Below are 72,089 nucleotides of genomic sequence, written 5' to 3' on the forward strand. Positions count from 1 at the left end.
GAGAATGGTTTACCAAATTATAGCACTTAAAGAAAACATTTTTCATGCTATGACCCCTTAAAATGAGCTGAAGTTGTTAACAACACATAATTTTTTATATATATTTACGGTACGAAATTAACAAAATATCTTCATGGAACATGATCTTTATTTAATATCATAATGATTTTTGGCATAAAAAATACCCGTGCGAGTTATGACTGGTTTTGTCACAGGGTCACTATTCATTCTTTAAGATTAGCAGATGCTTTTATCCAAACTGATTGTGCAATTTCAAGTTATACATTATATCAGTATGTGTCTTCCATGGGAATCAAACCCACAGCTGTTGCACTGCTACAAATATTTCTAAATCATTTTGGGAAAAAATTACTGGTTTAAGTCCAGTTGTTGGACTTTGAACATTTTATTTTACGAATAGGAAACTACACGGAGGGCAATTCCCGCACACTATCTGCTTGCTGAAAATGTTTTTAATAATATTTGCGTTGCAACGTTTCGATCTTGCGATCTTCCTCAGGCAACTCCCAGTTCGTGGGATCGAGGCGTTGCAACACAACTATTGTTGGGGGCATTTTCGGCAAGCAGATGGTGTGCGGGAATTGCCTTTTGTGTATGTTATGAGACTTTTTGTCTTCTTATCCTACGCACCTATCTACTTCAGGTGTGCGACGCTAATTTGTTTACGAATAGGAAACTAAAAATTTTTTTGACACGTAGTACGCTTTCATGTCATTACTTGTGACTTTTCTGTAACTCTGTAAATAATCAAAATACTGTCTGGTTCAGAAGTTTCACCTCCAGAGAGGTTTTGTAACAGAGACGTTTAAAACTTAAACCTTTTTTAAAACAGGCGAAAGGAACTTTCAGCTGCTGCTATCTTGTAAAAATATATTCATATTTATATATAATCTACCCATGAATGACCAGCTTCAGTTTTAATTCAATCTGGCCAGCCTCAAACTGCATCATGGGCTTAACCAAAGGTCTGACTTTGGGGCATAAACTTACATGTAGTAGTATTAGGTAATGCTAATAGCCACAAATGACATGCTTCACCTTTTAAAAAGTGTTTGGGACTTTCCAAAGCCATGATCTCATTTTTTTGCAGTTCCGTCCTCTGTGGTTTGCGTAAATAGCACTATTTTTGCCCTTTTAAGGAAGGTACCGATGTAAAGTAAATGCAGGAAGGTAAAAAAGTTTTCACTGGGGCGGTACAATTTCAAAAAGTACACTTTTGTACCTAAAAGGTGAATATCGGTACCTTCGGTGTACATACTGGTTCCTAAAAACTACGTATGGAAATGGTAGGAACTTTCAAACGTTTTGTAACTTTTTGTGAGCGTGTAAAAGGGTCCATTAAAATGTTTCAGAAAAATGGTGGAGTGCCCCATGTGTGTTATTTTGATATGATAATTCATTACTTTAAATATAATTTTGAATAAAAGTGGTTTTAAGTGTTTGTAAGCTGTCCTTTGTTTTGTCAATGTACGTGTAAACAAAAAAATTGTAAATGCACCACAGCTCTTATGTTGAAATGAAAATACACAAGACAGAAGCAAACTGAGACAATACTTCAGGGTGAAAATTTGACATCCCTGCCGACATCACCGCCACCGTTCATGTAATCAACCAGTCTGGTGATCCTATAGGCTTACCCTATGGCTGATGTAACATATCAAACAAATTACACATTTTGCCACTGTCCTCATCTGGGAGGAAGTTTACACAGATTAAAAAAAAAAAATTGTGACTAAGAATTCTTTACCAGCAGGAATACAATTTTTTCTCACTATGGAAGTCAATGCATACCGTCAACTGTGTGCTTACATCATTTATAACATTTGGTTCAGCAGAATAAAGAAACTCCTACAGGTTTGGAAAACATGAGGGTGAGTACATGATGACACGATTATGATTTTTAAAACGCTCAGCTAGTCAAAGAAACTTTTCACTTAGCCGTCCAATCACAGTAAAGGAGGGGCGGGACAGATACAACAATCAAATACAACAATCAAACAGGTCATTGTACAAAAGAACAGAAATATCATAGCAACCAAAGCCCTTAGCAAGTGCCCACAGTTGGCATCCACCTGGCATTTTCAGCCATGTTTAAACGCATTGGTGTATATGCCCCCTAAGTGTACATCCTGTAAGTTTTAGATCTCAAGACCAAAATGTTGGAATAGGACCGTCAGAGTAACAAAAAAAAAAAAAAAAACTAACGTAAAACATTTTTAGGATACAATTAAAGTAAAGGCTTGAAGAGACAAACAGAGAATGAAAAGATGCGGGGACACGTTCAAGCTCAACCTGGTGCACAATGTTTTGCTGTGGTTTCCTGAAAGAGTGTGCAACAGGTGTAAGATACGTTTTCTCTTGTGGTGGTTTTATCAAACATGCCAGGCCAATCAGCAGCAACATGAGGTATTAAAGAGACAACTCACACAATGGGGCCAAGTAAAGTTGTGTACACATATGAACTTTTATTATAGACAAGGGCAGTGACTGTAACATTGAGCGTATTTTACAGTATTAAACACAAATTCTTTAAAAACAGCACAAAGAATGACCTTCTCCGCTGCCATAGTTGCAACTCTTGCATCATCAGTTTCTGTTGATACAGGAAAAAAATAAAGATTGCAATTAAAAGTTCATTGAAAGTAAAAAAAGTAAAAAAAAGTTTCAATGAAAGTAAGTAAGGCTCTAAAGTCAAAGAGCTGTGGAACAACCTGAGGGTGACAAAATGATGACAACATTTATGGGTAAACTATTCAAGTCGGACATTTTAGTCTACATCTGAATGAAATGTGTGACCCTGGACCAGAAAACTATAAGGGTCATAAGGGTCAATGTTTTGAAATTGGGATTTATACATCATCCGAAAGCTAAATAAATGAGATATCGATAAATATATGGTTTGTTAGGACAGAACAATATTTGTCCGAAGCACAACTATTTGAAAATATGAAATCTGAGGGTGAAAATTTTTTAAATATTGCATATTCCTAATAAAAAGGTTTGTTTTAGTGCTCTCTACTGGATTAGTGCTGTTATGGCCTTGTGGACTGAATAGGGATACATAAAAAACTATATTGAATGAGAAATCCCCAAAGAGTGGGGAGCACCAAGTTTCTGGCCAATTTTGTAAGCGATTTTGTGGCATCCATTCACAAAAATAAATTTTTATTACATTTACAGTACAAAATATCTTAAGGGAATATGATATTTACATTATACCCCTATGATTTTTGGCATAAAAGAAAAAAAAAACAATTTTGACCCATGCAATATATATTTTTGCATTTTCTACAAATATACCCATGCAACTTATTACTGGTTCAGTGGTCGGGTGATTCTCACGAAACCATTGAAACACCACGGCACTAATGATTTTAGCTTTAAAATGTGTAATATAGTAACATTAAAAAGCATCAGAATTAACACAATACGGTGTTCTACCTTGCACAATGTGTGATTTCAACATAAGAATTTATAATTGTACATTTTATCTCATTTTCTGCTGAAATTCTCATTACCGCAATGTGTCCGGCTGTGTTTGAACATGCGTTATGTTGTAATTTAATCAAATTAACACAAAAATATTAAGAAAAAAAATAAATGGATGTTTTGCTAGACTACTTTAGATGACAGAAAACATATTTACTGAATATTCATGTATAATAATAATGAAGAAAAATTAGGAAAATAATGTGTCCATGCCTGATGTTCTCATCCTCCGCAACACTTTTTGAGAACAGTTTAAGCACACATACAGAATTTTAATAAAGTTTGATTTTGAGTGACCAAGCACATGGACCAGTTACTTCAAGATGGCTACCAGGTAAGATCATTTTTTTACAGTTAATTTGAAATATTGTCTTGTCAGAATGCTTACACGACATTTTGATTATCATTACCGCAACAGATGCTTATTAAATGTTAATTTAATTAATAGAAGCATAATACTTTGATTTTAAATGCATGTGCAGAATCTCCAAATTATGTTCTTTCAGGTTTGTCATGTCATTGTGTTGATGTTTTCTGACTGTTGCGGTAATGAGATTTTTTAGGACGAATTTTTTAAATTATGTTACAAAAAGTGTTAAATGATAAGTAAAAGTTTTTAAATTAATGTTCCCATTTACTCCAGACTTTGTTTTTCAATGTCTGGTGGGAAAAAAAGTACATTTAAGCAATTTTTACATTTTCATGCTTGACATGTTTAAAACCAAGTTTTCGTGAGAATCACCCATTCACATATAGTAACTAGGGCTGTCAAAATATTAATTGCGATTAATGCATAAAAATAATGTTTGTGTTTGCATAATATATTTGTGGGTATATTTATTATATAAATACACACATACATGTATACATTTATGAAAATTTTTATTTATGTAGTACACACACATAAATGTTTCTTAAATATATTTTGTATGCGATTATTCTTTTGACAACCCTAGTCATGGCTGTCGCAATCATGAAATTTGGCTGACAGTTAATTGTCTTATAAATTGTGACAATTAATTGCCTTTTTTGTTTGTTCATGAAATAATTTTTATACATTGTTGTGATTATTTAAATTGAATCTTTTGCATGGTTTACCTGGCAGTAAATATGAACACACATAATACATTGAAAAGTAATTATTTAATGAATATATCTTTCAAAAACTGAAAAAAAACCTCCTAAATTTGGAATTCCTGTTTTGGAAACGCATGTTTTACCTGGCAATTAATACTACTCATTAAAGTTTTGCAGCATTTCTTGAAATGCTGTTTTAAATTTTGCAATGTGTCGCGTTACACTGTCAGTCAAGGAGCGTCATTAGATACTGTCACGTTTATACAGGCGCTGCAGCTCCCCCTTGTGTTTTTTAGAGAGATGTTCAATCATTGCAGTGATCTGAAATCATCGCGCTGAAACGATTATTTAATCATTGTGACAGCCCTACTAGTAACAGATGCTAAAGTCACATAACCAACCAAGTACTACACTGATCTGGTTTTACGGACTCTCGTCTTTGGTTGCATTTTACAGTTAAAACAGAGTCTCCAATTGGGACAGTTTGGCAAATCCCCTTTAAAGATACTCTTATGGGCCTTTCTGAAATGAGCATCTAAACATTAATTTAGAATATCAATTGCATGCAAACCTTACCTAAGATTAAACGGATATTTAATTCACTTTGGTAAAAAACGTACAATTTGAACTTGATTGAATTAAATGTTGAGTGTTTCTGTTCATTCCTCCTCATCATAGAGGACTTCATCAATGAGAACATCACGGTCGTCCACTGGAACCTGAGGACAAAGCTGCTCCTTGAAAGCCAAGGCAATGGTGTACGGCTTTTCATGCTGCTGCTTCCTGCAGCGCTCCAGATACGAGTCATAAAAACCCTTTCCTCGTCCAAGCCTGTTTCCGCTCTTGTCAAACCCTAGCCCAGGCATGAGTATAAGATCAAGTCCTCCTGTAACCAAATTAACCAAACTTAAATAAAACCTTGCAGAATGTAATGATGAGTACATGAACACTTCAAGATGATGCCGCCTTCGTTTGTCTTGACAGCCAGCTAGGCTCTTTAAAAGCTAAATTTAGCACCCCCCTGCGCTATGTCTGGTTTTAGATACACATCAAATTTTTACATCCCATATTGGCTTTCTCACGGCGAATTGTCAATATCAGTGCATTAATGTGGGTACAAATTGACATGTGCCTACGATTTATTATGGACATATAAACATACAGTATAAGCAACTATCTAAACATCCTAAAACAATATGTATAACAAACTTAAAGACAAACAACCCAATTACATATTGATATGAATAGTGGCAAAAAACTATTCATTATTTAAAGGGATAGTTTACCAAAGTTGTTCAAACTTGTATAATTATCTTTGTTCTGCTAAACAAAAAGAAAGATATTTTGAGCTATGTTTGTAACCAAACCGTTTGAGCACCATTGCCTTCCATAGTATTTTTAATCAAACTATGTAAGTCAATGGTGCTTACTCCGATGTTTAGCAGAATTGAGGCATTTATATACAGGTTTGAAACAACATAAGGGTGAGTAAATGATGACAGATTTTTCAGTTTTGGGTGAACTATCCCATTAATTCTTGACTCTTTTCTTGTCAGAAAAGACATTAAAATTTTTTACAGACGCTAGGACACATTTCTCAATACTTAGGGGTCACTTTTGCAAAACTCTTCACACAGTTCTCCTAACCAACTTTCAGCTTGGCAAAGCAGTTCATTACACATTCAAAATGCACTACAACTACCAAAACACTTTATTCAGGTCTCAAATCAACTCATTCTTCCAGAACACTTTGTCACCTACAAAACAATGACCTAAAAACACTAACAACATGTAGCATTATACAATGTTTTCTTGTGTAAAACAAGAACACATCTCTGTTTATAATTCACTGCAATATATGTTACTGGAATGAATCAGACATGATGCAGAATTCTTCAATATTTTATGTTGTTTATTTATTTTTTCTTTTTTGCATTGCGTAATTCCAAAATACCATAATTTGTATATACACCATCCACTGATACAGACAGATAAAAAAGTAATGCTAATCTACTCGGCTGTGGACAGCTGTGGCTGGTCTAATAGTTTTTAAAGTATTTTATTGTAAGATTTAAAATATATTTAATTAAAATATTACTGTAGAAATTTAGCAAATTGCTGTCTTGTTGAGTTTTGTATTATGTTATTGTTTTGAACATAAGTTTAACAGTTTTGAAAACAGTATGTAAGCACGTGCAAATTGGCCTGTACGTACAAAAAGTTTTGGCAGTTGTTGTGTCTGAGTGAGAAAAGAATTCATGAAATTTAAGAGATGTACTCATTGAATGCATTTTATGCCAGCAACGATAATTGATCTTCAGTTTAGCCCACATAGACTTCTGTTGTGCTCACTGTGTGAAGAGTTTTGCAAAAGTGACCTAAGTATTGAGAAATGTGTCCTAGCATCTGTAAAAAAACTGTAATAATTGGGCAGGAACGGTAATATAACACATACATTTTTTTTAAAGATGAGATGAGAATCAATGCGGAGAGCATAAATTGTTCAATAAATCAAATAGGAGGCTACATATTCAACTGTGGGATGATTTCGCCATCTAGTGGTCATAAAGAAAAAAATTCAACATTTTCTGTGCACATCATTTCAGCTTAAAGTGCATCTTTACACTTTATTATAAGCAATTACCTGACAGCTCTATGAGTATATTACTTAAAAAACAAATGTAAGAAAACATAAGTCAAGCCAATACAGAGTTGAAGACGGTTTTAAAATCGAATAAAACTGCTGCATCCTTGTTTTCCATAAACTGTACAAACACCTGCAATACACGTTTTAGTTATACAGTGTTTATTATTAATTATCTTGTGTTGTCTATACATAATATTTATTATATTTATTAAATATAATATTTATTTTGCTTTCCTAACTATTTATGATTTTAAGGTCAGAACAGACCAACATTTTGGTTGTGAGCCTTTGGTTAAGAACCAGTAGTCTAATCTCTGTTCTGTGTGTTACCTCGGTAGAAATATACAGCACAACCCTTTGAAAAGAGCACAAGCTGTTGAACCCATTACACAATCTAGCTGTCCAGTGTTTCTCTAACTCACCTGTAGCCAAGGCCTCTTCTCTGCATTCCTCATCACCCGGCTGCCGGATGTTCCAGGACGTGAGGGCCAGGTTGTTTATGTCCTTCATGTCATTTAAACGTAGCATGTCCATATGATTGCTGTTGCTGAAGTATCTGGGGATGAAGCACACTTTTCCTCTATTGAAGATATCTTGAAGGACGTCCTCTGTGCGGACCTCATCGTGCATGCTCAGAAAGACAGCGACGCGCTGGCTGGAGAGGTATTTCGGATGTTTGAATAACTAGAAAAGAGTTAAACTTTTAATCCGTTAATAACAATACCATAGATTTAAATTCTTCAAAACATTTTTCATGAATGTTTGACATAAATATTTGCATATAGAGGCCTGGACATCACCTGACCCATTTTGTTTACACCACCATACGGGCAGGCAAGGACAGCCGGGAGCGAATATGAAATGAATGGCACCAGCAGGAGTTTTATGGCAAGAGAGTTAACTGCGCAATTTAATATTTTTAAAAAGATATAGATATGTACATCCAAAACTTAATAGATGAAGCATAACAGATCCCTATAATGCCTTTTAACGTGTATCAGCCTAGTTATTTTAGGACCTCTCATATCACAAATGATTGAGTATCTTTTTTTGAAATGTTGTACAGATATTTATTCAAATAAAAAACAAAGAAGTATTGCAAAATGCATGAATGTCACTTAAGGAGAGTGACATTATATATCCACTAAAACTGGATGGTTAAATATTAGTTAGTTAAAATATTATGCAGACTATTTTTTGAGCAAAACTTGCAAAAGTAGATGCTGTTAACAGTGCATATAGATAATTGAAGTTTTGTCAGCCAAAACAAATATGGTAACACTTTACAATAAGGTTTATTGGTTACCATTACTGAATGTATTAACTAACATGAACAAACCATGAGCAATACATTTGTTACAGTATTTATTCATCTTTGTTAATGTTAGTTAATAGAAATAAAGCTTTTAATTGTTTGTTCATGTTAGTTCACAGTGCGTTAACTACAAGATTATTGTATTAGTAATTGTTGAAATTAGCATAAACAAAGATTAATAAATTATGTATAAGTGCAGTTCATTATTAGTTTATGTTAACTAATGAACCTTATTGTAAGTGTAACCCAATATTTTCTCGAGACGGTTACCTTCATATGAGTTGCGGGTTGACACTGACATGCCAAAATTAAAAATATGTAAAAAAATTTAATGCATTTTTTCCCAAAAATATTTTGACTAAAAACTATTGTTTTTTTTTATTTTTAATACTAACATACTGTTTATGTAGATTTTGTGGAATTATTGCAAATTCTTTTGATATCGTTTTCATGTAATTTCTTTTAAGCTAGAATGAGAGACAACTCTTATCGAAGACATGCATTTACACTATAATTAATAAAATGTACGTTAGCATGTACCAATATGCACTGAAACAAGTATTAAAATATTTTATTATACTAATTACTTTAAAAATATGAATATATATTAAAATACGCTAAATATTCTTTGGGAAAGATGTCTAAAATGCAATTGCTTCTTAATATATCTACAATTTTCAATGCATTGGGGCTGTGCAAAGACCCAGTTACATGACAGCTGGCCCAAATGCCCAGGCCACTGAAAGGTCGCGTCATAGCTGTCATGCAAACCAGATTTACCTTTAGTGAGACAACTCGAGACTGTCGAAGTTTCTCTTGATCACTCATTGCACCCACTCGCTTCTTGATTTCTTTCCTCAAAGCTTGTTTTGCTGCACGCAGAGCTGCCATACTAAATCTGGGCTGCTAAATCCACCCAAAGTGGTAAAATACACATTAAACGGGTTAACGACTAATAAGCATTGCAATAGCTCAGTTAATCATCTACTCCCTGGACTTTCCACAGTAGCAACAACATCAGTGGAGTGGACCGTGCACGTGTGTTTAATCGATGATTACCGGATCGATTGGCTGCCCTGAGTGGGCGGGGCCATAGTGCAGACTCCCCTTTCAGGAAAAATAAACATTAAATTATTGATAAGCGGTTTTAATCTATTTGCATTTTGGTGCTCAGCTAAACTATACATTTCACATAAAAGCTTTCCGAAATAATTGGACAGTCGAGACATTGATGCCCTAGTTAAAGTAAAAAGTAAAAAAAATCGCGTGTTACCGGTTTCTAAGTTCACAGAATTAGCCTTTGACTTTTGACCTAGGTTGAGAACATTTTATTGCAGGATCAGGATGAAGACTGCCAAATTATTTTTTTGTCAGGAGAATAAAGCAGAAAGTACAGTGAGTATTTAATAATAGTACAAAATTAATTGGTCTTATAAAAATAATACATTGGCAGATTAACATCTTAACAAAATCATATAAACTGCTTGATTTAATGTACAATAACATTTCAACAAATGTACAGTTATTATAGGTTTATAGTATGCTTCTCCAAAAATTGCTTGAAAATCACTTCACTGAAAATTACATCAGTATTTTACTAGCTCATTGGTAGATTTATGATAATTGACAATAAACAATAAAATAATAATTCCCTATAGATTTAAATTAATAGACTTAATAAAATCCACAAATGCATTTTAGGTAACACATTCACAAAAGTCGGTAACACTTTACAATAGCCTATTATAATTATTAACACGATGCATTAGCTAACAATGAACAATATAGTTTTTTTTGCATTTATTAATCATTTTAATGTTACACATTTGTTACAACTTTTGATTGTAAAAACCTTTGAGTAAATGCTGAAATAAACATGAATTAAGATTTATAAAGGCTGTAGAAATATTGTTCGTTGTTAGTTCATCTTATCTAATGCATTATTATTATTATTATTATTATATTTTTGGTCGTTTTGTTAACTAATGTTAACAATGTACAAACAATATAACATTGTAAAGTGTCACCTAAAGTCTTTACTAAGTATTTTTTTGAAAATAAATTAAAAAGTTACTTTTATTTAATATTTGAAGCCTCTTTAAATGCATATACATTACATGCAGATACGTCAACGGCTGACAACGAGTCGTGTGTGACGTCATACGCGAGGTTAAGTGGGGGTTGGAGTGTCAAAAGTAACAAACAGGGCTGTTTCTGGTTGGGGGAAGGGAAATTAGCCAAACCTAAACACACTTGGCAAACAATTTAACAGTGCGAGCAAAAAAGGAGTAAAACTACGTGAGATACGTGTGGTGTAAGCGTCCAGCAATCCGGAGGTGAGTTTATATTCTGCTTTGAATCAATGACTCGTTTGCGACGTTTTCGCGTGTTTGGCTTGCCTTGCCAAGTTGTCAGGGGCACAACTTGTCGTTGTTATGTGTCTGCATAGTCTGGCAAAACCTACTTAACAATTGTTTAGTCTAACAAAGTTAAATAACGAGAGTGATAAGATCGGGTGGTTGGTATACGTCGAGGACAGCTGGGAAAGATTGCTGGTGCGATAACCGCTACATTAGCCATTCTAACTTTTACTATCGTTTTAGTTCACAAGACGTGCATACTTACAAGAGTTTGGTTTAATGGACACCAACTCGTAGTTATTGAAACTCCGGCTATAAGATACAATGCAACTGTAGCGATCAAAGTGTTCATATAATTGATAAACTGTTAATTTGATCGGTTTTAATAACCCGAATAAAAAAATGATCAACTTTGCATGTATTAAATGTTGTCCTGATTCACATATCCTACATTCAAGTTATTTAAACTATGAAACAATATAATATTGTGTATCTTTTAAATCGTAATGTTTGCCGGGGCGTGGTTTAGAATACGTGACCAATAGCGTGTAAATGGGCGTGTTCTAAATGCGTCACTCAATGTATTTTACGATGTCTTGCTTTCATTTAAACAGCAAGCGACGTTGCGTTGAAGATTAACATTTAAAACCATAAAGCATTGCCCAGGTAAGGAGTCCATACTATTCTGTGTTCAGACGAGATATTGCGATAAAATCGACCGCTAGCTGGTGATGGTGTTCATTGTTGATATGATTAGTTAACAAAGGATACAGTGTAAATTGTGCAAGTTACTATGGAACAAACGGTTCCCCCATCACAATTGATCAAAACTGCAACAAGTCAAAGTTGTAGATTATCTGTAAAATAAAACATAAGTTAATATTTAACGTTGACATAATGAGGACTGATGTACGATTACATGTTCCCTTTACTTATACTAAATTTTGCTGTGGACCCCACAAATAGCCACATGACTCTGAAGTTTTCATAGAGTACTGAGGTAGTTGTCTTAAAAAATGCATTCAGATCAGATCTGCTTGTTTATTAAAAGTAATAAACTGTTATTATCTTTTACAACTGTTAATGCATAATATAAAACTTATTAAGGTTAAAAATGGCATCTTCAGTGATGTCAAAATATTGTCTGTTAAGTTAATATTTGGCCAATAACTCTCCTTATTAACATGCATTGGTTTCAAAAACTACTAACTGCCTTTTTAGTGGATAAGCAGAAAATGTGAACCGTACCTTAAGTAACTTATATGGTAAAACTTTTTTATTTTATTTTGTTAACATCCCTTTATAAAAAGTCCAGCACGGCCACCTTCAACATATATTTTGATCTGTTTCTACACTACATATGCCGGTGTCCCCACCAGGATTTTAAAGCTTTGTCCAAAAACACTTGATTTGACTTGACAGCTACAAAATTACAAAAGCTTCATGGTTATCGGCCAGTGTCTTACAATTAACTTGAAACACTACAAGACGTTAAACATGATGTGCAAAAATAAAAATGTAGGCCTGGACTTGAGTTTATTCACCTGGAATCAGTTGGATTTGACAGCTAGTGTTGCATACCAGAAAAAAGCCATGTGCTTGGTGCTATCATCCAAAAGGAAAGTTTTAGAGATGGAACATATTTCGTAACATATACTTTATTTACAGTGTTAAATGTCTGAGCTGTTGTTTTATGGGAAACTACATTAGTTATCAAACATTATTAATGTTATCCATTTTAATGTAATTTCATATGTACTCCAGAATGTTATTATTTAGTATTTTCATGCAGGGATTTTTGCGTTATCGTTTGATTTTTTTTTTGGTTCATTCACATTGCCAATGATTTTCTGGAATCTGTGTGTGCATTCACACACGTACTGTAAGGAGGATCCTGTAAAGACACGTGATGTATTTAAAGTCCTGCACTTGAAACGTTTTTTTCAAAACTTCTGAAGTTTGCCCAAAGAGCTGAACTACAACTTCTGGTTGAGATGACAAGCGTATTCTTACCGTGGCACAGCCCTTACGGTATTTTTACTGCCTTCTGTTCACACAGAATGCTTTCTGTGAATGTTACGGCAATGTTACTAGGTCGTCTTTATGAGAACAATCCCAAAACATTTACGGGATGATTTTGAAAATTTTTCAATTTCCTTAAGATTCTGGTTCTTGTCCTTGTCTTTTGGTATCTACATTTATAAGTCCCTAAATATTGCACTGCCAGTGAAATTGGGCCATCAGCATGGCTCTAAGTGCAAATTGTGGTGGTCAAAAACCAAATGTGGTCATTTTGCATACAACTGATACGTTTTGCTTTTCAAGAAGAAAGTCTATAGATCTAATTTTGTTTAAACTTGACATGTTTCTTTTTCCTTGAATCTAATCTATCACACTGAACATTACAAGTATTAACATGAACTGTTCAATAATACACTGCAATAAATACACTAAAATTGTTCAAATAAGGCACAACTTGATCTCAACAATTTTTAATAAGAAGTCATAAGTATATTCATACAGTATTTGTAAGGGTTTTGTGTAAATTTGGATGAAGGTAGTTTATAGATTAGAGCTTGAGCACTAATGATATGAGGACTACGTTGGCACTTAATTTGTCATTATCTCCAAAATAAATCCCTTTTGTGGGCATTACAAAACTGAAAGTTTGCACACATGTCAGAGGTGTTGAACATTTATCTAAATTGAGTTTCAGAAGGACTTGGTTCGCAAAATGGTTTGATAACACACCACCTATAAAATTTGCGAAACTTTACACGTACATGAAATTCAGTAGGCTCATATAACATTTCAGTACTACCTTACAACCATAGTCTAAATCTGCACTGTAAAATCCAATTAGTTAAAATTGCTTACAAAAAAATAAGCAAACTGGTTGTCTTAAACAAGGTCAAATGAATTACAGAATAATTTCTATGGTTTATTAGTAGAACTTTAACGGAGTGAAGTAATCTGACTGTGGTTAAGTCACTCAACAATCTGATCTGGTTTATCAAAAGCTTTAGTTAAAAGCACATATGCCATTACTTACAAATAATTTACTTAACAAAAGTTAAGGGTCAAGATCCCTACTAAAGAAAACACTAATCACCATAATGACGACTTCACACAAACCTATTATAGCTTGTGGGCTGCGTAAAATTGAGGCATTGTTACATTTTTGGGATGGTGCGGGTCAGGCTATGGCGTAGGGTATGAGTCTATGCATAGGCTAAGCCAAACACTACACGCAGAAGTATAAATTGGTCTTGAGGGTTATAGTATATATTTTGTGTATTAAATTTGTTTGTATGCCTTGTATTTGAATCGCACATGTCAGCATAGGGACATTAAAATGCTTTATCTTCAGTTTCTTGAAATTACCCTTTTATTTGTCATATGGATGCATACTTTCTGACCGTGTTTGCCTTTGTTTTCAATGCTGACGACTTTGGAATCGTTCACACGTGACCTGTGTTATTTTCTTGTGTAAAGAAGGCTATCTTAGAGCAATATATTAAAGCTACTTGTAACACCTCTAAACATATCTTTTCCTACTACAGTCTGCTTCTGTACTACTTATTATTCATTCCTTGAGCAGAGTGAGGACACTTCCTTGTAGTAGAGGAAGACCCTTACGACAGGTGCACAGAGACAGTTAGAGCATGACAGAGGAAGATAAGATAAGTGTCTTATTCACTCCTTGACACAACAAGTAAACATCTGTGCAAAGATTGAGATGTGTACACACTATCATGAACTCAAACTGAAGACCTTTTTTAGACATTTACATGTAATGCCCCCTCACGTTCTAGCTTATGATGGCTGCGTTTTTGTTGTAGCCAGAACCACTGGAACCACAAGAAATTTCACGTTTTAATCATAATCGATGTTTTTTGTCTTCACAACAGGGATATGGCTCAGGAGACCAACCAGACCCAAGTGCCTTTACTCTGTGCCAATGGTTGTGGGTTCTATGGGAACCCCCGGAAAAACGGCATGTGCTCAGTGTGCTACAAAGACTCCTTACAGCGACAAAACAACAGCGGAAGATCCAGCGACCCAGGTGAGAGACACACAATGCACCTGTTCACAACAGTCCTGCCTTATTAGCATTTTTTTATGAAGGGAGGTAAGGTAAAAATGCGCTGGTATATGAATAGTTTAAAGGAATACTCCATCCAAATATCGGGGTTACCACATGATTTGATCGCCCTCAAGCAATCCGAGATGCATATGTCCATCATCTTGTGCATATTTGGAGTTATTTTAAAGAGCCAGTAAGATGCCAATTTTAAGCATCCTGTCACCATTTATAAGTCCCGGACAATGGGTTTAAATCCAGGCAATGTCGAAAAACACTGTAATTTTCTATAATATATAAATGGAAAATTACCCAATTTCTCAGAGATCCAAGCAATAAAAACAACGATAGACATTAACATTTTACACTCATTTAAGCATTTATGTAGCTATAATCATACTTACAGGACAGGTTGTGGTTAAGAGACTCATGTTGTTCCAAATAAAGTGGGTACTGAACCATCTCTCATTGCCAAACGTCTAGTAAATCGCTCCGTTAAAAAATAATTTTAACCACTGATTCTTCACAGCCAAACATCTAGTAAATTCCTCCTTGAAAAAGTAATTTTAACCACAGATTCTTCATATATCTTCATCCTTTGGTAGTGAAAACAACACTATTGAAAAAACTCCAAATGTGTTCGTCTGAAAGATGATGGACATACAGTATGTATCTCGGATGTGTTGAGGGTGAGTAAATTATGGGGTAATTTTGATATTTGGCTGGAGTATCACTACAATAATGGTCATAAGCCAAACATACAGCTGACTATTATCAATGCAGATAATGGTCAAATATCCTGACTGAAATAGTCAAATTATTTGCCTTATTAGATAAATCTGTCAAGTTTTTTTTTTTTGACCCTGAAATATAATTGGTCCGAAACCTCCCAATCTATGTTTTATACCACAAAATATGATTTGATTTGCTGTATTTTTGAAGTTAAAATGCTTTCTCTTGTCCCAGTTTAATATGCAGAGACAACTAGAAGTAGGCTAACGGTAAGTTGAATTCCCTGAAAAGTATAAAAACTGTTTAAAGGCATTAGACTGTTTAAGAGTCCCAACCATCCTGATTCAGCAGTAGCCTGGTTTCCAAAACATAATAAATGTCGATAAAAAGAACTATAGCGAAATAATGGCTTTCCATCAACAGATGCTTTGCGGCTAAAACGATTTGTTTTTTCTCTCAAAATAAGTCTTTCTAAAAAACATGCTGAAGGATGTTGGTAGGCTTTCGTATATCGCAATCACCGCCATTATTTGTAATTGAAGGAGACCCATACGTGTAATCCAAGCATTACCCGCAAGGAACGTCCCTTATACTTGGGAGCGGTCACGTATGAGGTGTTTCTGGGAGGTTATAGTAGGTATTTCTTAAAAAAATATTGTTTGATGTCAGGTGATTTGTAAATGCAAAAAAAAATGTTACTATCAATAAATATATATAAAACTAATAAAAATATATTTATATTTATGTTTGCCTGAGAGAAACACTTTTCCTCATGCAAGTGTAAAAACTTTTTTGCAATATGTGGGAGTTTTCATGAAATGTATGTATTTTCATTGGGCGAATTTTAATTTGCACAATTTGAAGGGTATAGAAACGCAACTACTGTCTTAACCAATGAGGTAAATTTTGGGATGGCCTTTTTGTTAGTATAACCAGTGGCTGACCTGGGAGAGTTCGTTTGGTTGTGCTACTTGCACAGAAATTACAACCTTTGGCCTTGACTTTCATTCAGGAAAGGTACTTTCTTTCTTGTGAAGCAACTTAAATGAAACATTTGTTGCATTGGTCAGCTTTAAAAACTATGAAGACTTCAAAATGGAAGTGTTGACACTTTTTGTGTCCTGTTTTTTCATTCCTGCAGTGTCATCCAGCATAAGCAGTAGGCCTATAGGAGATTCTATGTCTGTCCAGTTGACGTCACAACATGAGCGGAACAGGTAGGTATTTTTCTATACCACACCTACCTTAGTTAAGGTAGATGCCATACATTACTTGGCACAAATTTTTAAGGCTGTGACGGATGGAGTTGTGTCTCTTTTCGAAGGCTGCATTTCGAGGTCTGCCAATATATTTTATTGAGGTTGTCTCATTAATGTTTATTCCTTGAAATGTAGGTTTATCAATGCCATCAAAAGTATTATTTTGTTTTTGTTTTTTTGTTGATCACGAAGGACAAGATGAGGAAAAATAGGATTTGTTTACAATGGAGTGGTGCGCTGTGATTTTTGAGCAGATTTATTGCATTTTGCCAAAAAGGAGGAGTGGTGTTTATTGCATTTTGGGAAAAAGGGAGAAAAGATGACAGAATAACATGGCGGATATTAGATTTAGCGTAAAAATAAGAAGTTACTTTTAAATACTGACCTGATACAATACTGATTTTGGCAGTACCTCATTTAAAAAAAATTGTGGTTATCACGTTTTGGAACTCAAAACTGAAAATTATAACACGTTTTACATTCTTTCTGAGAAAAAAAACAATATTCTCTTTGTCTCGCCAGTCTCTCTGCTATCAGCATTGATGTAAAACTCTTGACTATGCAAACTTTCTGAAATATTAAAATGATTCATTGCAAACTATTGCGTTATGTGTATTACAATATGCACATTTGCGATATCCTGCCCATTTTCGGTATATCTTCAGGCCCTATTATTTAGTGATCAACACTAAATTGTTGTGTTTGACGTCACGAGAACCAATCTAGATATGTTTACATTCATAGTATGCACCTTGACTAGACATTCTGGAACCATTGATTGGCTTACTGACATGGAGGGCTGTGCCACCATTTTTTTTATACTGGCTAGTGGGAGTGGATGTCTTACCTGCCACAGCTGAGATCTAGCAAGATTTGGTGGGTGTTCATGTCAAGCCCTGATAATGGGATGTTGTTAGTTAAAATCTAAAAAAATATGGCTAAAAGGACACGTTAACTTATCAATTTTAAAATCTCTGATTCATCACTGTATTTGGTGCCCAAACATACTGCCAAACAGACAGAAATTGTAATGTTCAACCATAATTGTAAACCCAATTAGTTTTTCGATAAATTTTTTCCATATATGTCTGTTTTTATATATAATTATATTTTTATTTCTCTGCAAACGAATCCTTAAGATGTGGATCAGCCACGTCCTCTATTTTTGATGTAGTTTGCAGAATGCAGATTTTACTATGCAAGTATTACTTGTTTCCTAAATAACATAAAGATCTTCTGTCAGCATCCTCTCCAAGCAGAGTTTCTCAACGCCCGCGGCAGCTACACATACAGACGGGGCTACAACAGTTCCTCAAGTGGCTTTAAAAACACAAGAAGTACAACAGGGTAGGTTTTCTTTATACATTGACCCGTTCATTATGTCATCCACTTCTCCAAACCCTGATACTTAACTCCACCACAGCATTGAGCAGATCCATGACACGAGACAAAAGCTCTGCCAAACTCCATTGAAACAGCCAGACAGCAGCTTTCTCTTTAACTAGCCGAGCTTCAGTTCAGTTCCAAATTCGTGTTATTGTTTGCTTTGATACCAGGCCAGAAAGTGCTCAAAGTTCACTTGTTACGTTTAATAAAAGCCCTGTTTTTCCATTTTCCAGGGCGAAATAGTTTGCATTGTAAGATGTTGTTTTGATGTTTTTTACAAAAGCTGTTGTTTGTTAGTAAAGGTTTTTGAGAAGTATTTCATAATGGTCAAATAAGTCATCATACTGTAAAAAGTTAAGTTGGATTAACTTCAATTGGTAATGCTTAAAACATTAAGAAAAGAACTATTGACCTAGGAACAACAAATACAATGAAATTCAATGTGTACCATCAACTGTGTGCTTTCCATCATTTATCAAAATATGTTCTTTTGTGTTTATCAAAAAAAAGAAATTCATACAGGTTTACAACAACATGAGGATGAGAAAATGATGACACAATTTTAATTTTTTAAACTATCCCTTTAATTACCAATAGACATTTTGTGTTTTTCAGTATCACCACAGTTGGTAGCGTTGCATTTGCAGAGTGTTCGGTCATGGGTTTGATCCCAGAAATACATTTTTTCTATAAAATGTACATATGCACACAAAATGAAACAACAAATAAGGATGCAGTTTAGTTTTATCAGTGATATCCTAAAGACACTTGTGTTGTGGTTGTTCTAACACATTCGACCACATAAGCATCCACACAAGAAAAGCAATCCGGTCGAATGCATTTTCGACTACCTCTGGATGTGGTCGAAAGTGGACGAGCTCAAAACATTTTACACACTGTGTACACCTATATTTAGCATCATCCACTTGTGATCTGATCGACCTAAGCGCATCTTAATTGCAGGTGTAAATGGGGCCAATATGACTTTCTGTAAAGCCCATTTGAAACTTTGAAATGAAAAACGCTATACAAAGGAACATGTATCAACTCATGAGTATATGCATTCTCTTGACAATTACTATGTTTTCTGGATGCATAGATGGGGTGTCGAGCACCAAATTAGCAAGAAACATTCAGGAAGCCACCACAGACAAGCTGGTTACAGCAGGTAGCTCAGTGGAGGACAGCACGTTGAGAAGAAAGAGGAAGTTGGATGAAACTTATCAGCCAGTAGAAAGGGAGTCTGGTGAGTACTGGAATCAGAAAAGCACATCTTTGCTTAGGTCGAAGCACAATTTTAAAGTTATGAAAAAAAATGTACATTTTCGGCTGATCTTGGAAACCTTGCAGATTTATAATGGCTGAAGAAAAGTTTCAGGTGTGAACTAACGGCTGCATAACGATTAATCGCAATTAATCATTTGCGAAATTAAAGTTTATACAGTGAAGAAAATAAGTATTTGAACACCCTGCTATTTTGCAAGTTCTCCCACTTAGAAATCATGGAGGGGTCTGAAATTGTCGTCGTAGGTTTCCTGTAGTTTTTCACCAGGTTTGCACACACCGCAGGAGGGATTTTGGCCCACTCCTCCACACAGATCTTCTCTAGAGCAGTCAGGTTTCTGGCCTGTCGCTGAGAAACACGGAGTTTGAGCACCCTCCAAAGATTCGCTATTGGGTTTAGGTCTGGAAACTGGCTAGGCCACCACACCAGAACCTTGATATGCTTCTTACAGAGCCACTCCTTGGTTAGTTGTGTGCTTCGGGTTATTGTCATGTTGAAAGACCCAGCCTCGACCCATTTTCAATGCTCTAACTGAGGGAAGAAGATTGTTCCCCAACATCTCGCAATACATGGCCCCGGTCATCCTCTCCTTAATACAGGGCAGTCGCCCTGTCCCATGTGCAGAAAAACATCCCAAAGCATGATGCTACCACCCCCAAACACGTTTAGTGGAATTATGACCAAAAAGTTATATTTTAGTCTCATCTGACCACAGGACTTTCTCCCATGACTCCTCTGGATCATCCAAATGGTCATTGGCAAACTTAAGACGGGCCTGGACATGTGCTGGTTTAAGCAGGGGAACCTTCCATGCCATGCATGATTTCAAACCATGACATCTTAGTGTATTACCAACAGTAAACTTGGAAACAATGGTCCCAGCTCTTTTCAGGTCATTGACCAGCGCCTCTCGTGTAGTTCTGGGCTGATTTCTCACTTTTCTTGGGATCATTGAGACCCCGCGAGGTGAGATCATGCATGGAGTCCCAATCCGAGGGAGATTGACAGTCATGTTTAGCTTCTTCGATTTTCTAATGATTGCTCCAACAGTGGCCCTTTTTTGACCAAGCTGCTTGTCAACTCCCCGTAGCCCTTTCCAGCCTTGTGGAGGTGTACAATTTTGTCTCTAGTGTCTTTGGACAGCTCTTTGGTCTTGGCCATGTTAGTTGTTGGATTCTTACTGATTGTATGTGGTGGACAGGTGTCTTTATGCAGCTAACAACCTCAAACAGGTGCATCTAATTTAGGATACTAAATGGAGTGGCGGTGGACATTTTAAAAGCAGACTAACAGGTCTTTGAGGGTCAGAATTCTAGCTAATAGACAGGTGTTGACATACTTATTTGCAGCTGTATCATACAAATAAATAGTTAAGATTTTCATTTTTGATTATGTCTCTCACAGTGGAAATGCACCTACGATGACAATTTCAGACCCCTCCATGATTTCTAAGTGGGAGAACTTGCACAATAGCAGGGTGTTCAAATACTTATTTCCCTCACTGTATATACATGTGTAAATATTTCTTAAATTTGTACAAGCATGTGTGTGTGTGTGTGTGTGTGTGTGTGTGTCATTCTGCAAACGATTACTTGCGATTATCTAGTGTAAACCACAAACTTTTGAGATTTAGAATTCAATTAAAATAGTTAGCAGACTTTTTAAATGTTTAACACCTGTATTATTTCAGCAGCCTCAGCAGCAGACGTCTCAGAGCAGACCTCAGATGTACCAGAACAGTCCAAACCCAAGAAAAACCGCTGCTATACCTGTCGCAAGAAATTGGGGCTCACTGGTATGAATAAATGTATTAGTGATATAATGAATGCCATGGAGCAGAACCTATGTGGACATTAGACTTTAAATTGTGTGTTTGATTATTCCTTTAATACACTACAAAAATGTTGTTCATCAAAATATTTTGAATATCTCAAACAAATTTTTTTCCGACAGGATTTGGTTGTCGATGCGGACACTTATTTTGCAGCGTTCACCGATACACCGACATTCACAGCTGTAGCTTTGACTATAAAGCTGATGCTGCTGAGAAAATAAGGAAAGAAAACCCTCTGGTCGTCGGGGTGAAAATCCAAAAAATTTAAGCTGCTTCCCCAACACCTTCAGAGTTGTGCATGCCACAATTAAACGCATCTACATATTTTTTCCCTGTGTCCTTTACCTCTTAAATTTCTTTAATTACAAATACTTTGGTTAATAAATCACTAAATATTTATATAATTACAGTAATAATTTAATTTACTTTATGTTCTGAGACAATTTGTGTGGATGTGCATTTCTGGTGTCTGAACAAAGCTTGCATGTTAAAACCATTGCCAGAATTTGTCTTTTGTTGTTATTTTAGTTTCTTCAAATAAGGATCATAACAATTTACATAATGTTATAAAAGAAAACAGGAGGTTTTCAACAATTTCTGTATTTGCCCTTTCAAGTACACGTGATTACAACTATTCAAGTGGTTGTGTGTGTGCGTGGATATGCACCATCGCTGGATTAACACGTTTTGCACTTCATTATGGACTGTGTTTACTTTTTCATTTGGGTACAGTTACTAGTTTGAGTGAAAGTTGTGTGTGACAGAAATGAGAGTGCTTTATTTATGTTTGTGCATGCACTATGTTCATGTTCAATAAAGTTTTACACATCACAAATGTAACCTTGTTAAGTTGTGATCAAGTTTTTGCCGATAATTTAATTCAAGCTAAACTAGTAGTATGCTGAAATTATCTTAGCTAGATGAGAAAATATGTTTCTGACACCAAGTATAGGCTACTAACTAAGCAGATGTAACATTTGTCAAGTAATTAAATGGTAGGTAGTTAATGGCGGCCATCATGACGTCATAATAATTAAACTTGAACGTGTAGAGTCAAGTTTATAAACTTCAGTCTTGTTTGAATGTAAAAGTGAAACCAAAAGCATCATAGTTTGAATGCTAAATAAAAGTACCGTTAAATAAAATGTAAAGCTTGATTTTGAGTGTGAAATATAAGTGACTCTTTATAAGTGCTCTAATAAATAATTATTAACATTTTCAGTTGTTTCACTTAACGATATATTAGCATTTGTCGACTTAAAGGATCTGCGCAAATCGATCAGTGTATGACATTAAAGTATCGCGGGAGTAAAGAGAACAATCTGTCCCTTGGAAGCGCTCTCGCGATATCGTGATTTCATACGTTTATAGGTCTGTATCTCGAAGTCGAACATCTCTTGGACCGTTTCTCGGTCCGAGGGCTGCAGGCTCCTGGGGTCGCATATGCAGGCTGCATACGTCATCAAGCATGATATATTTAAGTTAACTAAGCATTATATTCGCAAATCATACGCATATAGCAACAATTTACAATTAACTTAGAATAACAGTAAACACTATAATTGTTAATATTCTGAATAAGACAGTCTTGATGACGTGTGCATCCTGGAGGTGCGACCTCCGGAGCATGGAGCCTTCGGATTGAGAAACGGCCTTTATGCTGAGTCACGTTGAATAGGATACACGTTATTTATGAAGTACACTTGGAGTAGGGAGGATGGAAGAGGACGCTTCTGATTGGCTCGTCGCATTGACACGTGAGGCGGCGGCATCTTTCATATGGCTGCAGTCAACATCTGGAAGGGTTTACTCGCGCTCTTACTCAGTCTGAAGAGTTTACCCGAGTATAACTGCAATTTTACCATGTCTTTCATAAAAGTTGACGAGAACTCGCACTTTTCTTATCATAACCTGCCTTACGGAGTTTTTTCCACATCCGATAATGTAAGTATAATGTACGGTTTATTATATAAAGTGTTTTTGTTTAGCCATGTTATTTAAATCTTGTTTCAATGTAATGTATAAGTTTATAAAACGACGAAGGTTTTAGGCTAGACATTACGACATATATCAAATGCTGAGTATGAAATAATTTGACCAAGCTGAGTTTTTAAATCTAAATAAAAAGTTTTATGATGTGCATTACTTTGAATAAAAAAATGCATAACTGTAACTGATTTTCTTCTGAAATTCTAACAACAGCCCAGGCACAGAATCGGCGTTGCGATTGGAGACCAAATTCTGGACCTCAGTGTCATAAAGCATCTTTTCAATGGACCAGCTCTTGAGACCCACCAAGATGTTTTTGAACAGGTGAGCTTTCTAAATCTAATTTGTTAATGTCATTGCTCTGTCCATGTTATAATAAATATAAACATGCTTTTTATCAAAAGCCAACGCTTAATGCTTTCATGGCTCTGGGTTATGACGCTTGGAGAGAAGCGAGAAAGTATCTTCAGATGCTTCTAGCTGCAAATGAGTCCACACTGCGTGATGACGTCAGTTTAAGGAGCAGGTAAGCATGCATAACATACTATTTTACTAGATAATGATCAGATATGTTTCCAGGTGAAAGCAGATTTCCTCAGTGTAGTCCTTATCTATTCATCCCATCAATTCTTTTATTTTAAGAAGTTACGTCTCTTATGTCTCTTAAAGTAATTTTGGCTTCTTGTGTCTGCTTTGTGATCTTCAGGGCATTTGTTCATCAAAGTTCAGCTGTGATGCATCTCCCAGCTGAGATTGGTGAGTGTTGCAGATAACACATACACTGCAAAAAAAATATTTTAAAGAAAAAAATTCTTAGTATTGTTGTCCTGCTTTCATTAAAAATATCTATAAATTCTTTAATTCAGATGCTTTTTCTTGGTGAGCAAAACAACCCAAGAAAATAAGTTTAGTTTTTAGACCAAAATATCAAATTTAAGTGATTTTGTGCAAAAAAATCTGCCAATGGGATAAGCAAAATTTTCTTGAATTTTTCTTGAATTTAGTGTTTAAGAAAAATGTTCAAGATTTTTTTGCTTACCCCATTGGCAGATTTTTTTGCTTGTTTTATGCACAAAATCACTTATATTTGATATTTTTGCTCTTAAAACTAGACTTATTTTCTTGGGTCGTTTTGCTCATCAAGAAAATACATCAAGATGCTTTTTCTCGATGGGCAAAACGACCCAAGAAAATAAGTCTAGTTTTTAGACCAAAAATATCAAATTTAAGTGATCTTGTGCATAAAACAAGCAAAAAAATCTGCCAATGGTGATACAAATATACCCATACGTCTTATGGTCCAGGGTCACATGTTAATTTTATGTTGACTTTAAAATGGTAAATATACTCTATATTATTTGACTCTATAAAATCTCTAATAAATAGATAGTGCTTAGGAAGTTAGTTTATTTTGTAAGTGGTAGTGAAAGTTTTTTATAAAGTCTATTTATGTGCTATATTGACCACTAGAGTGCACTATTTACTAACTGTAGTTGTCAATGTTTACTTTGTATTTTTAGAAATCACCTGAAATGAAACAAGGTATTCAAGGCGTTTTGAATATGGGTTGGTTCTAAACCCCAAAAATCCTAGAAAGTATATTTCTGCAAACTATAGTGTGTGCTGCTTATTTTTGTTTTTGTAAACGTTATGCTTTCAAGGAAATTTAAAAAAAGAGCTACTTGCATTTTTTGCAACAAAAAATGTTTATTGTCAAAGTGTAAGCATTTAAGTTATTTATTTTATATTCATATGCTTTAATACAACACACTTAAAGGGGAAAAAAGGAAATCCTATGTTTCTTTGAAGATGAAGATATTTTGATAAATGAAGGTAAGCACACAGTTGACAGTACCCATTGACATTCAAATTGATTTTCCTACTACTGAACACAAAAAAAAGATATTTAGATAAATACTGACTTTCAGAATAGAGAAACTCATACAGACTCAGAACAATGTGATAGTAAAGTAATGATGAAAGGATTTTTGGATGAGCTATCCTTATAAATCTTAACCTAAAAACTGCTGCAAAAAGTAAAATGTAAAAGAAATTAATTTCTAAGTAGAGATGAATTGTAGAAAAGTTTTAGTTCAATGTAGCATAATGCATTTTTGTATTAAAGACCCATCTTGGGTGATTTAATTTTGTGGCAGAAAAGGCATCACTTCTCCAAAAAAAGTCATTAAAAGACTGAGGATGCATATAAGATTATTTCCAAGTCACCGTTTATCATTTGAAGTACAGTTAAATCGATCATTAGAAATTGATTTCAGCTGGATTTAAAGGTGCCAAAGAATGAATTAAAATAATAAATTGTTCTTTGATATATATTAAACAAAGGTATATTAAGTGCAACATTTTACATTTACAACCCTAGAATTTGTCCTTTGAATAAAATTGTCTATTTTTGTCCTATTTGGAAGGGTTATGAATAAGAATGTTGAGCTCTGCTCTGATTGGCTCTGCTCTGAGGCTCATGCCATAGCTCGTATTAGTAAACATGTTGGAGCATACGTCTCAAATGTTACATCACAGTCGGTGTTATGTGTTATGTATCCTTTGTATGCACAAGGTTTACATAAAAATGAGGAAACAATGCGTTTGAGGCTCACGAAATGTCACCTTTAAGCGGACAAGTTGAAAATGTTCACCTCCATTTTCCATCATCTATTTTCCTGCTCTCACTCCGATCGGGGACTACACAGACTTTTATTCATCAAGAGATCATGCCACCAACGTTGGAATAATGTTCCGTGGAAAAGAGAATGCCTTGATGCCCAACTGGTATGTGACAGGTTATGAATTTTCCTCACCCCATGAATCCTAACATTTAAATAAAGTGTGCTTCCGTGAAATATGCTGACTGACCAACTCCTGTTCACTTTATATTTCATGTATATTTTGAGCTGCCAACCATATAGGTTATAGTTTAAAAGAGCCAGCAAAGTTCCTGCAAGGTTTTCCCATAAAAACGCTCTTTGTTCATTTTGCAATGTACGCCTGTCACGTTAAATAATGCACCTGTATTTTCCAATTCGCTGTGCGAAACGTCTTCTAGCAATAACTCTCACCTTCAAAACAGAACTGTATTTCTGCCCTCGTTTTTTACTTACAAGGCTCAGAGAAAGAGTTATTCGCTCGGAGACAGAACAAGGACTTTTTGAAAAGTTTTAGTTTTAGTGGACATCCTGCACCGCTTAAATTCCTCTCCAAATTTATGTCACATCTCCAGAAAAGAATGAGAATAAGTCTGGAGAAAAATCTATGTTAAAGTTGATTTTTCATGTTAAAACCACCTTATGCATACGCAGTGACATAACATGTGATTATTTTTGCAAGTTTAGAAATTATACTCTTGACCTTGAATAGTTTATCTAAAAATAAAATTATCTCATAATTTACTCACCTGCATACCTTCCCATATTTATATAAATATCCCCGAGTTCCTTTCTTTAGGTGAACACAAACAAATAATTGTATATTAAATCACAGCCATGACATCTTATATGGGGGTCAACATGGTGAAGCTCCAAAATGTGTGGTAAGTTTGAATTTCATTGGTTTTGGTGTCTCTCGTAAATAAATGTGCACATGACGACCAGTGACAAGACATCTGAAGAGGGGTGAGATAATTATTATAGAGTAAATTATCAGATTTGTATAAAGTATTCTTTAAGTCTTTCCCTAAAGTTGCACAAGTCTTTCCCAGCCAGCGGCCATTTTAATTGCATTTTGTATTTTTAAAAAGAGATCAGATTCAGAGCGATGATCAAATTGTTTTAATGGAGTAAATGCTTTAGTGTTTTATAAGTTGGGTAAGTGTGCCACCTAGTGAATAATAGCGAAAATAAGGATTGCCGTAAAAACTCGTAATTGGCAGGGAAGCGTTTTCTCTTAATTGACGAAATAACTTATCAATGGTGGGGAAAGAGTTAAAAGGAATAGTTCACTCAAAAATGTAAATTCTGTCATAATTTACTCATACTCAAGTTATTTTTAGTCTGTAAAAATTTATTTTATCTGCTGAACACAAATGAAGATATTTTTTTAAAATGTTAATAACCGAACAGATCTGCGGCAACATTCACTTCCATAGTATTATTTTTCCTAATATAAAAGTCAATGGTGCCCCAGATCTGCTTGGTAAAATATCTATCTAAGAAACAAAAGTTACATTTAGCCTTCTTACTGTAGGTTAAGGCTTCCGGTGGGGTATCATGGGAGAGCTTCCTCTGTGGTTGTGTCTGGAACACCAATCAGAAGACCTCAAGGACAAATGAGACCAGACCCAGGTAAACATTCAGACACTTATTACACATGGGTGTAGGACTGTCACAATGATTAAATAATTGTCTCATCGTGATTGTTTGACCTCATCGCAATGATTTCAGATCACCGCAATGATTGCACATCTCTCTAAAAGCACAAGGGGGAGCTGCAGCGCCTGTATAAAGAGACAGTATCAGATTACTTTTAAATATGTGTTATGTGTATTAATATTTACTGCCAGGTTAACCTTGCAAATGGTTTAATTTAAATAATCACAACAATGTGTGAAAATTATTTATAAACAGTGTTGGGGGTAACGCATTACAAGTAACTTGAGTTACGTAATAATATTACTTTTCTGAAGTAACGAGTAAAGTAACGCATTACTTTTTAAATGTACACATTAATATTTGAGTTACTTTTTCAAAAAAGTAACTCAAGTTACTTTTTTAGTTTAATTAATTTGATTAAAAAATATGTACTGAATTAAACTAAACGTATGCACTCTCTGTGCCTGTGTGGAAATAGTTTGAGTCAGAAACTGAGATGGCAGGCCAGAGCTTAACATTTTTGTGATGAAATATGCAATTTCTGAATGCAGAACTTTTCAGTCATAAAAACACCTGCAAGGCCTGAAAGAGATCAAGCTTTAGCCAAGAAAAAGTAACTAAAAGTAACGTAAGCATTACTTTCCATGAAAAGTAACTAAGTAGTGCAATTAGTTACTTTTTTTGGGAGTAACTTAATATTGTAATGCATTACTTTTAAAAGTAACTTTCCCCAACACTGTTTATAAACAAACAAAAAAATTATGTAAATTAAATGTCAAAGCAATAAAACAGCTAATTAATCATCACAAATTATTAGACAATTAACCATCAGCCAAATTTCAATATTGTGACAGCCCTACATGGGTGATTAATATATGGGGATTATTATTTATTAGATTTTATTGTAAGTTGAGAAGCAAACACAAGAAGTTACAAGAAATCATTAACTTAAACATTTATTTAAAAAATAACACAAATGATTGTTTTTGAATTTAAATACTCAAATACAAACCACCCAACAAAATGACTTTCATAACTAGTGCAAGTTTTAAAAAGCTTTATATGACATTAATGATTGTTAAATTTTAGTGCACAAACCACAAAATCAAAAGGTTCTCTGATATCTACATAGAAGGTATGTGGCTTTTTTAAAGGTCCTGTTTTTCCTGATCCCATTTTTTAAACTTTAGTTAGTGTGTAATGTTGCTGTAGCATATAGCATAAGCAACATAAATAATACCTGCAAAATGATAAAGCTCAAAATTCACTGCGAGGCGAAATATTTGCTTTAACAGAATTCCCCTTCAAAGCCTACAGTGAACGGCCGGTTTGGACTACAGCCCTTTACTTTCTGGTTGAGTGATGTCAATATTAAGAGTTTTTGACTAAGCTTCGCCCACATAAATACGTCAGTCGCCAGCTAAGCTCTTAACGGCTCTGGCTAAGCTAAGCTGCTGTCCAATCACAACCCACTTAAACAAACTACACAATCAGAATTCATTACGTTTTAGAGATATAAAGAAGTAAATTGTGTGAAAAATAATGTGTTTTTTACACACAAAACATGAAAACATATTATATTGTGCACTGTAAACAAAATCTTAGCTTCAAAAACAAAGGGACATGTAAGTGTAAACATTATCTAGAAATGTTTTACATGTCCTTTAACAACCCTATAAGACCAGGGGTCTCATTTATAAAACTGTGCGTAGGATCCTTACTAAAAGTCTACGTACGCACAAAAACTAAAAATATAAAAAAAAAAAAACAATAACAAAGTAATGTTCCCTTTATTAATCACAGATCACCTGCAAGTGTGCGTACATGAATCATCTTTAGATCCTTCAAGCTCATTCTCCCATTAAGTTTTTTTATAGATCACAACCTTTGCGTAGAAACTGGCGTACGCACGTTTCCAGCACAGTTTTTTGCATACGCACGCTTTATAAATGAGACCCCTGGTCCATTAACAACCCTTAGAATTAAATGGTCTATTATTACCTTATTTGAAATTTTTCTGATGTCTGGACTCTATCATTAGGGGTTTATGAAAATATAAACAAATTCTTCAATATATTGGCAATAAATGCATTCTTTGAGAAATTATTTTTCAAGTTTTGACTTCAAATGTCACATCTATAATGCTGGTTATCGCCATGTAATATATAATATGATGTGCTGTCATTTTATTCTGTTTCTCAAGTTTTTTTCTATGGGCTCACTTGCTTTGTCTGATGCTATGTTGATTTAAAACATATAGTCAGTATATAAGTAAAATAAAAAAATATGCAAATTCAGGGTCCGGTAAATTCTTCTATGATATCCTTTAAAATCTTTGTCAGTATTTTTATTTGTTTAATCGGTCTCTCCTTCAGCTCAGCCGCCTGTTTTTGGGGCAAGCAAACAGTTGGACATAGAACTGGAGATGGTGAGTTTGGGTTTAATTTAAATAATTTTATTTTATTTAGTTTAAAAGCCAAGCATCTGTTGGTCAACATTAAAGGTTACCTGTTCAGTCTCGTGCAGAGGTAGTATAACAAAGTTTTTTTTTAATCAAGACACGGCCTCAGGAGAAAGCTCTTTGATAATTGTATTTCAGAATGAAAATGTTTCATCCTTAAACAGTTGGCAAGTTAAGTGTTTAAAACAAGATAAAACAACTTAAAGTAAATAAAAACTTCTCTTTTAGTTTTGACTATACAAACATGTTAATGCTGTCTGAAAATGTACCATAATTAGGGCTTTATGAATCTGTTTAATTTTTTCCCAAATTATCTATTTTATCTATTTTCAAATTCCATTTAAATTTTTCGTGATTCTGGTTTAACAAAATTAAAATCTGCTTTTTTCCCCCAAATTCCTTTTTTTTCTCAATTTCCGTGTTTTCCGTTTTAATTTTTCTTGATTCTGGTTTTTATTTTTTAAACAAAATTGAAATGCGTTAAATTTTTTTCCAAATTCCGTTTTATTTATTCTCGAATTCTGTGTTTTCTGTTGTAATTTTTCTGGATTCTGGTTTTAATTTTTAAATAAAATTTCCGGAGTCAAAAATCATATGTTAAACATTAAACAAATACAATTTAAAAACAATTTATTGACAGTTTTATTTAAAATTACATATTGGCCAATGTATTTTGGCTGTCACGGTAAACGCAATGTACAGTATACTACAACCATGCTACTAACAAGCAATTAAATGTTTAGTTTTACCGGTGCTCCTGTGCGTGCTTCGGATGTGAGCCCATATGTCTGAGGAGCATATGTGAGCTATACATGCTGGTAAATAGATTTGAAGAGAGTTGCGTTGTGCGTAGGCCTAATTAATGAGTTTTAATAGAATGAATTTGCATAAAATGAATTGGGAAGTCCAGCCACGGTTTCTGTGCATGTGATTTATATCACTATAAGGAAGAGGGATGAAGGTCTTTCTGTGTTCATCTTTCAGGCATTCTTTGTTGGAAAAGGCAACAAGTTGGGTGAGCCCATCCCAGTGGAGAAGACCCATGAGCACATTTTCGGCATGGTTTTAATGAACGACTGGAGTGGTGAGAACCTGTAACATAATTTTTTTCAATACACTAATCTTCAGAATATAAGATTCTGATATTCTGATGCTTAAATAAATAGTCTCAGGTTTCAGAAAAATCATGTGCATTATCTATTAGCATCTACTCATGAATCATGTAGTAGTTCTTTTATAATTTTTTTATTTACACTTTATTTTACCAGGTGATGTCCCATTGAGATATTCAAATCTCTTTTGCAAGGGAGCCCTTGCAAGGTTCTCATTTAATGTTTAACTTCAGTAAAAGTTCACTATATAATTTGACTAATAAATAGTAGGGGTGTCAACAATAATCGATTTGGCAATGCATCGCAATTCGAGATGCACGATTCAGCATCGATGCAGCAAAGTGCCATAATCGATTATGGCACTGTTTATTTTCTGGCCTCGAGTGGACAATAAAGTTGTGAAGTTTCAATTACTTCCGGGGGCATAACAACAACAATCAAGATGGCTGAGGCAGAGAGAGATGACCACGATAGGCGGGTAAATAAAAACGCCCCATTTTCCATGGAAAGCGGACATATGGGCACATTTCGGATTCTACAAAGTTAAAGGGAAACTAGACAAGACTTACGCTGTGTGTAAAATTCTCATCTCAGGTATATAATTGTCATTGTCTTAAAGCTGCTAAGCTTCTGTTTTGTTGAGAATAGTTGCATTTGACTTTACTACTTAACTGATGAAAAATTTGCCTTGTTGTGTACAGTAGAATTCAATGCATCGTAGAATCAAATTGAATTGAATCGTTACCTGGTGAATCGTAATTGACTCGAATTGTGAGAGCAATGCCAATGCACACCCCTAATAAAAAGTCAATCCAATCTCTTTTAGCTTCACATCACATCTTAAAAGAATAGAATGCTTTTATTGTTAGGTAGGGATGCGCCACCATGTGTATTCAAACGTTATTGGCAGGTTAAAGCATTTTTTCCAATTATAATCTCCCAAATGTTTAAGAACATACACCGCAAAAATTGATTTTCATGAAAACCATTTCTTAGTATTTTTGTCTTGTTTTCAGTAAAAATATCTTAAAAAAATTTAAATTAAGATGCTTTTCAAAACGACCCAAGAAAATAAGTCTAGTTTTTAGACCCAAAATATCAAATGTAAGTGATTTTGTGCATAAAACAAGCACAAAAATCTGCCAATGGGGTAAGCAAATTTTTCTTAAATTTTTCATGAATTAAGTGTTTAAGAAAAATATTCAAGATTTTTTTACTTACCCCATAAGCAACTTTTAATTTTCCGTCTGCCTTAGTACACGATGTAACTACAGAAGAGTCAAGTTTTAAATAGGAAAATATCAAAACTCGTTGTTTTTTTAGGTGATGCTAATACAAAAAACAAAATGTGCATTAAAAATAACTACTTAAATGAAAATGAAATGAAAGCTTAAGTTTATTGCTCTAAAAGGAAATTATGTAGTCCTATCTTTTTATTTCTTGGCCCACTTAGGTAGGTAAAATCTATCTCAGGACCCATCCAAATATTTTTTTAATAGAAATATGCAGAAAAAAAATATTTAGGCATACAAAATTAAACTAGTTCTCTTTTAGAAGACAGTAGTTCATATTTTCATTGTCATTGTATGAATAAAATGTAAGTTTCCCTGATGATCAGGTTTAGTTTTTAAGTTTTGTTTACTGCCTTGCTTGTTGTAGTTATCGTGTGTGCATAGGAATTGTACCTATTATTGTTGGAAGCCACGCACTATAATTGTGTGTTTCCACTGTTGTTTTTACTTAAATAACTTTATTCTTTTTTATTTTAATAGTGTTTATTTTTACCTTGATCTACTCTGCATTGTACAGCACTTTGGGCAGTCGTCTGACTGTGTGAAATTGTGCTCTATAAATAAACGAACTTGAACTTGAAGTTTAATTGCAATTCCAAAAACACATGATATCAAAACCATAAAGTGTCATTCATAGGACAAATCGGTTTTTGTGTCATTCACCGCAGCAGCCAAGTGAATTTGCGTGACCCACCATATCTCACTGTGTGGCCCACATTTTGAAACCCCTGATGTAGTCTGTTTAGTCGAAAGCATTATTGAAGTTTATTGCAGAATAATTTTTGTTTGAATTAAACATTGTATCATATTGTATTATGTAAAAATATGACTTTATACTGCAGCAAATTATTACAAATGTAATTGTTTGAAATTTGATGATATGCAGAAAATATCAGTGAAGTCACCATGTGATTCTTATGAGATGTAATTATTTTTGTATGTTGTGTGGTTGCTAGAAAAAAATATAATGTAAGATCTAGGAAATTATTATGAATGTATGATCCATAAATGTCTCTCCCTCTCTTATGTTACAGCTCGGGATATCCAGGCTTGGGAATATGTTCCATTAGGTCCATTTCTGGGCAAGAATTTCGGCACCACCATCTCACCCTGGGTCGTTCCAATGGAAGCACTGATGCCTTTTGTTGAGCCCAATCCAGTCCAGGTAAACTAGGTCAATTGACCTTTCAAAAAGACTCACCCCGTTTTGCCACCTCCAATATCAGCCGAAGCGGTCGCACTGCACTAGAAATCATTACTTTGAAATGATGCTGCATTATTTCAGACAAAAGTAGACAGAAAGTCTGCAATATGTGCATTTCAAGTATAAATCTAAAATGTGAAGTGACAAAATAAAGATTAAAGCTACAATGGTGTGAAAAAGTGTTGGACCCCTCCAGATTTTTATGTTATTGCATATTTGTCATACTTTAGTAGCCTGGCTAACACCAGACCAGTGTCAAAGAGAATGAGACGTGGTCTTGGAACCATATGCTCAATTTCTTGTATTTGTGGCGTGGTTTTCGAATTCCCAGAGCCGTTTATTGGGCGCTACGAATGTGTATCAAATGCGTCTGTACGTAGTTCATAGCCAATTGTTTCAATTATACCAGATGACGTATGTAAAGCGACATCAATTCAAACGTAAATTGCATGACATAAAGTTAAATCCAGTGGGTTATCTAGAGCCAGGAACACAGTGCTGCGTGTTTTGTGTGTACACAGCATAAGAATTTAAATATATTGAAACATGTTGCCAAGCTAACACAATAGTCTAATACATATTAAAGGTATTGCGAAGGATTTTCTTTTTCCAGGTGGATCATCAAGACTATTGATCCTCCTAGTTGTCAATCAGGAGTGTTGCGCAATTGCAGTAGGCGGTTCTTTTCTAAAATTCGAGAAAATCCTCCGCTATACCTTTAAGATAGATAGCACACATAAATATTGGCGAAAAACCCAATGCAAATTTTATTGTTTGATTAAAATCAGAGTTCTTCACTGATCCACTGAACCATACAATATTACAGGCATAATGTTAATGATGCAAACCAGATGAAAACTCTAAGTAGACAAGATGTGTTCAGACTTTCTAGACATGCTTGTTTCATACTATTAACTTGATGTTATTTTATCTTTTTAGGATCCTGTGCCTCTACCATACTTAAGTCACGATGACCCCTATACGTTCAATATCAACCTATTTGTGGCAGTGAAAGGTTTGTGTCTGTATGAGTATGACATAACTGTTATTGTGAATAGACTATATATGTGTAAAGCCTTCTTGTTTATGTATAGCCTGCTTTACTAAAGCAGTCATGTTTTGTCGCCTATATATTTGGCATCTTTCAGGTGAGGGAATGCCACATGCAGCCACCATTTGTAAGTCAAATTTTAAGGTAAGTGATCGATTTGCATCACAATGTTGTTGGTAACAAACTTGTGCTGGTTACACTGCACAAAAAGGATTTCTTAAATTAAGATGCTTTTTCTTGATGAGCAAAACGACCCAAGAAAATAAGTCGTTTTTAGACCAAAAATATCACATTTAAGTGATTTTGTGCAAAAACCATCTGCCAATGGGGTAAGCAAATTTTTCTTGAATTTAGTGTTTCAGAAAAATGTTTAAGATTTTTTTGCTTACCCCATTGGCAGATTTTTTGTTTGTTTTATGCACAAAATCATTTAAATTTGATATTTTTGGTCTAAAAACTAGACTTTCTTGGGGCGTTTTGCTCATCAAGAAAAAGCATCTCAATTTAAAATTTTTTAAATATTTTTACTGAAAAAAAGACAAAAATACTAAGATTTTTTTTTTTTGAAAATCATTTTGGTGATTCTCACGAAAACTTGGTTTTAAAAATTTCAAGCATGAAAATGTAAAAATTGCTTAAATTTACTTTTTTTCCCACCAGACATTGAAAAACAAAGTCTGGAGTAAATGGGAACATTAATTTAAAAACTTTTACTTATCATTTAACACTTTTTGTAGCATAATTTAAAAAAATTCTCATTACCGCAACAGTCAGAAAACATCAACACTGACATATTTTCAAAATGACATGACAAACCTGAAAGAACATAATTTGGAGATTCTGCACATGCATTTAAAATCAAAGTATTATGCTTCTATTAATTAAATTAACATTTAATAAGCATCTGTTGCGGTAATGATAATCAAAATGTCGTGTAAGCATTCTGACAAGACAATATTTCAAATTAACTGTAAAAAAATGATCTTACCTGGTAGCCATCTTGAAGTAACTGGTCCATGTGCTTGGTCACTTAAAATCAAACTTTATTAAAATTCTGTATGAGTGCTTAAACTGTTCTCAAAAAGTGTTGCGGAGGATGAGAACATCAGGCATGGACACATCATTTTCCTAATTTTTCTTCATTATTATTATACATGAATATTCAGTAAATATTTTTTCTGTCATCTAAAGTAGTCTAGCAAAACATCCATTTATTTGTTTTCTTAATATTTTTGTGTTAATTTGATTAAATTACAACATAACGCATGTTCAAACACAGCCGGACACATTGCGGTAATGAGAATTTCAGCAGAAAATGAGATAAAATTTCCAACTATAAATTCTTATGTTGAAATCACACATTGTGCAAGGTAGAACACTTTCAATTCTGATGCTTTTTAATGTTACTATATTACACCTTTTAAAGCTAAAATCATTAGTGCCGTGGTGTTTCAATGGTTTCGTGAGAATCACCCAGCTATAAACTTCCTCTGAAAAAAATTTCATAAACCCTTGCTTCTGAAAAAAACTGACCATCCTGTGTTGCAGTACACATTGCTAACTGGGGGCAAATTTTATGGTTGTAAATGGACATGTAAAATGTCCATCTTCTGAAATTTTTTTGCACTTAATAAAGTCATATACCTTCTATGTGGATATCAGAATACAATTTAACATATCAGTTATTTGGCACCTTTAACTTAATATTATGTAAATGTTAAAAAATGATATACTCTCATTATTTACAAGTTTAACCTATACATGAGTACATGTGTTCCTTTGGCATCTAAGCCATGACAAACTAACCTGCTAATGCAATGCTTTACCAATGAACTACAGGAACACAAATTGCATTCAGATTGCATCAACTCCAGTTTACTCAATATGCATAATTCCCTTATTGTGCATGCAAATAAATGACACTTTCAGGAAGAGCAATTCCTTCTTATTAAATCATTTTCCCCATTTGTCAGTGTCTGATGCATGTTTGGATTTCAGTGTTCCCATATCTGTTAAAACTATTATATTGCAGCAGTGACAGACTTCGCAATGAATGGAAGAGATTAAACCATTAATTCTAATACATTTCTCGATTTGTAATAAACAAAGGCTACATATAACGTGTTGTTTGTTTCTAGTACATGTACTGGACCATGAAACAGCAGCTGGCACATCACACAGTCAATGGTTGTAACGTCAGACCAGGTGACCTGCTGGCATCAGGCACCATCAGTGGACCGGTATGTGTTTGTTTGCATGCATGTGCAAAAACATCATTGGTATATAAAATATTTTTTATGATACATAATGTATGAAAAGTCTCACAACTAGACGTGTGGTCATGGTTGAAAGCTTCTTACTAAGAAATGCCCACTCAGACATGAAGAAAATGTCTGTCTGACAATCTTGGCACACATCTCTGTCTGTCCCCAACATAACATCACTGCACATCCGACTCTCACTAGCTTCTTTTACTGAACTACAAAGGCAAAATGCAGTATCTAAACAACGAAAATGAAAAATTTACTTTAGTGTACCTTTCTGTTGTTACTGCACTTGTCATACTACATTTTCTCTAAACCCGAGCATGGTTAAAGTAACAGTATGTAAGAAATTTATATCAATTAATCATAAAATGGCCCTGATATGTCATTAGACATTAAGAAATCATTTTCATTTCAAATACTTATGTCACTGACAACAGTGGTCTGGCCAAGATATTGTCATTTAAAAAATTTGTTGCAGCCCTCAACTGATGTTTATGTTGTCATATTGTGTATTGCCCACTAGTGTGATTGCAGTACCAGTTTTAGCCACAAGTTTTATGATTGCAGTACCAGTTTTGGCCACAATCCTACATACTGTTTCTTTAAAGGTGCAGGATCTCTTGACATAAATGCAAAATATTATACAAAACTATATGATCAGGGGTGTATAAAGACCTTTCATAAAGAACCATTATGGTTTTATTACCTTAGAATGAGATGTTTTTATCTACATACAGCGAGGGTCCCCTTACATGGAAGTCGCCATTTTGTGCCGCCATGTTTCTACAGAAGCCCTTAACGGACAAACTTTTTTCTCCCATGATGACATGTTTGTCCGGTGGTGGCTAACGTAGCTTCTCTATGCGTTTCAAAAGCGAGGGGTGAGCAGTGGACTGAGCCACAAGATGCTTCAAAAATGTACACACTGCACCTTTAAGCCACACTAAAAAAGTCAAGCAACTGTGTAATTTATCAAAAGTAAATTTTTTAAATGACCTAAATGAAAATCTTTTTTTTTTATTTTGTTAAAAAGAAAATTAAACAAAAATAAATTAAAAATTTAAGTATTTTTTTTTTGAATTTTTATTTAATTTTTATTAACCACTGCGTTTTTCTTGTCACGTGACTACGTGAGGTCACATTATGTCTGTGCCTAGGTTCACTGTATGTCATTACCTCACTGTAAAAGCACGTACCAGTTGTAGCAACTGGACAAAATTTTAATTTGTAAATCAGTTGGTGCTCAAGTTGACAAACATTACAGTCAAACAAAATACAAACAAAAACGATTTGCAGTGTAAGAAAATGATTATCCTTCAACAAGTTTGTGAACCTATTTAAAATGATTTATTTGAAACAGCTTAAAGGCGGAGTGCACAATGTTTGAAAGCCACTGTTGATATTTGAAATCACCTAAACAAACACACCCCTACCCCAATAGAATCTGGACCTTTTTTTGATAGACCCGCCCCACACATACTCAACCCAGGCTACGATGTTGGTTAGTAGACACGCCCCTTACTGCTGACACAAGCGTGTTTTGGTAGCCGGCCCACCTCCCTTCTCCAAAGCGTTTTTCAGAAATTGTGCACTCCGCCTTTAAAGAATTACTCAACTTTCATAAAAAATCCCGATAATTTACTCATCCCCATGTCATCCAAGATGTTTATGTCTTTCTTCAGTCGAAAATAATTTTTGTTTTTTGAGAAAAACATTCCAGGATTTTTCTCCATATAGTGGACTTTACTTGACCTCAACAGTTTCAATGCAGCTTCAAAGGACTCTAAACGATCCCAACAACAAATCTGACAAATCGATCATCAATTTTGCTCCAAAATAAATAAAAAATATGTACTTTTAAACCACAACGTCTAATCTTGCACTAGCTGTGTGATGCGCAAGCGCAATCTTACGTATTACGTAATCACGTCGAAAGGTCACGCGTTACATATGTGAAACATACACTTGCAGACCATTTTTAACAATTAACTGACACAAACACATAAATTTGCATCATTTCACATACAACAACGCATGAGCGTTCCTCTTTTTCCACACTTGTAAACACTGGAGCGGTAGTTTCGCATACCTCACGCATGACCTTTCGATGTGATTACGTAATACGTAGGGTCACGCTGGCGCATCAAAAACCTAGAGCAAGATGAGAAGTTGTGGGTAAAAATTAGTTTTTTTTTTGGGGGGGGGGGTGATTTGCTAGATAAGATTTGCAAGATAAGACCCTTATCGTCGCTGCCCGATGAAACTCACGTATGTCCAGAACGGTTATTTTTCAGGAAGTGAAAAAAACATCGTATTTCAAAAGCAGTTGAATGTAGCGTTGTCATACTTGGTACGGCATCTTTACATGTAACCATATTCTTGCCAGTGTAATGATATAATCCACATTTGACCAAAATTAAGTTTAAATGGACATACGTGCATATTTTACAGTAACGGTGGTCGATACGCGTTCTTTCGATCATTAATTAGAATGGCCAAGTCGCGTTTCATATTGACAGATGAATACGCTCAGTTTATTAAATAGCCCACCTCTTGGTTTATTAAATACACTTAGTTTATTTAATATTAATTATACATTTATTAACTGTCTCTTGCAAACTATAAAGGGACAATGAATTAATACACTGACATGGTAATGCTAGACAGATACTATGTTTGCACAGTCCTACCGTAATGTTGTCACTCCTAGACGTACGTCTGGCGTCAGGTGGGAAACGTTTACCTCGATGAAGGAAAGTCAGTAGGTATGTTTACATGCAACCAAATAATCCATTTGTAATCATATTGATGGCTCGATTGTATTGAAAAGCCTTCATGTAAACACCTTAATCAATACGATTGAGGACGATCGGATGCAAATTTGGATCGTATTGAAGGGGGTGGTGTACTCCGATCTGTGATCCGATCTGCAGGGGAAAAGTATGCATGTAAACGCGTGAATCGTCTCACCAGGCTGTGTTTATTCGGCTTTCCAGTCCCGAGCTTCGATGAAACTTCACAAGACCGGCGAAATGCTTCCACAGGGCGGGAGATACGCGGGGTGATTGACAGCTTTGACACCAAATGGATATACGTGAAAATCAGATGACATGATTTCGCAACTTTTCATTGGCCATTTAGATATGTGAAGCATACTGTATAAGGAAATGAACCTGGACATTCAATCCGTTGAAAAATCTCAAAATCAGCAAAATGGACATACGTGGTTTTCATCGGACAGCGACGTTATGCTTCAGCTGGGATCGTTTAGAGCTTTTTGAAACTGCATTGAAACTTCTTTTCTTTTTGACTGTAGAAAAAGAAAGACATAAACATATTGAATGACATAGGGGTGAGTAAATTATCAGAATTTTTTATGAAAGTGGATTTGCCAATTCAATTAAACTTTTTATATGACAAATGAAATGTTACATTTAACATACAACAGTCAAATTATTTAATCTAAACCAACTTAATTGTGTCGACTCATCTAAACTACATTTCTTGAATTAAAGAAAAACTCTTCAATTAAATTAATCATTTTTGACTGAATTAGAAACTTAAAAACATAAAATTGTCCAACAGGATTAGTGTTTTGTAATTTATTCAAAAGTAAAAACTACCTGTGTGTAATTGTAAATATAATTTTATTTCAAATAATCTAAATTAATATATTTTTATTTTGTGTCAATGTCAATTATTTTGATTCATATTACATAAAAAGAACAAAATAAACAAATATAAATAAATAAAAGGGTATAAACTAAAGCATTAATATAATAAATATAATATATAAACCATATTAAATCATTTTGAGTTTCTATTTACACTAGGTACAAGAAGTAAGGAAAATGTTTGAAAAGTAGAAATAAAATCTGCAAAGAGTGTTTACTAAGAATGAAATGATTTATTGGGTAAGGATAGTGTTCAGTGTAAGGAGGCCTTTCATTATCTCAATAATGCAGCATCCATTTATTAATTTAAATAAATATAATCTTTACACTCTGTAGCTGCATACACACAGCACCATCAACTTAAAACTTTTTCCTGTGCCGCTTTGACAGTCTGAGCCCCCAATCCTCTACATCAGTGGTTCTCAATTCCAGTCCTCGGGCCCCCCTCCCAGAATGTTTTAGATGTCTCCTTATATGAAACACCTGATTTCACTCATCAGGCTCCTTATATTTGACACACTAACAAGCTGATGAACTGAATCAGGTGTTTTTATATATGGAGACATCGAAAACCTTCTGGGAGGGGGGGGGGGGGCGAGAACTGGAATTGAGAACCACTGCCCTACATCAGCAGTACATACATACTGTATATATACATATACAGTGCCCTCCATACATATTAGGACAACAAAGACAAAATTGCTCTGTTTGCTGTGGAGACAAGAAGTTTGTAAGATAATTATATAAGGCAAATGTACAGAATGTCACATTTCATTAAAGGGCACCTATGGTCCGATTCACGATTTTACATTTCCTTTGGTGTGTAAGTGTGTATTAGTACATGTTAATGATATGCAAAAGGTACAAACCCCAATGTAAACGATGACGCAAGTTGATAATGATAAATTACATTATCATAATTCCTCCCGCTTCTGACTCACAGCTTGTAAGTTAACTCCTGTAATCATCACATTGTGAGTGAATCTTTCAAACGTGGTAAAGAGCGTCACATCTCCAGCTGACATCAGAGATTCAGGCCAACACTGCAAAAAAAAAACTCATCAATCTGAAAAGCTCTGTGTCCCTGATTGGCCAGCTAATCTGTACGTTGTGATTCACTGCAAAAAATTACTTCTTACTTAGTATTTTTTTCTTGTTTTCAGTAGAAATATCTAAAAATTCTTAAATCAAGTTGTATTTTCTTGATGAGCAAAATGGCCTAAGAAAATAAGTCTAGTTTTAAGACAAAAAATATAAAATTTAAGTGAATTTATGCTTAAAACAAGCAAAATTATCTGCCAATGGTGTGAGAAAATTTTACTTGAATTAAGTGTTTAAGAAAAAAAAATCTTATTTCACTTTTTTTTTCTCACCCCATTGGCAGATAATTTTGCTTGTTTTAAGGACAATTTCACTTAAATTGTATATTATTTGTCTTAAAACTAGACTTATTTACTTGGGTCATTTTGCTCATCAAGAAAAAACATCTTAATTTAAGAATTTTTAGATATTTCTATTGAAAACAAGACAAAAATATTAAGTAAGAAGTAATTTTTTGCAGTGAATCACAACGTACAGATTAGCTGGCCAATCAGGGACACAGAGCTTTTCAGATTGATGCGTTTTTTATACAAAATCCAAGCGTTTCAGGAAGGAAGGGATATCTGGAGCTACAAAAATTTGTTTTTTGAACCATAAACTACACAAACACATTGTATTATACCAAAAACACAACATAACTATGTTTTTAGCAATGAAATAGCTGCTCTTTAACATTTGATTGTTTTAACACATTACATGCTTAACCAACAAAGAACAACAACATGTGTATTTGCAAGACAAATGCAAGACTCAAAAAAATCAAATGGATCAAACTGATACTACATTCTGCTTAAACAATTCATGTATCAGGACACAGTTTATCACTTACTTGTCAGACAATGGTCTCAATATGCCTCAGATTAGATTAAAATCCAAATGTGTTGCTCCGTTGATCTGGTAAATGATATATTTGAAAACGGATGAAAAATAAAATGTGACATTCCTGTTTAGACATTTCTTTTAAACTCCACAGCAAAGAGAGCAATTTTACATTTAAACTGCAAAAAATGACTTTCTTACTTACTGTAGTATTTTTGTCTTGTTTTCAGTAAAAAATATCTAAAAATTCTTAAATTAAGATGTATTTTAAGAAAATAAGTCTAGTTTTTAGACAAAAAAAAATCAAATTTAAGCAAATTTGTGTTTGAAGCAAAGAAAAAATCTGCCAATGGATAAGAAAAATTGTTTAATTTAATTCTTGAATTAAGTGTTTATGAAAAAAGTAAACTTATTTCAAGAAATCTTTTCTTATTCCATTGGCAGATATCTTTGCTTGTTTTAAGCACTAATTTACTTAAAGTTTATATTTTTCGTCTAAAAACTATAGACTTATTTTCTTAGGTCATTTTGCTCATCAAGAAAATACATCTTAATTTAATAATTGTTTAGATATTTTTAGTGAGAACAAGACAAAAATACTAAGTAAGAAAGTCATTTTTTGCAGTGTTACTACTTTAGAACCACTATAGGAACCACTGACATCCAGTTTCAGTCCTATTTGATGAGTTGGATTTCCCTCCTGTTACCTACTATAAACATTCTCCATTAGATGATTTGTGTCCCCTCTCGTCCTCAGCAGTCAATAAATGACTGATGCCTAATGGTGCTTACAACCAATGGACTGTGTTTGTGTATCTGTAGGATCCAGAAAGTTTTGGTTCATTACTGGAGCTCTCGTGGAGAGGATCTAAGACTATTGACCTCGGCAATGGAGAAACAAGGACCTTCTTGAAGGATGGGGATGAGGTCACACTCACAGGTGGGCTTTAAAAGCATTTTTTACCACAGTGTACGTGTTAAGAATCATTTATCAAATGCATATAAAATATAAACAATTTTCATATAGAAATACATTTTCATGATCATTTTAACTCTAAAAATATGGTGGTCGCTGTTTGGTTGAATTGGCGAACCCTACATATATGACCTCTCTGTGTCTGCAGGTTATTGTGAGGGCAGGGGTTACAGGGTGGGCTTTGGTCAATGTGAAGGGAAGATCATTCCTGCCCTGCAACAGTGACACAACTGTCACCAGAGAAAAGACATGTCATCTACAGCTACGAACAAATACAACATTGTTCCTACACAAACATTTACCACCTGTTAATACACACAAAATCCTAAATTTATAATTGAAACGTTGATGCACAAAATGTGATTGCAAAATTTGGTTTCCAAGCATGCAGATACATTTTTCCAAACATATAATGAAAACTACAAGAAAAATTTTAAGAAAATGTTCACATAACCAATATATCTTGAAAACGATCTTGTTAAAATAATTTGTTGACGCACAGCCCTAATAGGCCTCCGTATGCTTGGAAACAGTAATTATTTCTACTTTTGGATAGGGATGCACCGAGATAATGGCCTATAATGGGTATCGGCAGAGCAAAACTTTTTTCCCCACTAAGGGACATTAACCGATTGATTAGAAACAGACAATGATTAGTGCAGGCCATATCCTGTCAATCAAAAACACATCAGATTTCGGTAAATCATAATTTGAAATAAATGAAAAGCAAAACTATCGGTATCAACAGATGTCATTCTAAGCAATCGAATATCGGTATCGCCACAGAAATTTTGTATCGGTGCATCCCTACTTTAGGGGAATTTACATACTTTACAGTTTATTACTGTATCTTGATACTGAATTTTTACAATAAAGTTACCATTTACCTGTGTAATGTCTCATGTTTGAGTAGAAATAATAAACACAAACTCTTCTTCAAATATTAACGAGCTACCCATAGGGCTGTAATGATAAATCGCAGGTCCCATTAAAAAGACCTGTCTAAAATCGATTCTGAAACGCAAGGGTGGGATTTTGTGTTTCATGCGCAGCTTTTGCGTATACTATGGCGTTTTGGTCAGTAAAAAGTCCTTATCAATCTAAAATCATTATGAGTCGGAGTCGTTTATAACGTGCATTTAAAAAAGCAACACTCGTTAAATAAAAATAATTCAAAATATTCTTTATTATCATGAAAATACCTGAAACAATCTGAAGTAATGCTACTTCTTCTGTGGCACAATTGTAGTTTCTGCACGAGAGCGCCCCCTGGCTTTTGGATGTGCCCGGATTTCACAGTAATTCATTCAAATTCATTCATTGAGAAAACGCGCATTTGCTTACTATATCTATACTATACTAAAGGAAGCTTCATTCTTAAGCATCATCCCAACTGTAATTGAACATAATGAAGTCACCACCATTTCATATACCGATAGGTGCTACATTTTGCTAATTTTTTGTACATCAGTGCTCTTTTTGTGAAATACTGATGTGTTATTTCCAGGGTGATTTGCTGGGGGGGGATTATTCCCCCTTTGGTCTTTATATCTCTGCCTCTGATGAATTCAGTTTATCCCATGATTAATGGTCATGAAACGGCCAAATAAATGGCCTAAAATATAAATTAATTTAATATTAGTAAAAACGCTGCCACGCAATAATGCAAAAAAACCCCGTAAAATCAAGAATGAAGTATTACTGTCAGCACTTCCGCTCTTGTGGCAATAGGTCATCAAACAGACTATTTTTTTAAGGCCCATCCCAATACCTCCCCTTCCCCTTCATTCTTGCCCTCGCTTTTGCGTGTACACGTGAAGGGCGTCCCATTACATTAGGGAGCAAGACAAAGTGCTATTTTCCCCTTAGAATCAACCCTCAAAATGTAGTCAGGACCGATGCAGGCTTAAAACGAAGTGGGAGATCAAATTACCCAGGATACCTTGCAAGCTCAGCGAGCTGGCCAAACTTTCCGACCAAGATGGCGGACGCCGCTGGAAAAGTGTTTGTGTTTATCGACACAAACAACAGGTAATGTTAGGCTAGTTGTAGTTGGGCTAGCGTTAAATCATCAACAGCTGAGTTGAACATAATCATAAGTCAAAATATTTAAACAAATCGACATACCTTAAACAAATCCACAAGGTCAAGTAGACGCTGAATGAACGCAACAAGCAACACAACCGCTGGACCCGGCATTTTCCTGAATGATGAAAATAGTAGTAGGCTACTACCGGTAGACGCGTTGACGCTGCGCGTGACGTAGGTGAGCACGTTCGCTAATGGTTTCCCAACATCCACTTGCAGTTTTAGTCCACAAACATATTACATTGATGGAAATATTGATATTCCATCGGTTTTTTATAAAATAATCCTCAATCCATGTTGTTATTCAATAATTGTGCACGCAGCGTGATTCTACTATGGAGAAGGCATAACGTTACGCGATCAGGGCAATCTCCACGCAAAGCGTTCACAATATAACAGCCATTTGCAGTTTGTGTCCACAAATGTGTTACATATGAGATATTCCATCAGACTTTGTAAAAAATAATCCTCAATCCATGTTGTTTTTCAATAATTGTGCACGCAGCGCGATTCTACTATGGAGAAGGCATAACGTTACGCGATCAGGGCAGATTCAAATTCTTCTCCGTTTTCAGCGGTCTCCATCTTTCAAAGGCATCTCTTATACAAATCCTTGTTTTATTTAAGACTTTCACGACATATTTCGGATTGATAACATTAGAGATTTTTTATCCGACATGTTCGTAACTACAGCTGTGGTAATTAGAGCAGAGTTGGCAACCTGTATGCCGAAACATTACTGACTTCGTGATTGGTAGATAGAAGGAGGGTGGCGCATCAGACCAAAACACTAGATGACAACATAAACATCAGTTGAGGGCTGCAACTCCACTTTTTAAATGACAATATCCTGGCCGGACCACTGTTGTCAGCGTTATAAGTATTTGAAATGAATATGATTTCTTAATGTCTACTGACATAGCAGGGCCATTTTATGATTAATTGATATACATTTCTTACATACTGTTCCTTTAAATTTAAATTTGGCCACCCCAAAAGGCCATTTCTATCAAAAATTACAAAAATGTAAAAACCCGTTTATTTCTGCATTAAAGGCCTCCTGCAACAACACATAACAGGTGAACAAATGTTTTTCTACTTTTGGGACCTTCAGGGTTTACATTTTACACAAGAAAGCAATTTAACTAGAAAGCATCTCCTGTTTACTTTGTATCGGAGGATTTGCCAAGGAAAGATGTATGGTAACTTTAAATATTTGCATTCACAAAGACTGAGACTGATCTTCTGATTGGTCAACGATTTTCTGTTTTGTTTGTTTGTTTGTTTTTTTGTTCCTATATAACAATGTATCTGAGGGCGTGTGATGACATTTTTGTTGACTTCTGCTCAACAAGGTTATATAGTGTAGATCTTGTGTAGAGAAATGAAGGCAACTGTTTCTATATATCTGTTCCTGTGCCTCTGTGGACTGAGTTCCGGTTTCTACAGAAGACACTTCTATGTGGAAGACAAAATGCAATGGAATGATGCGCAGACGTACTGCAGAGAGCATTATGATGACTTGTCCACTACTACCACACAAGAGATAGAGAAGCTCGCAAGTATTCCTGAGATTTCACCAGCTTGGGTTGGAGCATACGAACATCCTGCAAACCCCTCAGAATGGATTTGGTCTGGAGGTGAAAAACAACCAGTTGAAAAATGGAACACTGATGAACCAAACCATTTGAATACTGAGAAATGCGCTCTTATAGGGAATTCTGGACTGACCAATATTCCGTGCGATAGGACTTTGTCATTTTGTTGTATGGACTACTATGAAACGATAGTGGTACATGAGAGTAAGACATGGGAAGAGGCTCTGGACTACTGCAGACAAAACTACATTGATCTTGTCAGTATCGCCTCTAAGAAGAACATGGCAGAGGTGATAAAAAACATCACAACATCACAGACGGCTTATGTATGGACTGGACTACGGTTTTTAGCTGGACATTGGTTCTGGGTCAGTGGTGATGATGTTGCATATAAAGCCTGGTCTGCAGAGGGGGAGCTCCAGTGCCCTGCCAAAAATCTCCAGTGTGGAGCTCTGGATATAGTAAATAAGGTTTGGAAACCTAGAGACTGTGAGGAGAAATTAAACTTTGTCTGTGTTAGGAATTAAATAAACTCTTTGAAATAGATAGTTTAAAATATTGCAAAAATTTATGGTTATAGATAATGTGTAATGTTTTTCAGTTATTCATGCACTGTAAAAAAACGCAGCGTTTTATGTTACTTTAACTTTTAAAAAATTTAGTTAATCAATTTAAACTTAATTTTATCAATTATGTCAACGTATTACAAGCCAAAACTTAAAATAGTAGGTTGAAATGACTGCAAAACTAAGTTGTTTTAACCTAACACTGCATTTTTTTACAGTGTGGGTGCAAACTGTAAAATGCCTTATAAAATTATATTGATATGTTGATGAAGAAATAATCTCTTCATTTTACATTTATTACAATACATTTTCTTGGTGTATTTATTGCTTTATTTAGTGTTAAATGAAATTTTCACAAGGTTTGTATACTGCCGATGATAGCATAACATTATTATTTAAGGATCTTTAATGGAAAGGCACTTCTTTTAGGTTTCTTGTCTAATTGGACAGATTGGCCATTGCATTACATTTACATTTTTATGTTAAACTTTGGGAAATAGGCTGACTTTAAAAAAATAAGTTATGCATATTGATAACTTGAGTGAATTTAACTTAAACATTACAGCTCTTCCAACATTTTAATCACATTCAATTCACTAAGCTATCCAATGACTCCATTCAGTAACTTAAGTGTTCTAACTTTGCTTTATATTTAGTATGTTTAATGATGATGTAACATTTATGGAGAAATAAAATATACATTTGTATATCAACACATATTTGTGATTTATTTCAACATTTGCCATAAAATAACCCCTAAAATATTAGGAAGTAAAATCCACCCAAAATTTAAATAAAAATTAATTCATCTTTTGGGTTAAAAACAACCTATTTTCTGCGTAAAAATAACAACGAAAATAGTTTAGTTTAGCCCAGAATGTGTTATCTCCTATATTTACCCAGCCGTTGAGCTAAAAATAACACAATCTGGGTTGTTGTTAAACCAGTATGTTTTTCAAGTGTAGTTAGCCATTTGAATTTTACTGATACAAAAGCCCTATTCGGACGTGCTTCTCAGAGGTCCTCTGTGTTTTGAATCCCGTCCGAATCGGCCATGTCTGTGTTTTTCTCTGACGACCTCCGTAAAAATTCCAGAGCAATTTACCTACTGTTTTTCGCCGAACTCAGAGGTCCTCTGAGAAATTAATCCCGTCCGGATGCAAATGTCTGTGTTTGCCCGCAATATCTTTTGAAAACGCGGTTCATTTCGTGTTTTGGCCAACGTGATCTGCCGTAAGGTCATACTAATGCGCGTATATTATACAGTGTTAAGACTAAACACTGTAATATCATTAACATTATAAGAAACTCTGTTCAAAGTTGTTCAACTCCGGAATGGTAATGTTAATTAATAAAGATATTAAATTTTATGAATCATTATTTCTTCATTACTTTGTGTTTGTTATAAGCAGACAGTTATATAAAACACGTAGGCTAACGTTACTTTAGTAGGATTTGTATATTTTATTTTGATTTGTTAAAATTAAATGAATAAATTACATGTTCTGTCATGATTTTACATTTAAAGCAAAATATTTAACATTACAAACACGCGTATCCAGAGCACGTGCTACTTCAACGCCCAAATGCATGAAACAGACACTCCCATCTCTGGAATAGCCTGCATCATTTTAATCCCGTCTGAATTGGTACATAAAATCACAGACGTCCTGGGGGACACGCTGAAACTCAAACGTCGTTTGGAAAACTAATCCCGTCCGAATAGTGCTAATCTGTGTCTCTTACTTGGCTGAATATATTAAGTTTGCATAAACCATCTAGGGTGCACACTTGTCAATAATCTAAAATGAATGTGCAGCTATTTCTCAGCAAGTCCTGGGGTAAGGCTCTGAATCCGGGGTGAAGCTCGAACTCTGAATCCAGGGTATGGCTGGAACCCAGAGAACTCCCCCATCCCAAAGTGGGATAAAACAGATTAGAGTTGGGAGTTAGGGTGGTGGAGGGATGTCAGAAAAAGGTCTAAAGACTGAGGTATGTAGGATGTCTGTATATGTAGTGTTTGGCTGATTACCGAATGAGATGCACCTGTGCTCAGTTAGTTAACTATCTGGTCGTGCTCCTCCCGAACCTTGCTATTAAAACATGTATTTTGACATGACGCATGACACACATACAGTAGGTTTACATACATGTTTTGACAAGACTATTCGCAAATGGAACAAACATAAAAACAAATGTTAATCTCCCTCAGTCTGGGCTCCATGCAAGATCTCACCTCATGGAGTTTCAATGATCATGAGAATGGTGAGGAATCAGCCCAGAACTACACAGAAGGATCTTGTCGATGATCTCAAGGCAGCTGGGACCATAGTCACCAAAAAAAAAACATTGGTAAAACACTACGCTGTGAAGGACAAAAATCCTGCAGCGCTCGCAAGCTCCCCCCTGCTCAAGAAAGCACATGTACAAGTCCATCTGAAGTTTGCCATTTGAATGATTCAGAGGAGAATTGGGTGAAAATGTTGCAGTCAGATGAGCTCTTTGGCATCAACTCAACTTGCCGTGTTTGGAGGAGAGGAATGCTGCCTTTTATCTCAAGAACACCACCCTCCGTCAAACATGGACATGGAGGACAGGACAACTGTACTGCATCAAGGGGGTGATGGTTAGTGATGTTAGGTTCTTGAACGAATCATTCTTTTGAGCCGGTTCTCAGGAAGTAACCGGTCGATCCGGTTCGCAAATCGAACTGAATCAAACTTTAGTTTTGGGCATAGGTTCCGGGTTCATGACGCACAGCCGAAATAGCACGTCAGACTCAAAAAGAACCGAACGAAGTTTGTCGATGATTGCCGAGGCGAGGATTGCCGACGATTCTGACGAATGAGTTGCTGACACTGCGTGTGAATCACCGAGGATTTGAATGAGCCTGATGCGCGAGGTTTCTTTTTTTATTAGTTTCTTGATATGCTTGTTTTTTTTAAAAAGCTTTAGTTTTGGTACGATTTATTGTGCATGCAAATCATATTGTAGTTGTTTAAGGAAGACCAATGAGTTTAACACACAAGTCTATTTATTATTTATACGTACACATCCGCAATTGTGCATCAGTGTCTGTTAGGAATCTTATTCAAGTTGTAGGCTTGTCAAAACTGGTCAGTTGTATCTGGCATTTATTATTCATCATCCGCGATTGAAACTGTGACCACAAACATTACTAACTTCTTGTGAATGAAAGCCAATAAATCAGCTATGCCTTCACAAAAACAACTTTTTTTAAATGTTTTAATGTGTTGATACAAACAACTTTATTTGAATTTTTCCTTAAATACCATAAATGCATAGTGATGTCATTTCTTAATGATGTCAGGAACCAGTGAATCGGCTTTTTGAACCGGTTCAATGAGCCGAACTGTCCGAAAAGAGCCGGTTCACGGAAATGAATCGGACTTTGCATCACTAGTGATGGTGCCATGTAACATCAAATCTTGGGTGAGAACCTCCGTCCCTCTGCCAGGGCATTGAAAATGGGTCGTTTTTTTCATTTTACAATTAAGTTTCCTTAACAAACATTCTTAAAATATGTGAAAAGAAGAAACATCATGACCCTGTCTGTGAAATCCAGGTTAAAGTCTCATCATCTAAAAATTAGTTTAGGGCATCAAAGTATTCCTATTGGTCTCCTGTTTACATGACAAACATAATGAAATATTAACGTAAATCTCAGTTTACAAATTGTTAGTTTAAAAAGACATCAGGTGTATCTTGTGAAGTTTCTTTAAGTCTTCTTTAAGTTTTTCTTGATCCAGGTCGGAGAGCCTCGGGAGCGTGTTCCTGGTGGGACAGCCACGGGAGCATGATCCTGGTCAGAGAGCTTTGGGAGCGTGTTTCTGGTTGGGCAGCCTCAAGAGTGTGATCCTGGTGGGACAGCCTCTGGAGCATCCTGGTCAGAGAGCTTCGGGATTGTGTTCCAGGTCAGACAGCCTCGGGAGTGTGATCCTGGTCGGGGAGCCGCAAGGACGTGTTCCTAGTCAGACAACCTTGGGAGCATGATCCTGGTCGGACAGCCACGGGAGCGTGATCCTGGTCAGAGTGCCTCTGGAGTGTTTTTCTAGTCGAACAGCTTAAGGAGCATGATCCTGATCGGAGAGCCTAAGGAAAGTTTCCTGGTCAGAAACCCTCAAAAGTGTGTTCCTGGTCGGACAGCCTCGGGAGTGTGTTCCTGGTCAGACAGCCTCAGGAGCGTGATCCTGGTCGGAGAGCCTTGGGAGCGTGTTCCTGGTGGGACAGCTTCGGGGGCATGTTTCCTGGTCAGAGAGTTTCAGGATCGTGTTCCTGGTTGGACAGCCTCGGGAGCGTGATCCTGGTCGGGGAGCCGCAAAGACGTGTTCCTGGTCAGACAGCCTCAGGAGCGTGATCCTGGTCGGACAGCCACGCGAGTATGATCCTGGTCAGAGAGCTTCAGGAGCGTGTTCCTGGTTGGACAGCCTTAAGAGTGTGATCCTGGTCGGAGAGCCTCGGGAGCGTGTTTCTGGTGGGACAGCCTCGGGGGCATGTTTCCTGGTCAGAGAGCTTCAGGATCGTGTTCCTGGTTGAACAGCCTCGGGAGCGTGATCCTGGTCGGGGAGCCGCAAAGACGTGTTCCTGGTCAGACAGCCTCAGGAGCGTGATCCTGGTCGGACAGCCACGGGAGTATGATCCTGGTCAGAGAGCTTCAGGAGCGTGTTCCTGGTTGGACAGCCTTAAGAGTGTGATCCTGGTCGGAGAGCCTCGGGAGCGTGTTCCTGGTAGGACAGCCTCGGGAGCATGTTCCTGGTCAGAGAGCTTTGGGATCGTGTTCCTGGTCGGACAGCCTCGGGAGCATGTTCCTGGTCAGGGAAGGGTTCGAGAGCATGATCCTGGTCAGAGAGCTTTGGGGGCGTGTTCTTAATTAAGCAGCTGTAAATAAATTAAAACAGCCAACGCAACAGGCAACACAACTGCTGGACCTGGTATTTTCCTGAATGATGAAAATAGTAGTAGGCTACTACCAGTAGACGTGTTGATGCTGCGCGTGACATAGATGAGCATGTTTGCTACGCTACTTTCCATATAGTGGCGTCCCATTTCATAGGAAAAGATTTTCACCCCCACTTCCCTCGTTAAGGGGACTTTACTGTGCAGGGCACTCAAAACCAAGTGAAAGTTTTAAGGGGGTAAAAATGGAATGGGCCCTTAGTCTGATGTCTTGTCTAAGTAGGCATATATAGCCTATTTTTGTTATATTGAGAGTACGTGGTGCATTGCATTTTTTTCAAATAAATATAATAATTATAAACAAGTGTTTTTGTATGTGTGGCACAAAGCATAAAGAAGGAATGCATTCTGGCATGTAATATTCAGGTTCAGTAATTGTTTTATTAAGTTTCCCCAACCTAGCCACAGACGTTAGAGCTCATGACCTTTAGTCTCCTTGTTACAGCGTGGGACTGTCATGCCAGATAAAATCAGTTCGAATCTCCCCCAGGGTGTGTGCTAGTAAGACTGGTTACATTTCTATAATTTTTTTATTTCAATTATTACGCTATTACAAGAAAAAGCTTAATTCCCTGAATAATCAGTATAATCCCGTGGTTCATCATTTATTTTCATAAAAATTTTTTTGAAAGACATCCCCCTGGTTACGTCTTAGAAGTTTGTCTAGGGCACGAGTGCCAAACCTGAATGTGGGCTGAAAGTAAATGTTGCTGTTTTATGCCCTAATTCTCCTAATTTATAATGTTCTAATTTTCAAAAAATAAATAAGCAAACATTACTCTGTTTAGGCATAACTAAAGCAGTTTTATTTTCAAAGGTAACTATTTACCTTATCATTTTGCCGATCATTTTTAAAATTTTCTTTTGTCTGTGTGCCACTGCCTCAACCTCTCCATTATTAGCATATAGTACCCGAGTTCAATGAGTTTCGTGATGCATGCTGTACACCAGGGCTATTCGGATCTTGCCCTGGAGAGCCGGAGCACTGCAGAGTTTAGCTCCAACCCTCCAAACACACCTGAGCAAGCTAATCAAGGTCTTCATGATCACTAGAAAATCACAGGTGGTTAAATTTGATTAGGGTTGGAGCTGGATTCTGTAGTGCTCCGGCCCTCCAGGGTAAGATTTGAATAGCCCTGCTGTACACCTTCAACTACGCATGTACATTTTAAAAATATTCACTTGAATTCCTTGCATTTAATTTCAATTTACATTTTTATAATGTACAAATAAAACAAAAATGTTTAATTTTATCTGCGTCAATGACGTTTTTTCCATCTCCTCCTATATACTACTGGAGTACCTCAGCAGGTTTGCTTCAGAAGAGATGATCACAGCACTGACAGATAACACCAATGAGCACAATTTCCAATAGAAAGGAGCATTCATAATTTATAAAATGGGACAACGATCATTGAACATTTCCAGACCCTCCAGAAAAACGCGATTTATGCGGGGGCCGGATTTTTTAAATATGCCGCACTTTCGCAGCATAAATTGCCGATTTCTGCTCGCAAAATATGCTTGGGATGTGTGATTTCATAATCTCCGCATTCTCGTAGCAAAAAGTCACATATATCTAAGCAGAAAGTTGAAAATGTTGCATTTACTTCACACATGCTCAGCCATGTTACCTGTTGTCATGGGAATGTTAGGAAGTTACATAATTACGTGACGTGAACATCAAGCAAAAGCTGCAAACATAAATATCCCGCATATTCCTTCGAATTTTTTAAGAAAACCTGGCGCAATATCAAAGATTTTTGCCCGCAACAATCACAAAAATCTAAACAAAGTAAATTAATGTTTTCATTCAGATTATTCAGATTTTGTTAATACAATCTGAGAATATTTTTATAATAAATATATGCTTTGTCTGATTATTATGTATTGTGTGATTATGTATATGAAGAGCTCTTTTCCAAAACGCTATAAATCCATTTCAATAGTTTTCAGAAAAAGTAAATTTTTTACCTAGACCCACACATTTTGTGAATACTCAATTTATTCTGTTATAATTGTTTTTCTGCTCAATCTGAACATGTTGAATAATGATTATTAAATCAAACGACAATATTGTTGATTATAAATTCAAAGATAATTGTAATTTTTTTTCAAAACGCTATAAATCCATATTTTTTTCCATAAATTGATGTTTTTTTCTTTAAAAAACAAAACAAACAAAAAAAAAACAAATAAGAGAACATCCAACATATACTCAGGGACTCTACTATAAATGAATAAGTAAATTATTCAGATTGTAATATACATTGGAGCCAGTATGAAATAAACAGAATTACACATAGCTAACTTGCTATTACTCCCTACACCATTTCAGTTTTCTCCTTAGCAGGGCGTTAGGAACCTCTTTTGCTTAATATATTTCACATCTCTCTCTCTCTCTCTCTCTCTCTCTCTCTCTCTCTCTCTCTCTCTCTCTCTCTCTCTCTCTCTCTCTCTCTCTCTCTCTCTCTCTCTCCCTCCTATACACAGTTTGTATTAACCTCACACGCACACACAGCGAGCTCCCCTCGTTCTGTTCTCAATGACATACCGTAACAACGCGCTCATAATGTCCAATCCAAAAAGCACAACTTTACAGATGTCCCTGCATTGGTCACTAGCCACATTTTGTACTTTTGCACGACATTGATCAATGTATCAAACGCCAGTCTGTCTATCAGCAGGCTATCGAACTATTCAGTACTTTTCATGTTACGTTAGCAGGCTTCTTCACAGTAATTAAACTTTATCGCGAACGTACAAAACAGTATTAAACGAGCCAGTTCTGAAACGAAAGTTGTACATACCAAACACTTTGATGAAGATCGCCTTGCAAACGGGTACCTTCTCCGGGTGATGTATTAACATGACATTAATCCTCGTTTTGAGTAATGATGAATGAACATAAACAAACATCTGTTCAGACTCAGAGTGCCGCCATTGGATTGCGTCGAACGCTCATTGAGTTCTGATTGGTCGAGAGGATAAATCGCGTTTAGGCTAAAAATAGACTCGGCGCTATCGCGTTTTGGAAAAGAACGGCATCTTGTACCTACATTTTAACAAGGAAATGTAGTGATTTGGCATGAAGCGTTCATGGAGCAGTGAATAGTTTCAGTACACAGCCAAATGACATGACAAACTCATTTTTTTTAAATGGCGTTTATCGCGTTTTGGAAAAGAGCTCTTCATATGTACACACAGGCTACTGGTACTGGGTTACATAAGCAGCAAATAAACTCTTAGATGTTCTCTACATTTGTTCAGACCGTGAGAAAAATATTTTAAATTCTGCCACCCTAAAAGCCCATTTCCATCAAAAATACAAAAATGTGAAAACCCGTTTATTTCTGCATTAAAGGCCTCCTGCAACAACACATAACAGGTGAACAAATGTTTTTCTACTTTTGGGACCTTCAGGGTTTACATTTACACAAGAAAGCAATTTAACTAGAAAGCATCTCCTGTTTACTTTGTATCTGAGGATTTGCCAAGGAAAGATGTATGGTAACTTTAAATATTTGCATTCACAAAGACTGAGCCTGATCTTTTGATTGGTCAACGATTTTCTGTTTTATATCTGAGGGCGTGTGATGACATTATTGTTGACTTCTGCTCAACAAGGTTGTATCGTGTAGATCTTGTGTAGAGAAATGAAGGCAACTGTTTCTATATATCTGTTCCTGTGCCTCTGTGGACTGAGCTCCGGTTTCTACAGAAGACACTTCTATGTGAAAGACCAAATGAACTGGAATAATGCGCAGACGTACTGCAGAGAGCATTTTGATGATTTGTCCACTACTACCACACAAGAGATAGAGAAGCTCGCAAGTAATCCTGAGATTTCTGGTTCACCAGCTTGGGTTGGAGCATACGAAAATCCTGCAAACTCTTTAGAATGGTTTTGGTCTGGAGGTGAAAAACAACCAGTTGAAAAATGGAACACTAATGAACCAAACAATCTGGGTTATGAGAAATGCGCATTTATAGTGAATTCTGGACTGACCAATTTTCCGTGCTATGGGACTTTGTCATTTTATTGTATGGACTACTATGAAACGATAGTGGTACATGAGAGTAAGACATGGGAAGAGGCTCTGGACGACTGCAGACAAAACTACATTGATCTTGTCAGTATCGCCTCTGAGAGGAATATGGCAGAGGTGATAAAAAACATCACAACATCACAGACGGCTTATGTATGGACTGGACTACGGTTTTTAGCTGGACATTGGTTCTGGGTCAGTGGGGATGATGTTGAATATAAAGCCTGGTCTGCAGAGGGAGAGCTCCAGTGCCCTGCCAAAAATCTCAAGTGTGGAGCTTTGGATATAGTAAATAAGGTTTGGAAACCTAGAGACTGTGAGGAGAAATTAAACTTTGTCTGTGTTAGGAATTAAATAACTCTTTGAAATAGATATTTTAAAATATTGCAGTTTTATTTTATGTTAAGAACCTTATAAGCTCAACATTCCCTTATATTTGTACAAAAAAAGTATGTTTTCTATCCATAAAAAATGTATGGTTATAGATAATGAGTAAAATTTTTCAGTTATTCATGTACTGTAAATAAAAATGCAGCATTTTATGTTACTTTAACTTTAAAAATATTGAGTTAATCAATTTAAACTTGATTTTATAAATTATGTCAACGTATTACAAGCAAAAACTTAAAATAGTAGGTTGAAATGACTGCAAAACGAAGTTGTTTTAACTTCACACTGCGTTTTTTACAGTGTGGGTGCAAACTGTAAAATGCCTTATAAAATTATATTAATATGCTGATGAAGACATACTCTCTCTATTTTACATTTATTACAATACATTTTCTTGGTGTATTTACTGCTTTATTTAGTGTTAAATAAATTAGCACACGGTTTGAATACTGCCGATGATGGCATAACATTGTTATTTAGGTATCTTTAATGGAAAGGCACTTCTTTTAGGTTTCTTGTCTAATTGGACAGATTGGCCATTGCATTACATTTACATTTTTATGTTAAACTTTGAGAAATAGGCTGACTTTAAAAAAATAAGTTATGCATATTGATAACTTGAGTGAATTTAACTTAAACATTACAGCTCTTCCAACATTTTAATCACATTCAATTCACCAATGACTCCATTCAGTAACTTAAGTGTTCTATCTTTGCTTTATATTTAGTATGTTTAATGATGATGTAACATTTATGGAGAAATAAAATATAAATTTGTATATCAACACATATTTGTGATTTATTTAACATTTGTCATAATAACCCCTAAAATATTAGGCCATTTAGGAAGTAAAATCCGACCAACATTTAAATTAAAATTAATTCATCTTTTGGGTTAAAAACAACCTATTTTCTGAGTAAAACTAACAATGAAAATAGTTTAGTTTAGCCCAGAATGTGTTATGTCCTATACTATTTACTCAGCCGTTGAGTCTAAAATAACACAATCTGTGTTGTTGTTAAACAAGTATTTTTTCAGAGTGTAGTTAGCCGTTTGAATTTTACTGATACAAACTGTGTCTCTTACTTGGCTAAGTTTGCATAAAAGTTTGCATGCACCATCTAGAGTGCACATTTGTCAATAATCTAAAATGAATGTGAGGCTATTTCTCAGCAATCCAGTAGGGTATTTCGACAGAAACTGATCTCTTGGGATCTTGTAGGCACTTCATAGGCATCTCTTTTAGCATAAACCCTTTCGATGCGTCTGCAGCAGGCACTTCACGAGTTCACCCTTACATCTAATCTGATTGTGAAAGTAAGCATATTTTGGCATGCTTTCCTGGGGTAGGGCTCTGAATCCGGAGTGAAGCTCGAACTCTGAATCCGGGTTATGGCCCGAACCCAGAGAACTCCCCCATCCCAAAGTGGGATCAAACAGATTAGAGTTGGGAGTTGGGGTGGTGGAGGGATGTCGGAAAACCATCTCAAGACTGACGTTTGTATGATGTCTGTTTATGTAGTGTTTGGCTGATTACCGAATGAGATGCACCTGTGCTCAATTAGTTAATTATCTGATTGTGCTCCTCCCGAACCTTGCTAGTAAAACATGTATTTTGACATGACGCATGACACACATACAGTAGGTTCACATACATGTTTTGACGAGACTATTCGCAAATGGAACAAACCCAGAACAACTGTCAACCTCCCTTGACCTGGGGCTCCATGCAAGATCTCACCTCATGGAGTTTCAATGATCATGAGAATGGTGAGGCATCAGCCCAGAACTACAAGGGAGAATCTTTTCGATGATCTCAAGGCAGCTGGGACCATAGTCACCAAGAAAAGCAATTGGTAACACACTACGCTGTAAAGGAATGAAATCCTGCAGCGCTCGCAAGGTCTCCCATGCTCAAGAAAGCACATGTACAAGTCCATCTGAAGTTTGCCAATGAACGTCTGAATGATTCAGAGGAGAATTGGGTGAAAATGTTGCGGTCAGATGAGCTCTTTGGCATTCACTCAACTTGCCGTGTTTGGAGGAGAGGAATGCTGCCTATTATCCCAAGAACACCACCCTCCGTCAAACATGGACATGGAGGACAGGCCAACTGTTCTGCATCAAGGGGGCAATGGTGCCATGTAACATCAAATCTTGGGTGAGAACCTCCGTCCCTCAGCTAGGGCATTGAAAATTGGTCAGGTTTTTTTTTCATTTTACAATAAAATTTTCTCAACAAATTTAAAATATGTGAAAAGAAACATTGTGACCCGGTCTGTGAAATCCAGGTTAAAGTCTCATCATCTAAAAATGAGTTTAGGGCATCAAAGTATTCCTATTGGTCATGACAAACATACTGAAATATTAACGTAAATCTCAGTTTACAAATTGTTAGTTTAAAAAGACATCATGTGTATCTTGTGAAGTAAGAACTCACAGAGGCAAGCACTCTGAGGTTGACGTGGCCATGATTTAGCTTTGATCATGCCAGAATAGCATTTCTGATAAACAAACCATCATTGTCAATCGTTGGCTTTTAATTATTCTGCTGTCTCCTCCTAAACTTAAGTGGTGCCGTTTCGAACGTGTTAGCCAATATTGCTTTTTACGAGCCACCGCAGAGACTTAGCAAATGACAAACACATGCAGGCAGAAATGGCAGAGGATGACACAGGGTAACATGCACGTAATGCACGTCCCAGGTTTCATTGACTTACCAAACATCTGTTTTTTGCAAAGCTTTTGTTCAGAGAATATGGCGTGTTTTGTTTAGGAGTGTTGTGCTTGCTTATAATGAAAATCTCTCAGTGGGTAGCACTGTTGCCTCCGAGGTTCGAGCCCCAGCTAGGGCAGGTGGCCTTTCTCTGTGGAGTTTGTATGTTCTTCCTGTGTCAGCGTGGATTTATTCCGGTTTCCTCCCACAGGCCAAAAACATTCAAGTAAGGTGAAACTGGAGATATATAATTGCTCCTCCCCCAACTTGTATGGATTAAAATTGTGTATGGATTAACTGGTTCTTACCATGAATATAGCCATAGATGCTGGAATGGTGTAAAGAATAAAAAATAAAGAATAATAATGAAAATTTAAGGTCAACAAGGTTGAAATATGTTTTCAAAATACACACTTTTAAAAAGCACATTTATACGCCATAGTGCTTAAAGTGCCCATATTATGGAAAACTCACTTTTTCTGGGTTTTGGGATGTTCATTTGTGTCTCTGATGCTCCCACACGCATACAAACTTGGAAAAAAATCCATCTATGCTGTTTTGAGTGAGATACACGTTTCTGAATGTCCTTTGTCATCTTCTGTCACAAAATACTACATTTACGATGCTAGAGCATCTGTATGTCAAAACAGAGACCATACATAGATGCTAATCCCATAAAGTATACCTTTTAAATGTATAGTAATGTGAATAATTGTTTGTAATGTAGACCGTAGCCTATAAAGATACTTTTTTGCAGGCTAGATAGTTTGCAGCGTGGTTTCGAAAGTTAAAAAAATATATTTAACGGCTTTATTTTACAATTCTACATGAACTAAGTAATAGTGCTTTGCCAAACTAACCGAGACCGGGCATTACCGACCCGGCTTTCTGACGAGGCTACCGTACCCAGGAGACTCTTGTAACTTTACGGTCCGGACCTCCCGCTAGCTTCTAGCAATTAGAACGCGGTCCACAAGCAGTATACATCCCCCGCCGGGTCTAAATTTCGGTCATTTGTGAAAATAATGCGTTTGAAAATGTTTTATAACGGGAATATGTTAGCATTGTCCAGGGAAAACGAGTGTACTGTTGAGACTGCTACATCACGATTTACTCTGGAATCATTGTGTGTCATGAGTTTCTTCTCCTGGAGTGTACTTATTAGTGGTACTTTTTTGCTTGATTTGTCTGTTGGCAACATAAACCGTTAATAATAATATATAAAAATAAAACAGTATGGTCTGTACTGCTCACGATACCACTGAGCATGCGCACGGGCACATGACGTTAGTAGTGGGGCGTGATCGAGCAGCAGCTCATAAATATGTAATGACCAGCTCAAAATGGCACAATCTGAAAGGCACTGAAACAGAGGCTACTAGAGATGGGTAACAATCTTTTTCTACAAGCTATTTCAAGCAAACAACTTTTGAAACATGTTTTATGGAACTCATACACCTATTTAACTTGTGAAAAAGCAATCATAATATGGGCACTTTAAGAAATTAAATAGATAAATTGATTTATTATATATATATTATATTGGTGATTACCAAAACCATGTTTTATGTTTCTGTAAATCCATCGGCGTGTAAGCACTTTTAGAGGGTTCGTGGACAAAAGTCCATTCAAATAATTTGCCAACGTACACATAGTAGGGGCGAGGGACCGTACGCCTCTATTGTACGCCCCAGCCCCTTTAGATAACAGGCAAATGGACGATCCCGTTTTTCCGGCAGTAATGGGGGTAAGAGGGGGACGTGGCTGTACGGACACCTCCAGGGGCGCCTTTGAGTCACGGGGGTGCCCCGCACACGAGACCCCCCCCGTCCACGGGACCACTATTTATCCATTTGCCCACTATTTGTCCGGATGTCATGTACCACCCCTTTCGACGCTGCGGCACGCCCCCAGACACGCCCCCCCCGTCCACGGACCCGTTATTTGTCCATTGCCCGTTATTTTTGTGGATCACACCCCCTGCCTCCCCAGACGATCCCCCCTCCACCCCCCCACGTCCAATGACCCGTTATTTTCCATTTGCCCACTATTTGTGCGGATCACCCCCCCTGACCTCCCCTGACACAGAATATGTCATTGATTTGCATGTGTTGTTTCACAGATCATCATTTAAATGTTACATACTCAGCCCAATCACTCGTGTCTCTAAATCCTTCTTCACCCAGTCAATAATAGCCTCCGGCTTCTCAACGCTGAATTCGCCCAGAGACTCGACTCCTCTCACCAGATCGGCTAGAATAAACCTGCCCCGTTTGCAACTTCTGAGGCTCTTTATATACTCCTCCCCTTCTCTCCGTTGTCCAATCCATAATCGCCACGCTCACTTAACACACCTGTGCCTGATAAAGCCTAATTTTCCTCCCTGGGTTTCCCGGAAGTGCCGGTGTTTACGTTTTACGGTCCGGGAGGAACCAATTTCCACCAATTTAGTTCCGCCCCAAAAAGTCACTCTGTGACATCTGTGTGCCACTGCCTCAACCTCTCAATTATTAGCCTTTATACCACGGGTCTGTTGAATGCTGCATTCTGATTGGCTGAGAAATGTTCTATGGGTGTTGAGTATTTTTCTGTAAACCGCACACCTAACTTGTCAAATGTCTTAAAAATAGGCACCAGAGCAATGTTTGTGGTAACCGTGGTATAAGCGGAATAATTGACTCCGGTCCTTTGAATTATTTGAAAATAATGCACACCTTGGTGTGCATTATTTTCTTATACTTCAATGGCCCGTTGTCAATTATTCCTTACATAGTACCCGAGTTCAATGAGTTTCGTGATGCATGCTGTACACCAGGGCTATTCAAATCTTACCCTGGAGGGCCGGAGCACTGCAGAGTTTAGCTCCAACCCTGATCAAACACACCTGAGCAAGATTATCAAGGTCTTCATGATCAATAGATAATCACATGTGATTATGTTTGATTTGGGTTGGAGCTGGACCCTGCGGTGCTCCGGCCCTCCGGGGTAAGATTTGAATAGCCCTGCTGTACAACTTCAAATACACATGTACATTTTAAAAACATTCACTTGAACTCCTTGCATTTTCGCCGCATAAATAGCAGATTTCGGCTCGCAAAATATGCGGGGCTTGCGTGATTTCATAATCATTTTCATTTTCGTTTGCAGTGATTTTTGTTTGAGCATATCAGTTAACACCCCTGACCACTCGGTGAGTTTCACATCTTTGTAAACGAAAGTTTAATGCATTTTAGGAAGGATTGTTCCAGTTCACCTATAAACCCATTGTAGAGGTGGGAGGTGAAACACAAACACCCTAAAATTCTCGGGGCATCCACATATGTCCAAATTTCAGTCAAAACTGCTCTATTTCACCATAAACAATCTGAAAGCAGGGCTTTAAGTGTAAAATACCGAACTTGTCCTTTAAATTCTGCCACCCCAAAAGCCCATTTCCATCAAAAAATACAAAAATGTAAAAACCTATTTATTTCTGCATTAAAGGCCTCCTACAACAACACATAACAGGTGAACAAATGTTTTTCTACTTTTGGGACCTTCAGGGTTTACATTTACACAAGAAAGCAATTTAACTAGAAAGCATCTCCTGTTTACTTTGTATCTGAGGATTTGCCAAGGAAAGGTGTATGGTAACTTTAAATATTTGCATTCACAAAGACTGAGACTGATCTTCTGATTGGTCAACGATTTCCTGTTTTGTTTGTTTTTATGGTTCCTATATAACAATATATCTGAGGGCGTGTGATGACATTATTGTTGACTTCTGCTCAACAAGGTTGTATTGTGTAGATCTTGTGTAGAGAAATGAAGGCAACCTTCTTTGTATTTCTGTTCCTGTGCCTCTGTGGACTGAGCTCCGGTTTCTACAGAAGACACTTCTATGTGGAAGACCAAATGAACTGGAATGATGCAAAGACATACTGCAGAGAGCATTATGATGACTTGTCCACTACTACCACACAAGAGGTAGAGAAGCTCACAAGTAATCCTGAGATTTCTGATACACACTTTTGGGTTGGAGCATACCAAAATCCTTCAAACTCATCAGAATGGTTTTGGTCTGGAGGTGAAAAACAACCAGTTGAAAAATGGAACACTGGCGAACCAAACCTTTTGTTTTATGAGAAATGCACTCTTATACAGAAAGATAATTCTGGACTGACCAATATTCCGTGCGGTTATACTTTCTCATTTTATTGTATGGACTACTATGAAACGATAGTGGTACATGAGAGTAAGACATGGGAAGAGGCTCTGGACGACTGCAGACAAAACTACATTGATCTTGTCAGTATCGCCTCTGAGAGGAATATGGCAGAGGTGATAAAAAACATCACAACAACACAGACAGCTTATGTATGGACTGGACTACGGTTTTTAGCTGGACATTGGTTCTGGGTCAGTGGTGATGATGTTGCATATAAAGCCTGGTCTGCAGAGGGGGAGCTCCAGTGCCCTGCCAAAAATCTCCAGTGTGGAGCTTTGGATATAGTAAATAAGGTTTGGAAACCTAGAGACTGTGAGGAGAAATTAAACTTTGTCTGTGTTAGGAATTAAATAACTCTTTGAAATAGATATTTTAAAATATTGCAGTTTTATTTTATGTTAAGAACCTTATAAGCTCAACATTCCCTTATATTTGTAAAAAAAAAAAAAAAGTTTAAAATCCATAAAAATTTTATGGTTATAGATAATGTGTAAAGTTTTTCAGTTATTCATGTACTGTAAATAAAAATGCAGCATTTTATTTTACTTTAACTTTAAAAATTAAGTTAATCAATTTAAACTTGATTTTATAAATTATGTCAACGTATTACAAGCCAAAACTCAAACTCAAAAGTAGTTGTTTTAACTTCATGCTGCATTTTTTTACAGTGTGGGTGCAAACTGTAAAATGCCTTATAAAATTATATTAATATGCTGAAGAAGACATACTCTCTCTATTTTACATTTATTACAATACATTTTCTTTGTGTATTTACTGCTTTATGTGTTAAAGGAAATTTGCACAAGGTTTGTGCCAATGATGGCATAACATTGTTTTTTAAGGATCTTTAATGGAAAGGCACTTCTTTCAGGCTACTTGTCTAATTGGACAGATTGGCCATTGGATTAGATTTACATTTTTATGTTAAACTTTGGGTAATAGGCTGACTTTAAAAAACTTGAGTGAATTTAACTTAAACATTACAGCTCTTCCAACATTTTAATCACATTCAATTCACTAAGCTATCCAATGACTCCATTCAGTAACTTAAGTGTTCTAACTTTGCTTTATATTTAGTATGTTTAATAATGATGTAACATTTATGGAGAAATAAAATATAAAATTGTATATTAACATATATTTGTGATTTATTTGACATTTGTTATAAAAGATAACCCCTAAAAATATTAGGCCATTTAGGAAGTAAAATCCACCCAACATTTAAATTAAAATTAATTAATATTTGGTTTAAAAACAACCTATTTACTGAGTAAAAATAACACTGAAAATAGTTCAGTTTAGCCCAGAATGTGTTATATAGAATCTGTCCTATATTTACCCAGCCGTTGAGCTAAAAATAACCCAATCTGTGTTGTTGTTAAACAAGTATTTTTTCAGAGTGTAGTCAGCGTTTGAATTTTACTGATACAAACTGTGTCTCTTACTTGGCTGTATATATTGAATTTGCATAAAAGTTTGCATGCACATTTCTAGGATGGAAATTTGTCAATAATCTAAAATGAATGTAAGGCTATTACTCAGCAATCCGGTGGTGTATTGCGACAGAAACTGATCTCTTGGGATCTTGTAGGCACTTCGTAGGCATCTCTTTTAGCATAAACCCTTTCGATGCGTCTGAAGCAGGCATGCATTTTGACATGACGCATGACACACATACAGTAGGTTTACATACATGTTTTGACAAGACTATTGGCAAATGGAACAAACATGAAAACAAATGTCAATCTCCCTCAGTCTGGGCTCCATGCAAGATCTCACCTCATGGAGTTTCAATGATCATGAGAATGGTGAGGAAATCAGCCCAGAACTACATGGGAGAATCTTATCAATGATCTCAAGGCAGCTGGGACCTAAGTCACCAAGAAAACAATTGGTAACACACTACGCTGTGAAGGACTGAAATCCTGCAGCGCTCGCAAGGCCCCCCTGCTCAAGAAAGCACATGTACAAGTCCATCTGAAGTTTGCCAATGAACATCTGAATGATTCAGAGGAGAATTGGGTGAAAATGTTGCGGTCAGATGAGCTCTTTGGCATCAACTCAACTTGCCGTGTTTGGAGGAGAGGAATGCTGCCTATTATCTCAAGAACACCACCCTCCGTCAAACATGGACATGGAGGACAGGACGACTGTACTGCATCAAGGGGGTGATGGTGCCATGTAACATCAAATCTTGGGTGAAACATTGTGACCCTGTCTGTGAAATCCAGGTTAAAGTCTCATCATCTAAAAATGAGTTTAGGGGATCAAAGTATTCCTATTGGTCTCCTGTTTACATTACAAACATACTGAAATATTAAAGTAAATCTCAGTTTACAAATTGTTAGTTTAAAAGACATCATGTGTATCTTGTGAAGTTTCTTTAAGCACTTACAGAGGCAAGCACTCTGAGGTTGACGTGGCCATGATTTAGCTTTGTTCATGCCAGAATAGCATTTCTGATAAACAAACAGCCATCGTCAATTTTGCTTTTAATTATTCTGCTGTCTCTTCCCAAACTTAAGTGGTGCCATTTCAATGTGTTAGACAATATTGCTTTTTATGAGCCACCGCAAAGACTTAGCAAATGACAAACACATGCAGGCAGAAATGGCAGAGGATGACACAGGGTAACGTGCACGTAATGTACGTCCCAGGTTTCCCTGACTTACCAAACATCTGTTTATTTGCATAGCTTTCGTTCAAAAAGTACACCGTGTTTTGTTTAGGAGTGTTGTGCTTGCTTAGAATGTAGTGGGTAGTGCTGTTGCATCACAACAAGAAGGTCGGCTAGGGCAGGTGGCCTTTCTGTGTGGAGTTTGCATGTTCTTCCTGTGTCAGCACGGGGTTACTCCGGGTACTCTGGTTTCCTCCCACAGGCCAAAAACATGCAAGTTAGGTGAAACTGGAGATATAAAATTGCCCGTCCCCCAACATGTGTATGAATAAACTTGCATGGGTTAAACTTGTGTAGCCTATTGATTAACTGGTTCTTACCATGAATATAGCCAAAGATGCTGGAATGGTGTAAAGAATAAAAAATAAAGAATGATAATGAAAATCTAAGGTCAACGAGGTTGAACTACGTTTACAAAATACACACTTTTAAGAAGTACATTTATATGCCATAGTGCTTAACAAAGATATATTGATTTATTAGATATATTATATTGGTGAATACCTAAACCATGTTTTATGTTTATGTAAATCCATCAGTATGTGTAAGCTCTTTAGTCAAAGCAGTATTTCTTTCTAATGGTGCATTTACACCAACCGCGCTAGAGGCGTGAAGCGCGAGTGATTTCAATGTTAAGTCAATGTGGAGACGCGTTGACGCGCGTCAGGAGGTCCCGCGGCACGGAAGAGGCGTTCGGCGCGGAGCGGAAGACGCGTTTCCGCCTCATTAGCGCGTGAACCTCGCGCGAAAGGCGCGAATTGAGCGTTGTGCGCGATCCGCGCAAATGGTGCTATTGTGCATTTTGCGGTTCACGCGTATTTGCGGCTGACGCCCGAGTTGAAAAATTTGAACTTTGGCGGAATTTCGCGCCGCGTTAACCAATCAGGAGCCTGCCTGCTGCTGTGGTGGCAGCCCCGCCCGGAGTCACTCGCTCAAGCAGTCAGTCGGAGCTATATGACACAAGTTGTTATTTCTATTAGGAGACAGGAATAAAAAGGACCTCGCTTGGAAGAGTGTCAGTAAGGACTTTGGGCAACCTGGTAAGTTGTAATACACACTTGACTTTTGAGTCACGTCACGTTTATCGACCCGCACCGTTTATTTTTCCCCTAGAGTAAGGTTACCTAATACAAACTGGTAACTCTCTTGATAAATGCACAATCAACATCAGTCATCTTGCAAACAGACACTCACACAGCAGTTGCCCCTCCCACAAGAAGCGGATTTTGCCTCGGACGCGCGTCAAATGCTTGCTTTTCCGCGCGTCTACTCCGCTCTACACGCGCGAATGCATTCAAAGTGTTCAAGCGTCAAACTAGGCGCGGTAGACGCGATTTTGACGCCCAAAACGCGTTTGGTGTAAACCCTGCATTATTCAGGAATTTTTAAATGCACTATTTTTTGCTGCATGGTCTTTGAGACAAATAGACAGGTCGTCTAATAAATTTGTTGACTTTGTGTTGGTGTACCATGTGCTCTCCTGACGACTTCTCTTGTTTTTATTGGCGGTTGGCAAACAACTTTTGGGTGCATTTACCACCACCCACTGATCTGGAGTATGGGCTAAAGATCTATACTAACCTCTGCTGTCTTGCCCCTTTGTTTCCTAATTATCTTGATATTGGTTCATGCCCCTCACCTATTGCCCTCATCAGCCTTCTTGTGCTGGATTGTTGTGTGTCTTGCAATGCCATTGCATATTCTTGTCTTGTGGTACCCTGCCAAGTGTCATGTCATGTCATTTAATTTATTGTCCTTGTTTGCCCCTCAGGGGTATTTTATTGTTATTTAATAAAGTCTTTTGTTAAAAGCTGCCTTCCCCACACATGACAATCCAGCTATCAAAGAACCCAACAAAAAGATTTCACAGAAAGCCTTGAGAGTTTGTTCCTGGTCGGACAACCTCGGGAGTGTGTTCCTGGTCGGAGAGCTTGGTAGCGTGTTCCTGGTCGGACAGCATCGGGAGCGTGATCCTGGTCAGGGAACCTCGGAAGTGTTTTTCTAGTCGGACAGCATTAGGAGCATGATCCTGGTTGGAGAGGCTAAGGAACGTGATCCTGGTCAGAAACCCTCGAAAGCGTGTTCCTGGTGGGACAGCCTCGGGAGTGTGTTCCTGGTCAGACAGCCTCAGGAGCGTGATCCTGGTCAGGGAGCCTCGGAAGTGTTTTTCTAGTTGGACACCATTAGGAGCGTGATCCTGGTTAGAGAGGCTAAGGAACGTGTTCCTGGTCAAAAACCCTCAAAAGCGTGGTCCTGGTCGGACAGCCTCGGGAGTGTGTTCCTGGTCAGACAGCCTCGGGAGCGTGATCCTGGTCAGGGAGCCTCGGAAGTGTTTTTCTAGTAGGACACAATTAGGAGCGTGATCCTGGTTGGAGAGGCTAAGGAATGTATTCCTGGTAAGAAACCCTCGAAAGCGTGATCCTGGTCGGAGAGCCTCAGGAGCGTGTTCCTGGTCGGACAGCCTCGGGGGCATGTTCCTGGTCGGGGAGCCGCGAGGACGTGTTCCTGGTCAGAAACCCTTGGGAGTATTCCTGGTAGGAGAGCCGCGAGGGCGTGTTCCTGGTTTGAGAGCCGTGAAGGTGTGTTCCTGGTCAGAGACCCTTGAGAGTGTGTTCCTGTACAGGGAGCATAAAGAGCATGTTCTTGGTCGGATAGCCTCGAGGGCGTGTTCCTGGTGGTAGAGCCTCGAGAGCACAAACTAATAACAAGTAACCAGTAACAACCAGTAACAATCCACTCAATAGTCAATGTAATAGATAATCTTATTTCTTTTATTATGTAATCATTTGTTAGGCCCTTACAATACACCACCATTGTGTTTTATTATAGTTTCAAATAAAGAAATGGTAAATGAGGCCCTGGTGAACGTGATCATCAAGGATTTCCAGGCCAAACAGCACTAAAACTCTTAGGGGCAGTTTCCCGTACAGGGCTTATCCTATCCTAAACTAAAATGCATGTTTAATCTGCTTTAACTTAAAAACCTGGTCCTGTTTAATTTTAACAAATTTCGTTGACATTGTTTCGTCTTAAGGTGCACACCTGTTGTGTTTTTTGAAAGGTAAAACTTACCTTAAATTACCCAATATTAATAAGGCCTAGTCCTGGAGTAACCTAAACCCTGTCCAGGAAACCGCCCCATAATGTTCGCACACACGCACATTATCTTATAATTTCCCATGCCTAGACTGAGACACCATTTAAAGGCTTTACACACTTTGCAGGTGTTTCATTTATTTAGCTGATTAGAGTGTGGCACAAGGTGTTTTCCATATTGAACCTTTTCGAAATATTCTAATTTTCTAAGATACTGAATTTGGGATTTTCCTTAGTTGTCAGTTATAATCATCATAATGAAAAGAATAAACTTTGAAAAATATCAGTCTTTGAGTAATGAATGAATATAATATACAATTTTCACTTTTGAATGGAATTAATGAAATAAATCAACTTTTTTATGATATTGTAATTATATGACCAGCACCTGTAGACTGTCACTGTACTAAACAAAGTCTTACTTTTGAAGTTCATCATGTTATTCTTCAAACAATTAACTTGACAGCCCATTTACACAGATAAATATGCATTTTTATTTTATAACCAGACAATGAACAAATTTATGCTTAGGTCATTGGATAAAATTGTATTTCTTTATTTGCTATTTGTTTGCACTGTCACTAGGTGTCACTAGAATGCAATGCTGAATGAAGCTGCGGATAATGAACCTTTTGGTGAAGCAATGGGCTGTGAAGTGTCAGTGGTTCAGGAAGCTTCATTTCGTCATCACTAGATACCACTTCATCTGGTGTCTACACAGGCTGCATGTTAGAGTGATGTTGCTAAACTAACACAATACTTTAATACTATTTTATATATACATGTATGTGTGTGTGAACACACATAATAGTAATAAATAGATGGCCAAATATTAATAATGCACTGATACAAAACATCTATGCCGATACCCAAGTTATTTCCAATCAAATTTTTAATTAAAAGTGTTTTTCACTTTACCATATAAGTTAAAAAACTTGATCCAACTTTTACAATGTACCAATAGTTTTGCAAACGGCGTTTGGTCTGAGCACTGACAACCTGACCTTCCACTTCTTGGGCCTTTAAAGCAATGTCAAGGAGCACAAGATACGCAAGTTTGTACGGTCCTGTCAAGCAGATAAAAACATGAACATGATGGCTTTGCATGGTTAAACAATATACATGTGGGTTTGGATGGTTAAATGAGTGCATTTGTATAAATATGTGTATTTATATATGTTTAGACACTATACCAAAGCACCAGGTCTGGTTTTCTCCTATCGTTCAGGTGAGGAATGACACATGCAACCATCTTTTGTAAGTCAAATTTTAAGGTAAGTGATCGCTTTGCATCCCAATGTTGTTGTGCTCAGTGGTAACAAACTCTTGCTGGTTACCTTCAATTGTCTGTTACATTGGCACATTATTCAAGTACAACTGAATTATTTAGCTAGCTATGAACTTGCTCTGCAAGATTTTTTCAACTGCAATATAAATTACGTACAGCAACATTTTATGGATCTGCAGTCTGTTCAAGTGCTTGCATAGCGTATGTCACAGTCTCAAGTCTTACATAATCTCCTCACATAAACATACTGTAAGCATATGTTTGGTCAACACATTCTCACCCCATGGCGTCAATATTTGACGCACTTGACCATGCGTCAATATGTGACGCGGAGGGTATACCTTTCGCGTCATTTTTTGACGAACTGGGGTCTTCAATACTATTACGTCCGTTGCATTCTCTTTCCTATTTTCTTAACATTTTCGCGTCGGTTTAGGGTTAGATTACGCGAAATTAAACAGTTGTCACCTGGCGTTGGGGTTAGAGTTAGGTATGACAGTTGTCACCTGGCGTTGGAGTTAGAGTTAGGTTTGGGTAGGTATACCCTCCGCGTCACATATTGACGCATGGTCAAGTGCGTCAAATATTGACGCCATGGGGTGAGAATGGGTTGGTTTGGTCTGTGATCCAAGAGATATTGTTCATGCCAAAATAAACACATTCACAAGAATTTGAAGGC

At 36.4% G+C, this 72,089-nt stretch overlaps 6 protein-coding genes across 13 annotated transcripts; 5 read left to right on the plus strand and 1 right to left on the minus strand.

The window, feature by feature from the left end:
- Positions 1-2,928: 2,928 nt before the first annotated feature.
- mthfs (5,10-methenyltetrahydrofolate synthetase (5-formyltetrahydrofolate cyclo-ligase)) lies at positions 2,929-9,617 on the minus strand. Its single transcript, XM_055178079.2, has 3 exons — positions 9,330-9,617; positions 7,657-7,918; positions 2,929-5,473 (listed from the first exon to the last, which is right to left on the minus strand). Exons 1-3 carry the CDS (start codon positions 9,438-9,440, stop codon positions 5,247-5,249), a joined length of 600 nt encoding a protein of 199 aa, XP_055034054.2. The 5' UTR covers positions 9,441-9,617; the 3' UTR covers positions 2,929-5,246.
- Positions 9,618-10,705: 1,088 nt separating this feature from the next.
- On the plus strand, positions 10,706-22,329 carry zfand6 (zinc finger, AN1-type domain 6). 7 transcript variants are annotated; one of them, XM_055178588.2, is made up of 8 exons: positions 10,706-10,885; positions 14,473-14,592; positions 14,816-14,975; positions 16,867-16,942; positions 18,228-18,331; positions 19,470-19,616; positions 21,346-21,450; positions 21,609-22,329. In XM_055178588.2, the coding sequence occupies exons 2-8, from the start codon at positions 14,575-14,577 to the stop codon at positions 21,755-21,757; spliced, it is 759 nt and encodes a 252-aa protein (XP_055034563.2). In that variant the 5' UTR covers positions 10,706-10,885; positions 14,473-14,574; the 3' UTR covers positions 21,758-22,329. The 7 variants fall into 7 exon arrangements, with proteins under 7 accessions (XP_055034563.2, XP_055034422.2, XP_073715752.1 ...); XM_055178447.2 differs by having other exon boundaries at positions 14,511-14,592; XM_073859651.1 differs by having other exon boundaries at positions 10,707-10,885; positions 14,511-14,592; positions 21,349-21,450.
- An 869-nt stretch (positions 22,330-23,198) lies between these two features.
- fah (fumarylacetoacetate hydrolase (fumarylacetoacetase)) lies at positions 23,199-44,652 on the plus strand. Of its 2 annotated transcripts, none has more exons than XM_073859650.1 (14): positions 23,199-23,433; positions 23,692-23,802; positions 23,883-24,004; positions 24,185-24,233; positions 26,174-26,265; positions 27,676-27,773; positions 30,176-30,228; positions 31,246-31,345; positions 33,700-33,830; positions 34,809-34,884; positions 35,018-35,064; positions 37,059-37,160; positions 43,604-43,721; positions 43,906-44,652. In XM_073859650.1, the coding sequence occupies exons 1-14, from the start codon at positions 23,269-23,271 to the stop codon at positions 43,980-43,982; spliced, it is 1,341 nt and encodes a 446-aa protein (XP_073715751.1). In that variant the 5' UTR covers positions 23,199-23,268; the 3' UTR covers positions 43,983-44,652. The 2 variants fall into 2 exon arrangements, with proteins under 2 accessions (XP_073715751.1, XP_073715750.1); XM_073859649.1 differs by having other exon boundaries at positions 23,206-23,433; positions 24,185-24,229; positions 26,170-26,265.
- Positions 44,653-44,931: 279 nt separating this feature from the next.
- On the plus strand, positions 44,932-48,718 carry LOC129422764 (putative C-type lectin domain family 20 member A). Its single transcript, XM_055178894.2, has one exon. It carries the CDS (start codon positions 47,230-47,232, stop codon positions 47,968-47,970), a length of 741 nt encoding a protein of 246 aa, XP_055034869.2. The 5' UTR covers positions 44,932-47,229; the 3' UTR covers positions 47,971-48,718.
- A 7,470-nt stretch (positions 48,719-56,188) lies between these two features.
- LOC141353177 (snaclec CTL-Eoc125-like) lies at positions 56,189-58,100 on the plus strand. The gene has a single exon (XM_073859658.1). It carries the CDS (start codon positions 56,643-56,645, stop codon positions 57,387-57,389), a length of 747 nt encoding a protein of 248 aa, XP_073715759.1. The 5' UTR covers positions 56,189-56,642; the 3' UTR covers positions 57,390-58,100.
- Positions 58,101-63,946: 5,846 nt separating this feature from the next.
- On the plus strand, positions 63,947-64,845 carry LOC141353351 (macrophage mannose receptor 1-like). Its single transcript, XM_073859909.1, has one exon. The coding sequence runs from the start codon at positions 63,947-63,949 to the stop codon at positions 64,697-64,699; it is 753 nt and encodes a 250-aa protein (XP_073716010.1). The 3' UTR covers positions 64,700-64,845.
- The last annotated feature ends 7,244 nt before the right edge of the window (positions 64,846-72,089 follow it).

Source organism: Misgurnus anguillicaudatus, chromosome 21 (assembly GCF_027580225.2).
Source record: "Misgurnus anguillicaudatus chromosome 21, ASM2758022v2, whole genome shotgun sequence".
Lineage (NCBI taxonomy): Eukaryota > Metazoa > Chordata > Actinopteri > Cypriniformes > Cobitidae > Misgurnus > Misgurnus anguillicaudatus.

Bases quoted from the DNA above. Each gene is read 5' to 3' on its own strand.
- mthfs (XM_055178079.2), bottom strand. From the start codon at position 9,440: ATGGCAGCTCTGCGTGCAGCAAAACAAGCTTTGAGGAAAGAAATCAAG. The intron at 7,919-9,329 runs GTAAATCTGGTT...ACTCTTTTCTAG, and splicing joins CTCGAGTTGTCTCACTAAAG to TTATTCAAACATCCGAAATA. The intron at 5,474-7,656 runs GTGAGTTAGAGA...ATTTGGTTACAG, and splicing joins AGAAGAGGCCTTGGCTACAG to GAGGACTTGATCTTATACTC.
- zfand6 (XM_055178588.2), top strand. The intron at 18,332-19,469 runs GTAGGTTTTCTT...CTGGATGCATAG, and splicing joins AACACAAGAAGTACAACAGG to ATGGGGTGTCGAGCACCAAA. The intron at 21,451-21,608 runs GTATGAATAAAT...TTTTTCCGACAG, and splicing joins CAAGAAATTGGGGCTCACTG to GATTTGGTTGTCGATGCGGA.
- fah (XM_073859650.1), top strand. From the start codon at position 23,269: ATGGCTGCAGTCAACATCTGGAAGGGTTTACTCGCGCTCTTACTCAGT. The intron at 24,234-26,173 runs GGTGAGTGTTGC...CTCACTCCGATC, and splicing joins TGCATCTCCCAGCTGAGATT to GGGGACTACACAGACTTTTA. The intron at 26,266-27,675 runs GTATGTGACAGG...TTCTTACTGTAG, and splicing joins AATGCCTTGATGCCCAACTG to GTTAAGGCTTCCGGTGGGGT.
- LOC129422764 (XM_055178894.2), top strand. From the start codon at position 47,230: ATGAAGGCAACTGTTTCTATATATCTGTTCCTGTGCCTCTGTGGACTG.
- LOC141353177 (XM_073859658.1), top strand. From the start codon at position 56,643: ATGAAGGCAACTGTTTCTATATATCTGTTCCTGTGCCTCTGTGGACTG.
- LOC141353351 (XM_073859909.1), top strand. From the start codon at position 63,947: ATGAAGGCAACCTTCTTTGTATTTCTGTTCCTGTGCCTCTGTGGACTG.